The following is a 53,938-nucleotide window of genomic DNA, read 5'->3' on the forward strand; positions in this document are numbered from 1 at the left end:
TTATACCCTTGCTTTGAATCCTCAAACTAGTAAACTTCAAAATGATTAACATTAAATGAATATTTAAAATCATTGTACTTTAATTTTATAATAATAGACATTGTACTACAAAATGTAAAAGTAACATAACCAAACACCCAGTGATTTAATTCTAGTTGCTACTCCATTGGCAACAGAGGCTAATTAATTATAGCAAAGCAATCAAAGGGTTCTTCCTAGGGAAGACAGAGATTGAGGTGAAGAACACACATATTGTTTGGTCACTGCTGCTTCTATGCATCCTTAAAAGTGGAAACAAACTTGGTTTTTTACTGATGCTATCTCTACTTCACCTATTTTTAATTTTCTAATTTCTGAAGTAAAAAGGCTGAGGTTAGCAAGCTGAAGCATTACCTAAATTGTTTTAAAAAAATGTTTCAGAAACTGTGTGCTGCTTTCATATTTGGTTAACTTAATAACAGTTGACAAATCACAGTGAGTAAGCAGGTCAAGAATCTAAGAATACTGGTTGTTAATATTAAGCACATTCTTATTAAACAGCTTGCATACGTGTGCCAAGTATGGTGAGTTTTACAGTTCACTGGGTTGCATTGTATACCAGACATTTAAAAGAACATTGCAAAGAGATGGTCTGACTTACTGGAAGTTTCAAGCCAAGCCTCAAACCCCATATTTTGCCCTATTTTTAAATTTTTAATTAAGTTTTTATTATGAAGTGTTGAAACATTTTACATGACAATTCAGTTTCTAGGAGTCAATGACATAATTTTCAAGAGAGAAATTTTAAAAAAAAAGGAGAGAAAAAAGAAAAAGCAGTGTCCTGAATTAAAAGAGAATTAAAAGGTCTAACAAAAATATTGCGTGTACATTATTTTAATCCTGATTCCAAAAAAATGAATTATAAAAAGACATTTTTGAGACAATCGAGGATATTTGGTTATGGAACTGGTATTAGAAATAACAATAAAATGTTAGTTTTGTGAATATGGCTTTGTGGTATATAAGAAAATATTCATATTTCAGAGATGGATACTTGATATATGATAGGACAAAATTATATGATATTTAGAATTTGCTTTCAAGCATTTAAGTAAAGGAGGTTTTTCTTTCTCTGTGACATAGTAAATAGATTAGAAAGCATTAAAACACTTCTAAAGTTTCTTTACCCATTGTTAAATTCTTATGCATGTATGCCAGTATTGTTCAGTCAGCATTTATAGAATGCTGTCTATAAATGAATTGCCACACTAGATATAAAAAAGGTTAAAAATAAGTAAAAGATGTAACCAAATTCTCTCCCAAACCCACAATCTGACATGGAGGGGAAAGGCCCTAAGTGCCGTATGTGCCAGTGGTTATACTGTCCACCTTCTTCTCATTCTTCTTGTCCCCTCTACTGCTTCCTCCTTCCCTCTCTCTTTTTCTTCAGTACTGGGGATTGAACCCAGAGGTGCTCTATCACTGAGCTACATCCCCTATTTTTCTTTTTTCCTTGAGACAAGGTCATGCTAAGTGGCCCAAGCTGTGCCTCAAACTTTGTGATCCTCCTGCCTCAGTCTCCCGAGTCACTGGGGATTACAGGCCTGCAGCACCACACCTAGCTGTCCACTTTCATTTTTGCTGCCTCATTTTACTTTCAAACTAATTCTAGAAGGATTTCATTTATTCCCACTTTATAGAGGAGGAAGCCCAGAGATGTTAGCTGGTCCCAAATTACATAGTTTCTAAGTGACAAAGTAACCTGACTCCAAAGCCCAGGCTCCCTCTATATCATCATGTTTTATAAGTCACAGAAACATGAATTGAACACTGGAAAATTTCTCTTACTCAACATTCTCAGGAATGAGTCATGTTGGACAGATAAGTAAGTGAAAGGCCATCCTCTGGGAAACATTGTTCAAACCTTTCCAAAGTTAGATCAGACAAGACTCAGAAGACTTTGGGGAAAAATCTTTTCCTCCCTGTATTACTTTTCCCTCTTGGGCTTCTTAGATTTGAAGCCCAGCACACCTGGTCTCTAATTAGCATGTTCTTCTTGAAAGTTCCAGCACAAGAAGGCTAAAGATCCCTTTTATCTATCCTACTCTTCCAAAGCACAAATTAGATATAATGAAAATTCAGAAATCATTTTAGTACATATGAAAGGAGAACAAAACAGGAAACATTTACAGAAAATACAATCAGCATCAAAAAGTTAGGAGTTCAAAGCACAGTTTTCTGATACCACATTGGGCATCCATGCAATCCAGTATCTTAAAACAATGCCCCTTGATCCTAGATGGGGGTACAGCTTTGCAGAGTTGTTTTTCTCATTCTCTTTCTCTCTTTCTCTCTCTCTCTCTCTCTCTCTCTCTCTCTCTCTCTCTCTCTCTCTCTCTCTCCTCTCTCTCTCTCTCTCTCTCTCTTTTTTTTTTTTTTGGTTTGTTTGTTGTGGTACTGGGGGATTGGACTCAGGATCTTGTGCACAATGGGTAAGTGCTCTATCACTGGGTGACATCCCCAACCCTTTTTATTTTTAGATAGGTCTTACTAAATTGCCCTAGATTGTCCTCGAACTTTCAATCCTCCTGCCTCAGCCTCCTGAGTAGCTGGGAGCACAGACTTATAAGAAAATATGGGTAAGCATTAGCTGATCTTGGGAATGAATAGGACCGCTTAAAGCATCTTGACAAAAGAAGTTCTACTTATATTGGTGTTTCCTAACATGTGTGCCTTGGATACAGGTTTGAAGTGGCTCTGTAGTCAAAGATGTATGGAAATGCCACTTATTGATAATAGTGCTAAGAGGTGGCTTAGAGCACTAACACCCCTATTATCTCTATTAGCATCTCCAGATCACCACAAAATACACTTAAACAATGTACAAAATAATCAAATATCCCTGAACAATATAATCCTAGTGTTTTATAGCCCAAGCAGACTCTTGACAGACTCCTCTTCTTAGACATTCTGGAGCCACCACTGTTGCCCTCTGGAAAGTCAAACTGTCATTAGCAAAGAAAGGTTCTGAGAAATTCTGCAATAGAAAAAGAATAAAACTAATTTAGTTTGCATTTGACTATTGAACCTTTAATTCAACATGATGCCTATTAATATCCTGGAATTCATGGTGTGCTTCCTGCCAAATGCCACGTGATGTGGAAATTAATATTTGAACAGGAAAATGCTGTGTGAGAGGTACTTTGTAAAGGGCATACTAGAGGCTCAATTTGAGGTACTCTCTGATGTGATCTATTAACATCTTGTGCTGATGCTTTAATTTAGTATTCTTACAATAAACTTCTACCCACAAAAATAACAACTTCTACTTGCAGGCTGCCTTGGATTTAAATTCTCATATATCATCATTACAATGTACTCATATTGGGGAATAATATGAAAGGATTTATGTAGATTATTCACAGGGTTAAAAATGTATGTAGGCTTGTACTTTTGCTCTTCTCTTACCTATTACAATGTATCTTATGCAACTATAGATGCAAAAAATGTGTCAGGTACTTCTTGTTCTGATTTTTATGTCATACTTGCAAAAAGGAACTGAATTTAGATTATGTTTAAGGAATGGAGCTATACAGTTCAAAGAGAGGGGTTAGGCTCTTCCACAAAAACTCAAGATTGTTACTAGAATGAAGATACAAGTGTTTAAAACCTTAAGAATTATTTTTTCACTCTAAAAATATCCTTTATATTCAAAATAAAGGGAAAAGAAAGGTAAGGAAAAGGCAAAGGTAACACAACTATAGTGATAAGTATTCCTTGTTCCAATCATATTGGTTATTTGGACTTGCTACTTAAAATTAACATCAATTTGAATAACAAAATGTTAGGTTTATGAGCATTAAGATTCAACTTCAGGGCTGGGGATGCAACTCAGTAGAGTGCTTGCCTAACATGCATGAAGCTGTGGGTTGGATCTCTAGCACCACATAGACACAAAAGATCAACTTCATATATATTTCTATATTAAATGTATTTCTGTATGTGTAATAATGTCAATGCAAATAATACTTGTTTCCACAAATATATTGTATTAATAACTTCTAGGTCTTTTGTTGCTAGTTTGAGATAATCAGATTTTGAATTTTAATAAAATTCTACAAAATCCTGGAATGTTAATTTTATTTGATTTTCTTTTTTGCTAGATGGACACAATTCCTTTATTTCATTTATTTATCTTTATGTGGTGCTGAGGATGGATCCCAGTGACTCACACGTGGGAGGCAAGCACTCTACCACTGAGCCACAACCCCAGCCCCTATCATTTGACTCTTTAGTCTTAATTCATTTAAAAATAATGTTAATAACAGTGAGTATTTGAAATACAAATTAAATTGTATCTAATCTGATTATTGCTAGAAACTGAAAAACAACTCCTCCTGTATTTACCAGGTCACTTACAGTGATTAAGGTGTTGTGAATATATATATATATTTGAATATATATGTGTGTACATTCTGTGCAATTTGATTTTAATAGGAATGTGGCACTGACAAATACAAAGCTGGTTCTTTTGGGTCTGCCATGGCTATGCTACTAGACATATGAGGACTTAACACTCCTACCTCTTTTCTCTATAAAAATGAACATGAAACATTATTTAGACATTTTGCCATGATTCCTTTATCTTTCAATCAATACAAATAAAATCCGAACTCAATGTGAACGCAGGCACTCAAAACTCCATTTTAAGATGCTCACCCAGAAAAATCATAAATAATCTTACTCTGCTTTAGATTGGTATCAAAATAACAATACAAATTTTAAAGAAATCTTGCAGAGAATTTGTGGAATCTTCAGAAACATATGTTTGGATCTTGGGCTGAGACACACTGCCATGGATGACAGCCATTCATTTAACAATACTTATTGAGGCTACTATGTGCCTGGCACAGAAAATCCAACAATCAATAAACTGCTTGCCCTTATGAACAGACTTACTTACAGTCTAGTGGAGAAGGAAGACAATAGACAAGTAATTATATAATCTCAGATAATGATTAGTGGTGTAAAGAAAATCAGAGAGATAAAAGAATGGAGGGACTGGGGTTGTGGCTCAGTGGTAGGGCGCTCGCCTAGCATGTGCTTAATAAAATTGATTTTAAAAAGTGAAAACAGGGCTAGAATTGTAGATCAGTGGTAGAGCACTTGCCTAGCATGTGTGAGGCACAGGGTTCGATCCTCAGCACTACGTAAAAACAAATAAACAAAATAAAGGTGTTGTGTACAACTAAAAAATAAAATATTAATAAACAAGAATGGAGAAAAAGATGGAAGTGTTGTTTCAGAGAGACTGGTGAGGAAAACATCTCACTGGAGCTGAGATTGGCACAGACACCTTCATGAATTCTATCTGGAAAGAATTTTCTAGGCAGCAGAGAGCGTATGGAGCCTTGGAGATAGGAACACACTTGGGAGTGTTTGAAGACTAACAAGGAGGTCAATGTCTCAACCACATGAGCCAGGGAAACATCAGAGAAGTAGCCAGGGGCCAGGTCATACAGGATCCTACATGTTGTAGGTAGGGCTTTCTTGGCCCTTCGATAAGAAATTGGATAGCAAGAGGCATGCCTTAACAGACTGGAGGTGGAACTCCTAGCTCTGGAACTTAGCCTTTAAAAAAAAAATCTTAACTGATACATAAAAATTTTATCTGTTTAGAGAAGATCACATGATGTTTTGATACTTTGTATATATTATATAATATTCAAATCAGGATAAACATAATCTCTCCTAAAACATTAATCATTTCTTTATCTGCATTATCTATATTCACTCTATTGTGTAAAGGACTAAACTTAGAAGTACATGTTAATCAATCTTTCCTCTTCTTTGTTTACACTTATTTTTAATATTTTTTTTTTAGTTGTAGATGGACACAATACCTTCGTTTACTTATTTTTATGTAGTGCTGAGGATTGAACCCAGTGCCTCACACATGCTAGGCAAGTGCTCTACCACTGATCTACAATTCTAGCCCTGTTTTCACTTTTAAAAATCAATTTTATTAAGGAATAATTTAGATAAAACAAAATGCATCCATTTTAAGAGAACAATCTGCTGAGCTTTGGAAAATGTATAAATGTCTACCATACCACCATAATCAAGATAAGAAATATTTCCATCCTCCCCCAAAAGTTGCCTTGTTCTCTTTTGTAGTTAGCCCTTATCTTCCAATCCATACCAGAGCCAGGAACTCAATTGAGATTCTGGGACTCAGCATTATTTTTTATGTTGGAGACTGAACTCAGGGCCTTGCACTTGCTAAACATATGCTCTATCACTGAGCTAAACCTCCAGCCCCATGGGACTCATAATTTAAAAAAAATATTTTTAATTTATACATGGACACAATATCTTTGTTTATTCATTTTTATATGGTGCTGAGGATCAAACCTGAGGTGAGCCTTCTGCCACTGAGCCACAACCCCAGCCCAGGACTTTGTAAACCCAAGATCTGGGCTATTCAATATGGTAGCTGCTAGCCACCACCAGCTAAATTTAACTAAATAAAATTTAGCTGGTTAATAATCCTTAGTTGTACTCACCACATTTCAGGTAGCTAGAGGGTGCTATATTGGACAATTATAAGCATAAAACATTTCTATCACTATGGAGAGGTTTTTTGATTTTGTTTTCTGGTATTAGGGATTAAACTCAGAACCTCACACATGCTAGGCAAGCTCTATACTACTGAGCTACATCCCCAGGCTTTTCTTCACTTTTTTATCTTGAGATGGGGTCTAGCTGACCTAGCCTTCCCAGTTGCTGGGATTAAGGCGTGAGCCAACATATCTGGCTTGAAGATGGTTCTATTGGGAAGTTCTGACACTTTACTTGTGGAATTTGACCTTCATCTTACAGAGGTAAGCTAAGTAGGCTGAAAACTGAGTAAGTCATACAAATCACATTAACTAGGTTTATTACCTTTATCACTAAGTAATTAATAAAGTCCTGTGAGGGAAGAGTTTTGTTCATGCTTGGGCCAGGGTGCTAAGGGGAAAGGACCATCCACAGGGATGGCATGATAATAATAGCAATGATATTGTCCAGATGTTCACTACATAGAAATTTTTTCTCCACTACCAAGTTTAAAAAATCTGCTATTTTTATTAGGGGAAATAGTGATTTCCTTTAAAACTGATAAGGCATAATTTTATGTAAAATCAAACCTTAAAATCTTAAGCCTTACTAAATCTATAGTTTTTTTTTCATATTTTTATTGGTATAATTTCATTATACATAATACAGTTTTTTTAAAAGGGGAATTCTGAAGCAAATATGCTGAAAATTAAGATTTGTTAAATCCAATAGTGAATATATAGGTATTTTAATTTTTTTCTGTGTACTTTTCAATGTTTGAATTTTTACGAGAAAAAGGCCAGCTTTCATTTAAAATGTTGAAAAAAGGTATTTAACGACATCAAGATTGTTCATGATATGACTATACAATATAGGCTAAAGACAATATGCACAGAAGAATCAGTATGGCATAATTGTTAAGTCCACAGGCTCTGGAAACAGATTGTTTTGGTTTTAATCCTAATTATGTCATTTACTAGCAACAAGACACTTAACCTCTCTCAGTTTCTTCATCTGATCATATAGAATTGCCTCAGATTAAGTAAGTGCATGAAAAGAACCTGGTACACAGTAGATGATGAATAGGTGTTAACAGCTATTAAGACCTTCATACAATTTTGGTATTGCCCCCCCCCCCTTTGCAGACCAGTTCTAGGGGTTGAACCCAGAGGCACTTCACCATAAGCCACATTCCCAGCCCTTTTTACTTTTTGAGACAGGACCTCAATTAGTTGCTGAGGCTGGCCTCAAATTTGCAATCCTCCTACCTCACCCCTCCCATGACCCCCCTCCCAGTCTTTGGGATTATAGGTGTGGGCCACTGCACTGGACCAATTTTGGTTTCTTAAAAGAGCGAGGGCTGGGTAATACACACAGGTAGTAATATAAACCTAGTGGTACCCAGTGGTAGAGTGCCTGCCTTGTACCTGTGATGTACTGGGTTCAATCCTCAGCACCACATAAAAATAAATAAATAAAACAAAGGTATTGTGTCCATCTACAACTAAAAAAATTTTTTAAAAGAGCACATACTATATATGCATAGAAGAAAAGCTTGAATTATTTGAATGATTCATCAAAAATATTGGGCTGGGGATGTAGCTAAGTGGTAGTGTGCTTGCCTAGCATGCGCAAAGTCCTGAGTTTGATTCCCAGCACTCATCTCCCCTTCCCCCCAAAGTTAAATGATTACAAGTAATTTCAACCTCCTTTTTTAAAGAAACTTTTTCCTAAACATTCTGTATAAGCAAGTCCTTTTGTACTTAAAATGAGAGAAACACAGTAATGAGATCTTCCCCTACAAAGTGTGGGCAACCAAATAAGCACTGATTTTCAAAGTGTGATCCTTGGACCAGCTGCATCAGCATCAGAGAGCTTGCTGGAAAAGTAAATTCTCAGCATCTCCGTCTTGGGTGGGGTGGAAGTGGAACCCAGCAACCTGTGGTTTTATAAGCCTTCCATTTGATTCTGAAGCTTGTTAAAGTTTGGGAACTACTGTGTGAAGGTATAACCTGTAGCTTTGTTAGGCAAGGGCTCTATCGCTGAACTACACCCCTAAACTTCACCAGTATCTCAGGTAAGGAATTATTTTTTTGTTTATTTATGATATAAAAGTGCATAACAGTGTTAGAACTCCAAACTGTTGTCATGCTCTAAGGCTTTAGTAATTCAGTTCTTTGCACTGTGGGTGAGAAAAATGAAACTTTACTGCAGGTATAACTTAGCCACAGAAACAAAAACAAAAACCTTCCACGTACAAGGCACATCCAATTTTATAAGCATTCAATTAAAAATTAGCTCCAAGATAAACCTATGTCATTACAAGCAAACTAACTTCAGAATAAAAAACAAACAACTCTTCCAGCCTGAATTAATTATTTGCAAAAAACCTTTTATTGAAAAATGTCCCCTTCAAAGTTGTAATATCACCGATCTTATGTATTATAAGGGTACACTATGAAACAAACATTATTTTGCATGGGGCAGGGAAAATTGGCGAGAAAATAATTAGTACTTGAAGGATTTCTCTTTCAAACACAGAATTTATTTTGAAGAAAATTGTAAACAATTACTAGGGGCAAATCAGTACTAACACCTTTCAGTAACCTTATAGACTCTGGTGCAGAAGGCTTTAAGAAAAAAACGAAATTATATTTACAGTTAAAAGATCTTGTATGTGTATTTAAAACGCTACACACATCCAAAGTATTATTTTTACTATAAACTGTAAAGACGTACAGGATATGAGAAGCCAAATGGCGCCTAGGCGAATTCCACTGGAGAAAAGGAAAAAGGCAGAAAAGGGAGTTCAAGTGCTTCGGTGGCTTAGAACAGCTGTGGGAACAGAATAGAGAGGAGGGGCAGGAAAAAAAAGGAGGAGGGGGAAGAAAAAAAAAAAAGACCCTGAAAGGCACTCTGCAACTTAATCCACTATCCCCACCTCCACTCACACCCTTTATGATATCCAGACCGGACTAAACCATTTCATTCAACCTCCAGGCGCTCTATATCCCTGGGCATTTATTTACTGTATTTTTTTCACTGAAGGCCTTTCCATCCTCCTCCCCTTCTAGTAGTCCTGAACTTCACACCCCTCGTTTTAACACTCAATCCCTTAAACTCTGTTTTTACCAAGCTTCCCTGCATCCTCCCCTCTGCCCAAAGAGGAAGTGAGGCTGGACGCACCGCGGGGAACCCTAGGAAATGTGGTCTTTCTGACTTTCGCCTAGGCCAGTAGAGTAGGGAGGACCACAAAGGAGATCCAGTTAAAACTACAATTCCCGGCAGGCCAAGCGAGACACCATCTTCCTTTTTGCACCCCCTTCCTATTGCCTTCCTCTTCCTTCTCTCCGTGGGCTCTGAACCGCGTGGCATCACCGTATTTGTAGTTCCTTCTGAAAGAAAGATCCTTAACACTCGATGGCCAAGAGCGGCCGGAAGACTCTAATTCCCAGAGGGCAGAGCGGAAGCTGCGCCTGCGCACTCTCAATGAGGGCGTGTATGTCTGTCTGAGGCGGAGAGAGCGAGAGTGAGTGAGTGTTGAGTGCGGGGTGGGGTGGTGGCCGTTACGTTCGGGGCAACGGCTACGGCAGTGAGAAGTAAGAAGAGAAACAACGTCCGGCGCTTCCGCCTTCGCTTAGGAGGAGGAGGAGCTGGTAGGGAAAGGAAACTGATTCGCCCTGGGCCTGGACTAGATCGAGTCGGGCCGGTGGGGTCTAGGCTATGAGCATTTGAGGGTCGCTTGGGACGCGGAGCGAGACACGAGAGCCGAGAGCTATGTCTCAGCCGCCGCCGCCGCCTCCGCTGCCGCCGCCACCTCCTCCCCCTGAGGCTCCGCAGACTCCGTCGTCTTTGGCGGCGGCGGCGGCAGCTGCTCCGGGGGGGCTCTCGAAGCGAAGAGACCGGAGAATCCTTTCCGGGAGCTGCCCGGATCCGAAGTGCCAGGCGCGTCTGTTCTTCCCGGCCTCCGGTACTGTCAGCATCGAGTGTACCGAGTGCGGACAGCGGCACGAGCAGCAACAGCTGCTGGGGGTGGAGGAGGTGACCGATCCGGACGTAGTGCTGCACAACCTGCTGCGGAACGCTCTGCTCGGGGTGACGGGAGCACCCAAGAAGAACACGGAACTGGTAAAGGTGATGGGCCTTTCCAACTACCACTGTAAATTGTTGTCGCCCATATTAGCTCGCTATGGAATGGACAAACAGACAGGCCGGGCCAAGCTTCTCCGGGATATGAACCAGGGTGAACTGTTCGATTGCGCTTTACTGGGTGACCGCGCTTTCCTTATAGAACCAGAGCACGTTAACACGGTGGGCTACGGCAAGGACCGCTCGGGAAGCCTTCTATATTTGCATGACACTCTTGAGGATATCAAACGAGCCAATAAAAGTCAGGAATGCCTCATTCCAGTGCATGTGGACGGGGATGGACACTGCCTGGTGCATGCTGTGTCTCGAGCTCTAGTAGGCCGGGAGCTCTTCTGGCATGCCCTGAGAGAGAATCTAAAACAGCACTTTCAGCAACACCTGGCCCGATATCAAGCCCTGTTTCATGACTTTATCGATGCCGCTGAGTGGGAGGACATTATCAATGAGTGTGATCCTCTGTTTGTGCCACCTGAGGGTGTTCCCTTAGGTTTGAGGAACATCCACATATTTGGCCTTGCTAATGTGTTGCATCGTCCCATAATTCTGTTAGATTCCCTTAGTGGCATGAGAAGCTCTGGTGATTATTCAGCCACCTTTTTGCCTGGGCTCATACCTGCAGAGAAGTGCACTGGAAGAGATGGTCATTTGAACAAACCAATCTGTATTGCATGGAGTAGCTCTGGTAGAAACCATTATATTCCCTTGGTAGGCATAAAAGGGGCTGCTCTGCCCAAACTGCCTATGAATTTGCTTCCTAAAGCATGGGGTGTGCCTCAGGACCTTATTAAAAAGTACATCAAACTCGAGGAAGATGGTGGTTGTGTTATTGGAGGTGACAGAAGTTTGCAAGATAAATACTTACTTAGGCTTGTTGCTGCTATGGAAGAAGTCTTTATGGATAAACATGGTATCCATCCTAGTTTAGTTGCTGATGTCCATCAGTATTTCTATAGAAGGACAGGAGTGATAGGAGTTCAGCCTGAAGAGGTTACAGCAGCTGCTAAAAAGGCAGTAATGGATAATCGCCTTCACAAATGTTTGCTCTGTGGTGCCCTTTCTGAACTTCATGTTCCTCCAGAGTGGTTGGCTCCAGGAGGGAAACTGTATAACTTGGCAAAAAGTACTCATGGACAGCTGAGGCCTGACAAAAATTATAGCTTTCCCTTGAACAATTTGGTTTGCTCATATGATTCAGTGAAAGATGTTCTGGTACCAGACTATGGGTTGAGTAACCTAACGGCTTGTAATTGGTGCCATGGCACATCTGTGAGAAGAGTCAGAGGAGATGGATCTATTGTGTATTTGGATGGAGACAGAACTAATTCTAGGTCCACTGGTGGCAAATGTGGTTGTGGATTCAAACACTTTTGGGATGGTAAAGAGTACGACAATCTGCCAGAAGCTTTCCCTATCACTTTGGAATGGGGAGGAAGAGTGGTCAGAGAAACAGTGTACTGGTTCCAGTATGAAAGTGATCCATCTCTGAATAGTAATGTTTATGACGTTGCAATGAAACTTGTTACCAAGCATTTTCCAGGTGAATTTGGGAGTGAAATCCTCGTTCAGAAAGTTGTCCACACCATATTGCATCAGACTGCCAAAAAGAATCCTGATGATTATACTCCTGTAAATATAGATGGTGCTCATGCCCAAAGAGTCGGAGATGTGCAAGGACAAGAATCAGAATCTCAGCTTCCAACTAAAATTATTCTTACTGGACAGAAAACAAAAACTTTGCACAAGGAAGAATTAAATATGAGTAAAACTGAAAGAACTATTCAACAGAATATTACGGAACAGGCTTCTGCAATGCAGAAACGGAAAACAGAGAAGTTAAAACAAGAACAAAAGGGGCAGCCCAGAACTGTTTCTCCCAGTGCCATTCGTGATGGGCCATCCTCTGCACCTGCCACCCCTACCAAGGCTCCCTATTCACCTACAACTTCCAAGGAGAAGAAGATTCGAATAACAACTAACGACGGAAGACAGTCCATGGTTACACTTAAGTCTTCAACAACCTTTTATGAACTTCAGGAAAGTATAGCCAGAGAATTCAACATTCCTCCATATTTACAGTGTATTCGCTATGGCTTTCCTCCTAAAGAGTTAATGCCACCACAGGCAGGAATGGAAAAGGAGCCAGTTCCTTTACAGCACGGTGACAGAATCACAATAGAGATTCTAAAAAGCAAAGCAGAAGGTGGTCAGTCTGCTGCAGCACACTCTGCCCACACTGTGAAACAAGAAGAGATTGCTGTTACTGGTAAACTGTCATCTAAGGAACTTCAAGAGCAAGCTGACAAGGAGATGTACTCCTTATGTCTTTTAGCAACATTAATGGGTAAGATCAATTTAACTCAAATGGTATTTTTTAATTGTGAATGTAATGTTTCTTTGGAGAAAAAAAAATCTGTGGTTACTGTAAATATTTGATTATCAATTTTCAGAGAAAATTGTTTAGTGATTTTGATCGTAGATGTTTAACATGATTATTGAGTGACTATAAGGAAAATAACTACAAAGTGAAAGTAATTCCTCAACTGTCACCAGATTATTTAAATATATCTTGTTTTTACAGTAGCTTTTCTTTTTAAAAAATGGATTTTTAATGTATCTATTTAAAGCCTTTTCATTTTTTTCCTCTAAGCTCTCTTTGGATTTTCCATCTTGTTCATTTTTCATTTATTTTTAAATTTCATTTTCCTGCCTGTCATGTGACTAGGACTTCCTGCTTGATGAATTGCAGTTTCTGGTGTTTATTCTTGCTGCACTCCTTTCTAAGAGTCTCTCTCCTCTGTTTCCTGTTCTCTTTCCTAATTCACTACAGTTTTCTTATGTGTTCATTTGATATGTGTTTAGGTAATTTTAGTGCTGAGTGAATCTTTACTGTCTATTATAATGAACTATTATAGCTCATGAGAAACATAAGAAATAGATAGATGTTAATGGGGCTAAGAAGTATTTCTTTTTAAAAATGCAACATATTTAAAAATGCAACATAAAGGAAAATATCATCCAAATATGTAATTTAAAGCTTTAGATGATTTGGGATACTGTTCAGTGGTGCACCTTTCACATTATCTGTATTTGCTTAGTCTTTATTTTTAAGTCACTGTTAATATGCTTTACTGAGTCTTTTAAAGTATGAAGTAAAATCTAAATATTTTAGATGTTAGAACAGTCTTATTTTTGCTAAAATTAGAGCTTTCAACTAGAAGGGGGATCTGGGTTTTGATTGTGTTTTTTAAGAGTGCTAAATAGCAGTGAATTGGCCTTGACCTGCTAAAATGAAGATTATTTTTTCCTGGATTATTAAATTGGGGACTCATTAGTTAGTGGGAGATCTACAAACTCTGCACAAATTTATAACTTGATATTGTTGATTTTAGTTTGGTAGACATAGTAATTGAATTGGAGTATATATAAGGACTTGTCCTAAGCTATTTACATATTTCTGTCTCTTTTAAGAATTTTTAGTTTCTTAGAAGCTGCATGGGAATAGAGGAAAGATGATGTGATCTTTGGAGACAGACCTAGAATTTGAATGTTGGCTCCACTACTTATTAACTTAGTGATTTCAGGCAAACTACTTAATTCCTCAGTACTTAAGTTGCCTCTTTATACAAAATACCCTTTGAAGTTTGTATGTAAGGGCAATAGTGAAATATTCCTAGAACTCTATAAAATTTTAAATAACATCCATTAAAAAATGGATAAAACTACATACATGCAGAAGGCATTTTAAAAGACTGGCATTCTCCCTAGTCAAAAACAGGGAAGAGATGGTCTTCCTCAATACAAGATGAATTCCTGAGAATGTGGCTCATATCTTATCTAACCTTGTATATTCAGTTCCTACTATATTGCCCAGCAGTTTTGATTGAATTCAATAGGTGACATTAACTCATCTAAAGAAAGGCTGTATCTGCAGAAATGGAATGGATGGTCAGCACTGAACATTGAAAAAGAGTCTGAAAAGCAGAATTTGGCAATGTTTATACACTGCTGTACAAAGGAAAAAGATACATCATCTGGGGTTCATGATAATTCTGGTAACTAGCAAGGTAATCTTTGCTGAAGGACAGGAATATTATATCAGTCCTGCCATGGCCTCTGAGAGAACTCAATCTCTTTGCCTGATTCCATATTCATGAAGGATTTATTTTTATTCACTTAGTTTCCTGATAATAAATTGTGATGTACAGGTGAGAGTGCAGATAAAGATTGTCTTTAGAAGGCTATGTTCTCCATTGTGGATTAATAAATTGGCATGGGTGGGATTATGATCATTAGTCTTCAATACTGGAGCAGCAGGATAATATATTTCTTTTTTTGTTTGTTTTTAATATTTATTTTTTTAGGTGTAGATGGACACAACACAATACCTTTATTTTTATGTGGTGCTGAGCATCGAACCTGGGGGTCCCGCTCGTGCTAGGCAAGCGCTCTACCGCTGAGCCACAATCCCAGCCCCAGGATAATATATTTCACAATGAAAATTACAAAAATGTAATTCTGCTTTTAGTTACCTTTTTTTTTTTCTTTTAGTTGTAGATGGGCCTTTATTTTATTTATTTATATATGGAGCTGAAGATCTAATCCAGTGCCTCACACATGCTAGGCAAATGCTCCATCACTGAGCCACAACCCCAACTCCTATTTACCTTTTTTGAATTTGGTGTGAGCTTCCTGGACCTGAAAATCTGAGAACAAGACCATGAACTGATATGAGTTTACCAAGATAATGTCTTTCTGTTCTGATCCCTTCCCTCTTCACCTGTAGTATTTTAAGTTGCTGTCCACAAATCCACAGTTTCTTTATATCTTCTACTTCCATTGTCAACACAAAATAATTTGAATGTAAACATGTTTTAATTTTATAGCAGTAGCACTTGAGAGATTTTCTGCTTTAAAGTACTAAGACAGTGCCTCTCCCTCTCTCAATATTATTTTTATCCCTTGAATTTTCTTATAACTATGAATTATATAGAAATATTATTTTAAATATATATATATATTTTTATTTATATGTGGTGCTAGGGATTGAACCCAGTGCCTCACACATGCTAGCACTCACCCCAGCACTCCTAGAAGATATTCTTAATAAAAAGATATGTTTATAAAAATGTCAATTTGGGGATAATTATATACACACAACTGTATAGAAAGAGTACAGGGGAACTTTTGGTGTTTTCGAAAATTTAGAAAAGATTAGAAAATTGCAAATTTTGAAATGTAGAAATTACTTTGTGAATTAATAAATGTGAAATAAGCTGCCTCTGTGTTAATGTAGAAAATAGTTTATCAAGCTTTATACTGTTCAAATTGTGGGCTCCCTGTCATTTAGGGTTAAGATTTAAATAAATAGTCCCCTCTAAGATTTTTTTGTTTTATTGTGGTACTAGAGATTGAACTCAGGATCCAGGTGTGCTGTGCCACCAAGCTACACCCCAGTCCCTTTTTTTTTTTTTTTGGCCAGGGTCTCACTAAGCTGCCCAGGCTGGCCTTGAACTTTCTGTCCTTCCTGCCTCAGCCCCCCAGGTCACTGGGATTACAGGCATTTTGCCACCACCCCTGACTCCTTAGGGTTTGAGAGAGACCTTTGCTGATCATTCAAAGTAGGTTACCTCTTTTCTATACCGTTTTCATTTCCCTTATAGCACCTACCACAAGTTTTAATGATCTTATTTGTTGGTTTAATTATTTATTTGCTTCGCTCACAAGATCCTAAAGTCCACAAAATATCATAAAGTCTTTTATTCACTAATGAATATTATTACCTAGGACAAGACCTAGGACTAAAGTAGGTACCAAGTAAATGCTTGCTGAATGGATGAATGTACATTGTTTCAGCAAAATAGATGTATGCTATGAGCTCAAGACCATACTGGAGGTACAATTATGAATGAGACACAGGCCTTACCCTCTATAAACTTACCTGCAGTATCTCCACTGATGGAGTTCCTATACTTTTATAGTTTTCATCAACACATTGCCAGCCTTCTTTTCTACAGACATAAAAATTATAAAACCACAATATATGACGTACATAGTATTTTAGAAAACCTCATTGTCATATGTATATATAGAAATTATATGTCTTCATTAAATAGGCTGACTGTGTAATAGCCAGGAACATATTTATTCCTTCTTTTGCTTTTAAATAGAATGTTCATTGAATAGAATTTGTCTGTTATGTATGTCAACAAAACAATGAGTAAGTGCATCGGTCTTTTACTCTATATAAACCATTCATGGAATTAGTCGTTTTGAATTACATGGTGGTATAAAATAAAATAAACTGATTCTACCTATAATATATCACATGTTTTAATCTGTTTTTTTTTTAGACTACTGAACTTAATTTTTTATAGACCATCATCTTCAAATAGTACTTGCATGATCCCAATTCTAGCTTTGCAAAATATGTTACTAAAATTTCTTGGTTTAGATCAGTTTGTGTGTGTGTGTGTGTGTGTGTGTGTGTGTGTTCATGGTAAATATGATGGTTGGTACATGATGCACCAAAAATATGAGGCTAGTTTCTTTTTTCTTAGTATTATATTTCATTGTTTCTAGTTTTGTTTTGTTTTCCCAAGAGGTAAAGACAGGTTTGAGGTGAAAAACAGAATATGTCATTTGGAGTTATTTAAATGGAATTAGTTTACTAATAATTTTGATATTGGTTCAATCCCCAGTATCAAAAATAAAAAATACACGATATTTTGTAATTTTATTATTTTGTAATACTTTTTTTCCTTTTTTTTTTGGTAGCACTGAGGACCAAATCCAGGGCCTTGTGCATGCTTACAAGCAAATGCTTCACCACTAACTGTAACCCAAGCCCCATAACACCTCTTGATGTCTATAAGTGCCTTGAGATTTTCCAGAATCACATTTGAGATTCAGATGTTTAATTTTTTATGACCTTGAACGTGAATATTATTATTGCATTTTTATGTTTTATTTTCAAATGTGTGAAGGACAGTTTTAAATCTAGGTAGTATTTGTGCATATTATTCTTTATATGCCATCTGATAGCCTTTCTATTTTCTTCGTAAAATTGAATAAAACTAATACATATAGGTGTATCTTAAGATAAATAATGCACATTATAAATGGAGATTTTATATAATCATGCTTTGAAGATTTAAGTATTTATTCCTTTCTGTGCTCAACTATCTCTTTGTTCCTTCATGCTTTTCAACTACAAGATAATAGTTTTAAAATTTCAATGGGGGGAGGGTAAAATATGGTAGTTCTTAACATTTCTTAACATTTTCACTTCCCAGAGAAAATCATTATTAATGTGTTGGAATGTATCCTTTCAGACTGTGTGTGTGTACACATCTATACACAATTGTGCATGTATGTGTGTTAGAAATATATCCTTTAATACTGATTCTAATCCTAAAAGCTGTATGACTGGTTACTCTTAAGGTAATAAGTATGAGATGAGAAAATGGTATGCTTTTCTTAGAAAGTTTTAACTATTGGTAGAGTAAATAAATTTTTAAATGGGAGGATCTATAGGAAGAGGGGAGAGGTGGCAACAATTTTTTTTAGCAAATTAATACCTTTAGGATTCTCTCTAGTAGAAACAGTCCTGTAAATTTAGAACTACTTATTCAAATTATTTTAAAAAAATGGAATTATTTATTTCAAATGTGTTGTTTATTTTATGATGGTAGATACTTGATTTTAGAGTTTTAAGTATTTCTTTTGGAGCTTTATATTTCATACAAACATTAGATTTTGAAATTTACTACCTTACTTCATAAATTGCAAAGTAGAAACCTCAAATTGCCTTTTTATTTATTTAATATACTTTTATTTTTAATTGGCACATAGTAATTGTGCATATTTATGATGCTCAAGGTGACATTTCAATACATGTATACTATGTATAACGATCAAATCACAATTATTGGCCTATCACCTAGGTCATGTTTTATTTTATGTGTTGGGAATCCTCTCTACTAGCTCTTTTGGATTGAACAATTAATTGTTGTCAACCATAGCTATCCACTGTGCTGTACAAAGTTAGAATTTATTTCTCCTATTCAACTTCCCTCTCTACCCATTAACCCTCCCTTTTCCATTCCTTCCTTCCCCATAATCTTCCCCCAAATTGCCTTTAAATATTTAAAATTTGAAAATTGTATGATGACCTTTTAAACTCACTTTTAACCCCATTTGGTTATTAGAAAAAGTTAGAAAACATATTTTGAATTTTTTTAAACAATTTTTTTAAAAAAAATATTTCTTATCAAATGGGAAAAAATTGGATAAATGAAAGGAAAAAACATCTTAATACCATTACCATATTTAACCACTATTTAGGTAGAACTCAAAGATGTAGAAGGAAAGACTGGTGGGAGACAAGGTGTGAACAGAAATCATTTATGGTGGTATGGTGGTGGTATAGACTTTTTCTATATTTATTTATATATGTATTTTATATATATATATATATATATATATATATATATATATATATATATAGACAGTGGAATGCATTACAATTCTTATTACACATATAGAGCACAATTTTTCATATCTCTGGTTATATACAAAGTATATTCACACCAACTTGTGTCTTCATACGTGTACTTTGGATAATAATGATCATCACGTTCCACCACCGTTTCTAACCCCATGCCCCCTCTCTTCCCTTCCTACCCATCTGCACTATCTAGAGTTCGACTATTCCTCCTATGCTCCCTTTTCCTATCCCACTATGAATCAGCCTCCTTTTTCTATATTTATATACACATAGAATACATTGGAAAGAAGAATTTTACTGTTGTTCTTTGAAGAAACAGTTAAATTATAAAGTAAAACTAATTGAAGACTATAGTAGAAAAATACGCATTAACATATTTGATAGAGATGTTACCATACCATTCCTATTCTGTAAGAGTTGCTTTCTAGTGAAATGATAGAAAAAATCATTGTCACTTTGTTTCTGCTATTATTTTGGTTTATTAGATTCTTGAAAACAGATGGTACTTAATTGTTTTGTAGTATACTTTAAAAAACAGTTATCAGTATGCTGCTTCAGTTAAGTTTTTTCTGGATTGCTTTCAGGCATTGTTTAAAATAAAAAAATTCATTTGTAATATTCTTTCTATACATTCATTCAACCATTACTAAGAATGCTATTGTTTGTTTAGCACTGTGTCAAGTCTTGGGAATGGAAAATCTGATAGGCCACTGACCTTGCCCTGAATCTGAAAATCTTTTTAGTTTAGAAAGAGAAAGAGGAAAAGTAAACTAAATTAGCCTGCAGTATGATAGGGTCTAAGGTATTGATGTACATGTGAACCTCAAAGAAGGAGACCTATGTAACTATCTCTCAGAAAAACCTAGAGGGAATGACACCTAAATTGAGTTTTAAAGAATGTGTAACAATTATTGGCCTTTAGGGAATTAGAGCCATGTGGTTTTGTTGCTTTATAAAAATCAAGACTAGGTATGATGTGAAGTGGAACAGCAGGTAAGGGTCAACTCTTCCACAGTGCTTTTTATGCCATGAGAAAGGAACCTGAACTTTACCATGTGGGTTTGGGAAACCAGTAAAGGTTTAACTCTGAAGGCTGTTTGGTAGATGGATTTGGGGAGCATAAGACTGAAGGGAAAATCACATATGAGGTAGTGGCAGTAATCTAAGTAGAAAACAAGGCCTGATCAGAACAGTAGTAGTAGAAGGGATGAAGAGAAGTGTGAGATTCTGGTGGACTTGCGCTAAGTATCTGATCTTTGATCCCTTTTTTGGTTTCTTTTTTTTTTAATATTTATTTTTTTTAGTTGTAGTTGGATACAATACATTTATTTATTTATTTATATGTGGTGCTGAGGACTAAACCCAGGGCCTTGTAGTGCTAGGCGAGTACTCTACCACTGAGCCACAACTGCAGCCCCCTTTTGTCATTTCTATTACCAGTAAACATGACTTCATTGAAGGTATTTGTATACCAAAGGAAATAATTCACCTATTTTTTTTTAACAAGTTGTTGATGTCATAGATTTCTATAAGACCATCCATGTGCTGCCAAATTTGACCTCTAGTGGAGGTATTTGTATAACCAAAGGAAGTGATTGACTTTTTTTTTTTCCATCTTGAACCAGTTGTTGATACCATAATTTCTATTAAAAAAAGACTGGACGTGCTGTCAAATTTAACAATATTTGGTCGCTAGTGGAGGTTTAGTATCAATGAAAAAGGCATAAGCTTTGGGAATGATAAACAATTCAAATCCTAACTCTGCCACTTACTAGCTGTGTTTTCTTGGGAGAGCTTTTAAAGTAATCTGAATTTGTTTCCATGTCAGTAAAGTACAGCTTAGTTGTGATGAGTAAATGAAGCTATATAAAAAGTGTCTTTTCAGAGACAGGTAGAGAATAGAAGCTTAGGAGGATAAGAAGGGACTTATCCTCCCATAAATTTGAAGGTGGTAAAAATTGGTTCTTAGCAAAGGGAAGGTAAAAGCAAAAAACTTACCCTAATAATTAAAATTAAGCTATGCATACAGTATAAATAAATATACACATTATATCCATGGCATTCGAAGTAAAGTGGGTAAAGTAGTAAAAATGATATTTTTCTTGTTAGTATACAGTGGTCAGTTCTGAATGGGTTATCATTTTGGTATCTGTTCAGTTTCTTACCAAAAAAAATAAGCACAACCATTTTTTAAAATGTTTTCCTAATAAATGATATACTAAAATATTTTAGAGAATACTGAGTATCTTGATAATAACATTAACAATAATTAAATGAATGGTTATTGCCACAAAAATAATGTATCCAAATGAAATTTAATGATAAGTTCAGCAATCAGAGTTTTTATGAATAGTTATTAATATTTCTGTATATAGGCAGGAAACATCTGTGTCTTACCCTTAAATATGACTCTTCTAGTAATAGTACTGCATCATTAGTATTAAATAAAGTGTGTATGTGTAATTAAATGTTTTAGTTAACTGAAATTTTAAAAAATTTTAAGTGCCGAGACTTTCTAAATATGTGTATATTATGCTGAGGATAACTTTAGCCAATTACCATACAAATTCATATTCCTGTTTATGAATGTGGGAAGAGATTAGAACTCAAGAGAGATTATAAGTATATAGTGATTAATTAGGATTATTCTCATCTAAAGCTTAAGTCAAATCTTGTAGCAAAGATAATTTAACAGTTTATTTCTTAAAATTAACTAAAAATTTTCTGATAATAAAAGTGCTTACATGTACATTAACAGGTTAGAAAATCATGAAAGTATAAAGAAGCAAATAAAGACAACCATATTCCACAAATGAAGTTAACTTTAATGCCCTTTTCATTCTTTGACTCTTCCAAGGTGATTATCATACTCAACTTTTTTTGGTGGCCAGGGATTGAATTCAGAGCCTTGTGCATGCTAAGCCTGTGCTCTATGTTCTACCACTGAGGTACATCCCCAGCTAGTCATTCTCAACTTTTTGTTTGAAACTTATTATTAAAATAGATAATATCAAAGGATGCTTTTGGAAAAAAATATTTTTGTGAAATAATAGTTGGTTTGTGGATATTTTATGGCCTTTTAAAGATTATTCTGAATGTCTTCAACAAATAATTTTTCTCTTAAATTTTTATTTTTACAGTCAACTTTAGAACAACAGAATACAATGTTAATTATTTGTGTGCAGTCTGTTTTTCTCCCTAGCCCCTTCTTTTTATATTTACTTTTTTTAACATAAATATAAAATATTCAATTTTATATTTTATTTTAAAAAATAGATATCTTTTTATAACCTTTTCTGTTCTAGTCCAGAATTTGAAAACTAGTTTCCGTTAAGCTGGATTGACTTTTCAGATACATTTGTTTAGTATGCAAAGTCAACTCATGCAGTTTTAAAGACATTTTAAAATTAGCTCCTACATATTAAAAATTTGGATTTCCTGGATGTGATGATGCAGTTCTGTACTCCCAGATACTTGGGAGGCTGAGGCAGAAGAATTGCAAATTTGAGGTCAGGCTGGACAATTTATGAAGTTCCTGTCTCAAAATGAAAAAAGGGCTAGGGATGTCATTCAGTGATGAAGTGCTTGCCTAACATGCGTGGGTACAGGATTCAATCACCAGTTCTACAGGAGTAAAATTTTTTGGATTTCTGGCCTCTATTGAAAAGCTCCATGGTATTGAAACAGTGGGTCTGTACTCTTCTATGATAGTACTTGGCAGTGGCTGCCACCTTTAAATGGTTCATTCATTTTCTAGGGTGTCACTATATCATTTCTCTATGTGCACCTGGATGCTTCACTCAGGAGTTCTGTCTTGAAATTTCTGTTCTAGTGTGATCTGCATTAAAGCAACCCTGGGTGGACAACAACCTCTTTTTTGTTGTTGTTGTTGTTTAAACTGTTATCTGTTTTTGTCTTACAGGTGAAGATGTATGGTCTTATGCAAAGGGACTTCCTCACATGTTTCAGCAGGGTGGCGTATTCTACAATATTATGAAGAAAACCATGGGTATAGTTAATTCCTCATTTTATACTTAAATAATATTTCCACTTGAGCTTTTATTAGATTAAGAAAGTTCAAATAGTATTCTATCGAAAATATTTCTAGCCAGGCATAGTGACACCTGCCTGTGGTCCGAGGTGCTTATTAGTAGGCTGAGGTAGGAGGATCACTTGAACTTAGAAGTTTGAGGCCAGTCTGGGCAACATAGGGACACCCTGTTTAAAAAGGAAAAAGTGTGTGTGTGTGTGTGTGTGTGTGTATGTGTGTGTGTGTGTGTTTCCAAAATTAAATTTTAAGTATATACAGTTCTTTAGCAGTCTGCCTAGTTAAATTGGATAACTTTCCTGGCATAGTTAGCTGGTTTTCTGTTCTGTTACAAAATTACGAAAAATTCCTATCACTACCTTGCTTCCATTTTCTAATTTAAATTATATATATGATTCTTAACAACTAAAAGACAAGTTGTGAAATTAGAATCATATTTTGTTTTAATGCTGGTGACTATCCCAGATCCAGATAATGTAGTATCTTTGTTGTTTTTGTGTTTTAGCCATAATTATATTTCATTGCTTTCTAGGTTTTAGGAAATAGCCCATTTTACATTTAACTTCTTTGACATTGTGTGTTTATTATTTATAAAGATATATGTATTCTTATGTATCTGTCAAACTGTGCCTTCAGAGTTTTAAAGTCTGAAGAAAGAAGTTGCCAGGGCATGTTTTTCAACCTCACACATTTTTTTTAAAGATTGGACTTGAATGCTTTTGTCCCTGGATTTATCATTGGCTTATCTCACTATTTCACCTACCGGTCTGGCCTTGTTAGATAGGAAGGGTAAAATCTGTTTTATTTTCAATTCTTCCTGTACACATTTTTTTCTTTCTTTCTTTGAAAAAAATCCCTCCAAGTTGGCTGTTATAGAAATGTGCAAACATACAAGTAGAAAAAAAATCAGTGAAATCCTATTTATGCACCGTTTACCCCATTCTTAACTGTTTTTAAGTAAATCTTAGACATACTTAAGTATGTATCTCTAAAGATAAATGCTTTTTTTCTTCTAAAAAATAATCATAATACTATTGTCACATCTAAAATATAAACAACCATATATTTTATTTATTCATTATTATTTTTTTTAATGTGGTGCTGGGGTTTATACTTGTGGCCTTGTACATGCTAGGCAGGAGCTCTACTACTGAGCTACAACTCCAGCCATCTTAACAATAATTTTTTAGTATCATCAAATAGTCATTTATTGTTTAAATTTCATTGATATTTGATTTTTTTATTGTCTCAAAAAATGGTGTGTTTTTTTGTTCATTTGAATCAAAAACCAAAGAATGCCTTTCTTTCTTTCTTTATTTTTTTAAAGATATTATAATTGAGACATATAGAGTAAAATTCATCTTAGGTTGAATACCACTTATCTGAAATTATTTGGCCCAGAAGTATTTTAGATTTGGGATTTTTAAAAAAAATTTTTGGAATATTTGCACATTTATAGTGAGATATCTTGGGTGTGGGACCCAAGTCTAAATACAAAGTTCACTTGTGTTTCATATATACCTATACACATAGCCTGAAGGAAATTTTGTGAAATATCTTAAATAATTTTGTGCAGGAGACAGGATTTCACAATGTGGAATTTTCCATTGGTGGCATTGTGTTGGGGTTCAAAAAAGTTTTGGATCTTGGAACATTCTGGATTTTGGATTATTGGATTTGGGTTGCTTAGTCTGTACATGAATTTTGAGAAACATGTATGGTCATGTGACCACCACATTCAAGATACAGAATACTTCCATTACTCCAAAAAGTTGTCTTCTGCTCCGTTTAGTCAGCTCTCCTCCCTTATCTTCATTCCCTGGCAACTACTGATTTGTTTTTTGAGTCTGTGTTTGTTTTTTTCACATTACCATATAAGTGGAATCACTTAGTGTAACCTTTTTGTGTTTGGCTTCCTTAATTTAGCACAAGAATTGACAAACCATGGCCAGAGAGCCATATCAGGTCTGCTGCCCACTGTGTATAGTGTTGTTGGAATACAGCCATAATCATGTTTACATGTTGTCTGTAGTTGCAATTTGCACTATAGTGACAGTTGAATAGTTGGGTTTTTTTTAAATATTTTTTTTAGTTGTAGATGGACACAGTACCTTTCTTTTATTTATTTATCTTTGTATGTGATGCTGAGGATTGGACCTAGGGCAAGCACTCTATCACTGAGCTACAACCCCAGCCCAAAGTTGAATAGTTGTGACAGAGACATTATAATCCACAAAACCTAAAATATTTATCATGTTACCCTTAATAAAAATTTTTGCCTATGTCTGTTTTGTTTTTTAGTTATAAAGGAAAGAGGTTTATTTTGGCTCATGGTTCTGGCCTAAGGTTGAGGATCCGTATATCTGTGGTCTAAAGTCTGATTATGGTCTTCTTGCTGGCAAAGTCCTGAGACCATGTAAGCCATCACATGGCAATGAGACGATGAGGCATGAGACAATGAGCATGTGTGTGCCCTATTTCTCTTTTAACATCCATTTGAGATTTATCTGTCTTTTAAAATTTTTTAATACAATTATTTTGTTTATTTATTTTTATGTGGTGCTGAGGATCGAATCCAGGGCCTCGCATGTGCTAGGCAAGCGCACTACCACTGAGCTACAACCCCAGCCCCCCCCCCCCAAATATTTTTTTTAACATTTATTTTTTTAGTTGTTGTTGGATACAATATTTTTAATTAATTAATTTATTTGTATGTGGTGCTGAGGATCGAATCCAGGGCCTTGCCCGTGTTAGGTGAGCACTCTACCGCTGAGCCAAAACCCCAGCCCCTGATTCAAATATCTTTTAGATAGTAAACATAAAATATTTATCTTAAAAATAAAATCAAATTGATTTTTTTACTTTGTTGCAAAGTATGAGTCAGGCTTCATTTTTTTATGTATGAATGTTCAGTTGTTCCAGCACCATTTGTTGAAAAGGCTATATTTTATCCACTGAGTTACTTTGGCATCTTTGTCAGAAATAACAGTTGACCCTGAATTATGCACTTAAAAAGCATGAATTAATATCATATGCAAAATATACCCACAATAATTTAGTTCTAAAAAATTGACCACATATGTGTGGGTCTAGTTCTAGAATCTTTTTTCTATTTTGTTGATTTATGTCTTTCCTTTCATCAATGCCATATTCTAATTATTGTATCCTTATAATAATTCTTTAAATCAGTCACTGTGAATTAGTCTTTTTCAAAATAGTTTTGGATTTTGTGGGTCCTTTGTTTATCTGTATAAGTTGTAGAATAAGCTTGTCAATTTCTACAAAAAAGTCTGCTGAGATTTTTATTGTGATTACTTTGATTATGTAGATCAAATCAGGGATACTTGATACCTTGACAACATTGAGACTTCCAGTTCGTGAAATTGTTATGTTTCTCTGCTTAAGTCTTAATTTCATCAAAATTTTGTAATTTTTTAGCATAAAGATCTCAAGTACTTTGTTAGATTTATACCTAAATATTGATGGTTTTTTAGATGCTGTCATAAAAGATGCTTTTTTAAAAAAATCAATTTTTTCTGGTGTTCATTGCTAGTTCATGGAAATAAAATTGTTTTTATTTCTTGACCTGTACCTTCACATTAGTTCTTGTAGTTTTTTATTTTAGCAAATTCTTTGGAATTGTCTATAGGTCATCATGTCTTTTGCAAATAAAAGACGGTTTTATTTCTCCTTTTCAATCTGTATGCCTTTTATTTTTCTTGCCTTATTGAAATGACCAGGACTTTCAGTTCAGTATGGAATAGGTGTGATGAAAGCAGACTTGTTGCCTTGTTTCTTTTTTTTTTTTTTTTTTTCTTAATATTTATTTTTTAGTTCTCGGCGGACACAACATCTTTGTTGGTATGTGGTGCTGAGAATCGAACCCGGGCCGCACGCATTCGAGGCGAGCGCGCTGCCGCTTGAGCCACATCCCCAGCCTGTTGCCTTGTTTCTTATCCTGAAAGGAACCATTCAGCCTGTGGATTTTTAAGAGATACCCTTTGTAAGATGGAATACATTGCCTTCTTTTCCCAAGTTTGTCAACAATAAATGTTGAGTTTAGTTAGATGTTCTTTTTCCACATCTATTGAGATGATCATATAGTTTTTCTCTTTCAGTGTCTTGAGAGGGCAAATTAGTTGTTGTTGGATACCTTTGAATGTTTAACAAACTTTGCATGCTAATTTGCTAATACTTCATTGAGTATTTTTATGATTATGTTTATGAGGGATAATAGTGTATAGTTTTCTTGTAATAACTTTAACCAGGGTACTACTGACTTCTTAAAGTAGTTTTGGAAAGCATTCCTTCCTCTTGTTTTCTACTAGATTTTGTAGTGCCTTTGATATTACTTCTTTTTTTAATGGTTTAATAGAATTCATCAGTTACATTAACTTTGGAGCTTTCTTTATTGGCAATTTTTTAAAAAATATTTTTTTTTTAGTTGTATATGGACACAATATCTTTATTTTATTTATTTATTTTTATGTGGTACTGAGGATCAAATCCAGTGCCCCTCATATGTGAGGCAAGTGCTCTACCACTGAGCCGCAACCCCAGCCCCTATTGGGCAGTTTTAAGGATGAATTTAATCTCTTTAACAGACTACTCTTCAAGTTATCTCTTCTTGGGTAAGCTTTGTTAGTTTTGCTTCTTAAGAAATGGATATGTTTTGTATAAGTTATCAAATATATTGGCATAAAGTTGCTTATACTACCTGTTGTCCCTTCAATGTCTGTGGGGTCTGTAGCTTTTTCATGTCTCATGTGGCAATTTATGCGTCTTTTTTTTTTTTAACTTGGCTTAATGTTTTACCAATTCTATTGATCTTTTCAAAGAATTGACTTTTGTATTCATAGGGTTTTTTTCTGATTTCAGTTTCATTGATTTCTGTTTTTGTTTTTATTTTTTCTTCCCTGTTTTTCCCCATTCAGGTTCTTTAAATAGAAGTTTAGGTTATTGATTGTAAATTTTATTTTCTAGTATAAGCATCACTTTTTTTTGCATTCTTTTTTACCCTTTTATCTTTCACATGATTCTGCTGAAATTTGTTGATACCAATTAGTGGTTTTCTACAAGTTAGTTTTTAATTAGAATTGTTTATAGGAAGCTTATGCAACTGAAAATAGTTTTCCTCAGTTTTTTGTATGTGGGAGGGGGTTGGAGCTGGGTAACTATTTTGGTTGTTTTCTAAATAGTTTTATATATTTAGTTTGAAATTAGCTTTAAAATGTTAGCTGTGATGTTGAGATCATCCACTAGGGTAAGAATAACTTTTTCAACAAATGATGCCAAGACAGCTAGACATCTATGTGCAAAAGAATGAAGTTTTACCTCTACCTTACACCATATACAAAATTAACTCAAAAAATGGATCAAAGACCTAAGTGTGAGAGCTATAACTAGAAAACTCTTCGAAGAAAACATAGGTGTAAAATTTCTTTACCTCCCAGATTAGGCAAAACTTTCTTAGATATGACGACACTGAAAGTATAAGTGACAAAAGCAAAAAGTAGATAGCTAAAAAGCAAATTTGTATTTGCAGAGGATATCATCAAGGAAACATAAAGACAATCCAGAGAATGGAAGAAAAATTTTCCAAACCATGTATCTGATAATGGACTTGTGTCTAGAATATAAAGAACTCTATAGCTCAGCAAAAAAAGACATAACCATATTATTCAGGACCTAAAAAAATGAACAAAGGATGTAAATAGACATCTCTCCAAAGAAAATATGTAAACGGCTAACAGCACACGAAAAGGCATTAATTTATCAGGAAAACAAAACCCAAAACCACTAGCATGACTGTAATAAAAAAAGTCATATAATGAGAACCACTGACAAGGATGCAGAGAAAATGAAATCTTCATACACTCCTGGTAGGGTTGTAAGATGGCACAGCCACTTGGGAAAACAGTATAACAGTTCCTTAAGATTCAACAGAGTTTCTATATGACAAAGCAATTACGTTCTTCAGTGTTTATCCACAAGAAATGAAAGCATATGTCCACGTAAAACCCGGTAGCATTATTCATAATATCCCAAAGTGAAAACAAAGCAAATGTCTGTGAGTTTTGATGACAAAACATGGTGTATGCTTACAACAGAATATTATCTATCAATAAAAAGGAATGAAGTGGGGGCTGGAGTTGTGGCTCAGTGGTAGAGTGCTCACCTAGTACATTCAAGGTCCTGGGTTTGATCCTCAGCACCAAAAAAACATATAAATAAAATAAAGGTATTGTGTCCAACCACAACTAAAAAAAAGAAAAAAGGAGTGAAGTATTGGTACGTATTATATAGTTTGTGAAGACATTATGCTATATGAATGAAGCCAGTCACAAAAGACCATAAAATGAAATGTACAGAATTGAAACTATTACCTGTACATTGTTATTGAAATTTCACTGCACTCAGTAGCAGAGCACTAAGAATAGGCATACTTAGAAGGACTATAAACCAGTGTTCACTTAGGGCTGAGGGTGATGAAGAGGTGAGAGGAAATCAAGAGTCACTGCTAAGGCTTCTTTTTGGGGTGATGAAGTTCTAAAAATGTAGTGATGGTCATACAACTCAATATACTAAAAACCATTTAGTTTTAAACTTACAATGGGTGAATTTTAGATGAATTTACCTTAGTAGAGTTGTTGATTTTAAAAAAGTTTGTGTATACTGTTAACCTTATTAAGAGTTAATTTAGAACTCTGGAGTCAGAATATCTGAATCCAAATTCTGTCACCTTCTTTGTGATTTTTCAATCTCAGTTTCTTTATTTGTAAAGGGGATATGATAATAATGTCAGAGTTGTAAGGATCAAGTGAGATCATATTTATAAAGTGGTTAACAAAGGGCCTAGTACCTAGTAAACACTAAGGAAATGTTTGCTGTTATGATTATGATTAATCCAGTTGTTATTACAGAATTAAACTGTGTGTGTGTGTGTGTGTGTGTGTGTGTGTGTGTGTGTGTAGCGTTGGGAATTAAACCCAGGGCCTCATACATGCTAAGCATATGGTTTAACACGGAACTACATCCCCAGCCCATAAAGTTCCTCTTGACTGTAACAGAGTCATCTTGACTGTAACAGAGTCATTTTTTGTTCATTTGTTTTGTTTTTTGAGACAGTCTTCATATGTTGCCCAGGCTGGTATTAAATTTGTGAGCTCAAGTGATCTTCCCTCCTCAGTCTCGTGAGTATTTGGGACTGCAGGCCATTGCCACTATGCCTGGCTAACATAGACATTTGAAATGGATCATCATCATAAAATTATTTTATCTCCCAAAATACTTTCTCCTAGTATTAGTGGTAAAATTTTCTCTTTTTCAAATGATAGATTCAGGTGGGAAATTTATTATTATCTTTTGGTCAAAGAATCAAAGCAGGGCTGGGGATATAGCTCAATTGGTAGAGTGCTTGCCTTGCATATATGAGGCCCTGGTTTCCACCCCCAGCACCACACACACACACACACACACACACACACACACACACACACAAAAGAAAGCATATCAAGCCTTCCTCACCCCCAAGTGTACCATACCTCTGTCCTCCAAAATAGGCAAAGAACATATCTCTCTTCATTCAAATCCACCCATCAATTATATTGATGAATGGTATGATACCATAACTCTTTCAAGGGTAAGCATCATGGCAGCAGCCTGGAAACTATTATAAAACCTTTTTTGATGTAATAGAAGAATTAAATGTTTTGACTCCCTGACTTACATAAGGCACTGTAGGTATGTGCTTTCTATACTTTCTTATTTAATCCTCAAATAATTAGGAGAGAGGAGATGGAATACCCATCATTGAACTTAACTGGTTGTATTCTAATAATCTATTTATATTGTCTGTCTTCAAAGAATTACAGTATTTTATTTGTAAATCCTTACAGTCTGGTTTAGTTCCTGGAACATAGTGAGGCTCAATAGGTATTATCCATTGAAGTGGATGTTAAAAAGCTTCCCGGAATTACAAAGGTCTCTTTGCCACCTTGTGTCTGGATCCATAGTTTAATAGATATTTGGGGTAGGGCATCGGAACATAGTAAACTGAATCCAGAATGTGCCCAGAAAAGTACTATTTGGAACACATCTTTGACTATTATTATTTCTACTTTTTTTTTTTTTTGCATTCTGGGATGAAACCCACAGTCCCACCATCCTAGGAATGTACTCTGCCACTGAGCTACACTGCCCATGATTTTAATTTTTGCACGTTGTTTGTTTTTAGTTGTTTCTGTTGAAAGTGTGTCAAGAGAACATTCTACTTGGATTTTTATTACTATTTTGCCTACCATTGAAATAAATGTTTATTTGAAATTATAATTTGAAATGTGAGTAATTAAAATATTTTTATTATTTTTTTACATTGTATTTTCCTTATAAGCTTAGCTGTTTGATTCAAGCCTTTTCCCTAACTTTGTTTTTTTTTTTTTTTTTTTTTAATATTTATTATTTTTTAGTTCTCGGCGGACACAACATCTTTGTTGGTATGTGGTGCTGAGGATCGAACCCGGGCCGCACGCATGCCAGGCGAGCGCGCTACCGCTTGAGCCACATCCCCAGCCCTAACTTTGTTAATAAAATAATGATTTTTTTTTTAAACATCCCTTGGGAGAACTACTTTAAGATCTCTGGTAAGGGCTGGGGTTGTGACTCAGTAGTAGAGCACTTGCCTCACAAATGTGAGGCACTGGGTTCAATCCTCAGCACCACATAAAAATAAATAAACAAAATAAAGATATTGTGTCACTGTATAATTAAAAAATATTTTTAAAAAAGATCTATGGTGATATACTTTTTTGTAATAGAATAAATTATTTTCTAATACATCTTGTTTTGAAACTATTACCTGTACATTGTTATTGAAATTTCACTACTTTAACCATAATTGTCTTAATGCTTTTGCTAATAATTTTAATATGTTAAATATCTTTTCCCCTTCTTTAGGTATGGCTGATGGCAAGCATTGTACTTTTCCACATCTACCTGGCAAAACTTTTGTCTATAATGCTTCTGAAGATAGACTGGAGTTGTGTGTGGATGCTGCAGGACATTTCCCCATCGGTCCTGATGTTGAAGATTTAGTTAAAGAGGCTGTAAGTCAGGTTCGAGCAGAGGCAACTACAAGAAGTAGAGAATCAAGTCCCTCACATGGGCTTTTAAAACTAGGTAGTGGTGGAGTAGTGAAAAAGAAATCTGAGCAACTTCATAATGTAACTGCCTTTCAGGGAAAGGGGCATTCACTAGGAACTGCATCCACTAATCCACATCTTGACCCAAGAGCTAGGGAAACTTCAGTTGTAAGAAAGCATAATATAGGGACAGACTTTAGTAATAGTTCCACTAAAACAGAGCCTCCTGTGTTCACAGCTGCTCCTAGTAACAGTGAGCTTATTCGAATAGCTCCAGGAGTAGTAACAATGAGAGACAGCAGGCAGCTTGATCCTGATTTGGTTGAGGCCCAGCGAAAAAAATTGCAGGAAATGGTTTCTTCTATTCAGGCTTCAATGGACAAACACTTGCGGGATCAAAGTACAGAGCAGTCACCATCTGATCTTCCTCAAAGAAAAGTAGAAGTTGTGAGTTCTGCAAGGTCTGGGAGTCTTCAAACTAGCTTGCCTGAATCTTTTTCTTTAACTGGTGGCACTGAAAATTTGAATACAGAAACAACTGATAGCTGTGTGGCAGATGCACTGGGAGCAGCATTTGTCACAAGGTCAAAAGCACAAAAGGGAAGTTCCGTGGAGGAGCCTGAAGAGATGGATAGTCAAGATGCTGAGATGACTAACACAACTGAGCCAATGGATCACTCTTGATTTAATTAGAGGCTAATAAAGGCAGAATGTTTATTGTGAATATGTAATATTTGTTGGCTGGGCCACATAACTTGATTAGTCATTAAAAATCTTGTACGTATATAATTCAAAGATTATATCTTGTTATTCAGTGCATGATAGCAAATGTGTGATTGGCAATAGCTTTTAATATACTGCTGCCCAGGCTGGCTCTGAATTCCTGTAAACTAGTTATTAGATCTGCTGAGTTTCTTCCGTACATGTGGTTCATTGGAAGTTTTTTGTAATTTTAATTCCATGAAAGTCTTAATGTTTCAAACATGAAAATCTCTTGCTAAATATGTTTGATTTCTAAAAAGACCAAAACTGAGGAGGAAATCAGATTTTGCCAATGTTGATGCCATCAAGAGAAGCATCCTACTAATATAGTAAAGTGTCAAAAGATTTGTGTAAATTTGAAGGTTATCTGAACTAAATTGTATCTTAAAATTCATAAAATGATTTATTAGACAGTGGTATTCTGACATTTTCATGAACGTCAACACATTCATAGAGATAACTATTCTTAGAAAAATATCTTGAGAATGGAGTGTAACACAACATTTTGCTGATTTGAACAAAGTTGGAGGAAAATATCTGTCATAGAATGATAAAGTCAATGTGATTCATTTAGTTGCTGTCTGAGCCAGCACAGCCAACTGTGTGCTCTGTTGATAATATGTTACCATTATTTTTTGAATCCTGGCTGGTCAAATGTCACCTAATTTTTTTTTTTAACTCTTGCAGAAAAGTTGATTGCAAATTGTGTTAGAAAATTTAAAAATAATGGTAGCAGTAGTTAATTTCTAATTTTCAGAGTATGTCAGACTCACAGAGAATTTATAAATAAGAATTTATCTTTATGAATGAGTTACATTGTTCTACAATTTTGATCAATGGTATGTAAGCCTGTATATACTAAGTATCCCCTTTGAACCAAAAATGTTTCCTTTTTTTTTTCTTAGAGTCCATAAGATTTTCTTTATTTGTTGGCTTCAGTTTGGTTTGGATGCAAATTTTACCTCAACATACCCTGATGATCAACTGAGCATTTGCTTAAATAGTGTGTTCATTAAATCTTTAGTGCCAGTTTCCTAAAGAAGCAGCTTTCATGCTTATTCCTTAAAACAAAGAGTGTTATCCTGAGATTGGTATTGCACTATATTATCCTGTTCTGCAAATCTGTATTCTGAAATGTACATTTCAATTCATATTCCTCTGTTCACTGAAATTAAGTTGAATTTGAATGGATGAAAGACAAAATGTATGTTAATACAATCTCTTAGAGCATTCAAAGCCTGGCTGTCTCTGTTTGAACATGTAACAGATGCAGAACTATTTGTAATTCTAAGAAAATGTACATCAGAAAGTATATTATCAGGTGTATAAAATTTTCAGTCTGCTGATTCATAAGGGATATAGACAGTACATTCTTGTTTTTCCAGATAAGAGAGGTTTTAGTCTTCTTTCTATGAAAGTATCTCTAACTGAATCCACATATTAAAGTTACTATCCATTTCGAATTAGGAAAGAAAGGAGAGTCTAGACATGTAAATTTACAAGTGTATCTGAGCAAGATATATATATTTGGGTTAGTTTTTAATCACAATATCACTGTTTTTCTTTGTAATATTTTATCTCCATTCTTTCATTTCTAAATTTACTTTCTCTATACATCAAAATAGCAGGAAAATTTAGAACTTTTGTATACTAGTTCTTCATAAAGTAAGAGAGCCACAAAATAATATTTAACACAGCATAGCCAGATTTTGTATTAACTAAAAATTACAAATGTCAAATCACTAACCACTATAATTATATTTGGCTTTTCAGCCATTGAAACATACATTCCCCCCCCCCTTTTTTTTTCTTTTGGATTTAAGTATAGGAAAACTGAGCAAAAAATGTGCTGCTTCCAAGTAAATTATATAATCACCTTTCCATAACAAATATTTTCTTCATTGGTGGCTTGGTATATTTAATTAATAACTGCCAAATAGAATCTCAAAGCATTAAAGTAAAAATATCAAACAATTTTATCTCCTATTATATATTTAGTGTAAAATAACACCATGTGAACATTAGAAGATGTACTTAATCTCTGACAATATTCTAATTTTCTCTAGCAACAGCAATGCTTTTAGGAAGCTAGTTAGGTATGATTAGTAGCAATTTTGGTTCTCCCTTGATAAGGAATAAAAGGCTTGGTTCTGAGAACTGATCAGAGTTCTTGAAATTACTTTAAATCAGCTGAATATTTGAGCAGGGTTAATGAATGGTTTTTAATAAGTGGACCAAGTATCGTCCTCACAATTTCGAGAACAGGGTTTAAGTTTTTAAATCACTCTTAAATTTGCTCATATGACTGAAGAGTGATAACTTTTTTTTTTTTCTTTCTTTCTTTTGTGGTGCTGGGGATTGAACCCAGGCCTTGGGTATGCAAGACAAGCATTCTACCAGCTGAGCCATATCCCCAGCCCATGATTACATTTCAGTACTACCAGTTGTGATATTGCTGAATCTTTTGAGTCCAAGCTAGGGATTTCAAATAAACTAAAATATTTTTTAGTTCTAGATGTCACATTATAATCAATTCAGTCCAATAATTTAGTTATATTTGCAATGTTTCAATGAACATTGAAATAATATTGGAATTTTTTTTCTTCAGTAATCCATTGTATAGTTAATCATACCAAGTTTGAGGTGATAAACCAAAGTCCAGGTAGGGATGAAGGTGATCTAAGTTTAGAATATTGGTAATGAGAAAATGATTAAAATTCAAGAAACAAGACACTGCCAAATATGAGATAGAATGTAATTACCTCCAAGGAACTAAAGAACAAACATGGCCCATTCTCTACCCAGGGTTTTTTAAAAAAAATTTTTTTTTTGGTAGTACTGGGGATTGGACCAGGGCCTTTCCCATGCTAAGCAAGTGCTCTGTCACTGAGCTACATCCCCAGCTACTCCCCTCCTTCTTTTTGTTTGTTTTGTCTTTTTTTGAGACAGACTTTTGCTAAGTTGCCCAGGCTGATTTTGAACTTGGAATCAACCTGCCTCAGCCTTCCAGGTAGCTGGGAATACATGCATGTACCACCGTATTCGGCTGTTGCAGGTATTTTTATATTTTATTTTTTTCTATAGTGAAGATTGAAACCAGAGCCTCACATATGCTAGGTAAGCATTTTACCACTAAGCTACACCCAATCCCTGTTTCAGGTATTTTATTAGAAAATTTTAGGATAGATGTCAGAGAAATTTAGCAAATGCTATTGACTGAAATTTGCTTTATATTTTCCCATGAGTTTTAGTTTGATTTTTACAATCAAGCCTACTTCTTGCAATTAAGATCTCAATCTGAAAATGCAGCTGTTTCAGCCACAGGTTCTAATTTGCCTTTATTTAAGTATCAAATTCATTGGAGAGAGCAGTGTCTTTTGCATATGGCCTCTTACCTCAGGGAAGATGACTTGCTAGCAACTCACATACTACTACTAATAGATTTTTGAGAATTACACTGATTATCACATGTTAGCTACTAGATGCAAAATTTATAACAGTATCGTTTTATGTAGTTACCTACTAATACTCCTAGTGAACATATCTCTAAATATTTAGACCTCGCTAATAACTACCCTTTAGGTATAAACCTGTAACTTGTATCATCAATTCTCTTTCACTGGTCAATGTAGAAATAATATCATAAAAGTTTATTTCAGATTATTAATACAGTTTTGTTCTCATTTTTGAACAGTAATTTTAATTAGCCTGTACTTAAAATATTGCAGGGCAGATTTTGAGAGTTTCATGGTTCTCAAAGCAAGATTTCCATCTTAAGATTTTCATAAAAGAAAAAAGCCTTTGCAAACTGCTTTAAATTCCACTCAATATGAATTTAAAATGACCTTTTATAATAGTAGTAGATACTAAGTAAGTTGGGTACACATGTTCTATTTTTTAAGGTTATCATAATTTAACAAAATTGCACAACCTTGAGACTATTCACAATAATTTTTCAAACCAGAATTACTCATGAAAACATACCATAGTAAAATATATATTGAAGGATTAACAGGGAAGAATCATCACCAGTGTTAATTGCAAGTTCTACCATTCTTGATAATTCTTTGGGATGCTAAGTGTTTCCGTTCAATTTAATTAATGATACTTAAATCGTGGGAATTTTAACATTTGTTCCAAAAAAGCAGAAATTGTTTTAAAAAATTGTGAATTATTGAAGAAAATGCCATTGTATATCTGACATTTAAATTTTTTAATTATGAAGTCTACATGCTTTTGTAGTATAATATTAATCCAATGATTATTATCTTGTAAAAGAAAAGGAAAACTAGTAAAGAAAAAAGTTATAGTTGATATTACCTGCTTGTGAGTATCAATTACTTAGTATTTTAAATTTTAAAGTATTGCATACTTTTTTTTGGATTGCAGAAATCCCTTCCTGAGCCTTTATGCCTGTGGTAGAGCAATAAAAGACTGAAAAGGCTATCAGTATTTTCAGGTTCATTTTACTTTAAAGAATTAGTGTTAAGAACTGGAGAGTCTTTCTTTTTAAAGGGAAATGCTATTTAGAATATTTATAAATAAGCAGTACTCATGGAAATATTTAGGAAAAAAATAGCAAGTGCTTTAACTGCTCAGTAAAATAGTCTAGATGTTATGTTATGCTTAAGGCACTAGCTGTTACCTATTACTTTCTGATTTTGTGATTGCTGTATACATTACATTTGAGTAATGAATATTTGGTAATAGTGTATTATAACAGTATATAGTGTTCTACAGCACACCTCATTGTACAGAATTTGAAGTTTTCTTTTATATCAATAATAAAACTATAAGTTAATACATACTGATTTTCCCCTAACTTCTCCACATTAGCATTTTAAAGTAATATTTTATTCCTACATTACCCGGAATTACACCTTAAAATTATAATGCATGAGCAAATAGTTGAGTTTTACAAAGAAATTCTTAAGTGTATTAAGGTTTTTTAAAAATTTCTTCAAGTGAGTTATTATAATACCCCAATGCAGATTTCAAAGCTAAATGAAATAGACCCAATTAGAAAAGAGTAGGCAGAACTTTTTTAGACAATGGAGTCATGTAATGCTTACTGAATACTTAAAAGATATGTTCTCATAAAGAAAACTTGGTTGTGTGTGTGTGTGTGTGTGTGTGTGTGTGTGTGTGTGTGTGTGTGTTTTAAAAGGTACTGGTTATTGTTAATGAGGAAATGTTGGGAAATACAGAAAATAGTACTAAACTACATTTGTATAGTTCAGCAATCAACACATTTACTTTTTAGTATATATGTTTAATATTTATTAGAGTAGACATTTAACTCAGAATATAGCCTCAGATGCCAGATTTCCCAGGTCCAAATCTTTGCACACCATCTACTGTGTGACCTCTCTGCTTCAGTTTCCTCTGTCAGAGAAGGATAATGACATCTACTCCTAGGGTTCTTATGAGGATTAAATACGTTAACACACATCTGATGATTAAAACAGTGCCTGACACGTAGTAAACACATATTTGCTGTTATTGTCATATGTTAAAGTAATGTGGTGGAGTTCAGTTTACATTCAAGTGGGATAAATCCTCACATGTAGGGCTCATGTTATATAGTTCTGTTACATCTAAAATTTGTTTAATTTGTGGTATATCACTAATGGACTAAAAACTGGATATTTGTATGTTTTGCTATTTATATGAGAGCTTTTTGACCATGTGCAAAACTGAGAATCTGGAGAAGTGACAATCTGTGCTCTGTGACTTGAGTCAAGCTGTGGAGTTTTCAATGCCTCCATTTCTGCTGTAACCTTTGGTTGCACAATTGTTACCAGTGTGTTCTGCTGACAATGTCATCATGGTCTCTCTTGTTGAGGGTCATGCTGATGGAACAGGTAACGTGGGTGTGAACCCCAAGTAAACTAATCATAATAACCTTTGCTTTATGCTGTGGCTACATTTGTCCCAGTCTTGGACTTGAGGTCTTCTGCATGCATACCACTGGTGACTGAACATCAAGGTAGAGCTCTCAAAAACTCTTCAATGAATAAAAGATGAACATCCTACTATGACAGTTCATTATGAACTTTATTTTTATTGAATGGCTCTTTTAGACCCCAGTAACTGCAATTCTGACTGAATAATTGTTTCAAATAATTAAAAATGTCTATAGAAAATTTGAAGTCTTTAATTGGTTTTTTGAAACCATATATGGTACACTCAGGTGAAAAACTTGCAGACTCTTCAAATTTGCCTCTCACTGGAATTAAACCTGTTCTTGGTCTACTTGTCATGCCACATAATTCACAAATGAAAACATAAATTATGTGAGAATCTGGGGGCATTATTCTTGTTTGTTGGTTCTATATGTAGAAAGAAATTATGTATGGTATAATGAGTCATTTTTATATTTGATTTATGAAATCAGCATATTATGTAGTTATACTTGGATCATACATTCATTCAAAACAAGTACTGATCAAAACCCAAGCTTTTCTAGGAACTGGGGAAACGGTTCTGAATGAGACAAATTTCATGCTCTAAGAGCATATATCCCAATGATGGAGTCAAACAAAAACCACACTCATAGTAGCTTCTAGTGACCCTTTTACCTACATCCAGGCAATAGGCTAATATTTTAACATACAATAATTCCTAAAATGATCCTTTGTGGCTGGTTACTATCACTCCATCTTTCAGGGAAAAAGCTGATAAAGGTCCTGTTGTTAGTAGATAAAAGCTGGTTTTTAAATCCAGATGTTTATGTCTCCACAGTCTCTGCTCTTAACCTCAATGCATATTTCATAATTTAGCAAAGAAGTAAAATGTGGTGCTCATGTCTTCATAAAATCTGTTGTTAAATATAGCTTGTTTTGAGGTACACCAACCTGGTTTGAACTCATTTCGATGTATAGTATCTGACTGTAATTTCATTCCCTAACAATTCCCTCTTTGAACCCTAACCTCCCTGCCAAATTCCTTCCTTGAGTTTATTTTCCTGCCTACAAATTTGGAGGAGATTTCAGAAAAGGATTAAGAATTTCTAAGTTGACCAATCTGGATAAATTTGAGAATCAGTGGATAGATAAAAAGCCCAATTGCCTCACTACAAGGATGAAGAATAATTATTTACTAAGTATATCTGTTGCTTTGGTAGGAGGATTCCCCAAAGGCGATATTTCTTAATGTATAATTTATGGACCATGTGCATCTCTCTCAGAAAATTGTGAAATCTTTGCTAAGCCTCAGGAATAATAAGGTGGTGAGAAGGACACTTCCTGCCACCATTATACAACTATTAAGTGCATAGAGAAGGGGAATAATGGGTGGTATGGGATTACTTTGTGGGAGAAACTAACCTGACTTGCTCATCATTAAGGAATGTTTTCTGAGAGAGAATCCGTTAGCTGATACTTAAACAATAGGACACTTAAAAATCAAATTGGCATCTGGTGCTGTGGCACATGCCTGTAATTCTATGGCTCAGGAGATTGAGGCAGGAGGATCACAAGTTCAAAGTCATTTGCTAAGTCACTTAGCAAAGCTCTAAGTAACTTAGCGAGACCCTGCCTCAAAAAAAGAAAATCAAGTTGGTAAAATTCATCATCTCCAGAAAGATTTTACTTATAAGGCCAGTTCATCAAGCAAAATTAAATGGGATGATTATGTTTGCCACAGTGTAGACCCCAATTCTACCCCAAAACTATTAGTGGTGGCCTAGTTGAATGAAGAATGAGAATTTGAGAAAACTTGAAAATAGGGCTGCTAGGAAAAGAGAAAAATTGGTTGTAAGAATCTGCATAAGGAGCCCGGATCGGCTGAACTGGGGGGGATGCGGCAACTGCTGGGCCCGGGCTAGGATCACTAGGCAATGCTGAGCTGATGTGGATCTGGGGCGAACAGTCTGGGCCTCTCAGAACACACACTGAGCCCGGATCGGCTGAATTCAAACTCCCGTTCGCCTTCTTCCCGCAGACAAACAGCTGTGACTCAGCATTAATCCATCCGGCTGAAACAACTGGTCAGCCCTTCTCATCCTATGGAGGTAAATGCCTACCGAGCCTTCATAAGTAGTGGCCACAGGTTTGAAACGGGGCTTGGGAGAGACAGTAAGGACCCACCCGTTGCATTGGTCGCCCGGCAAAGGGAAACGAACTGTCGCCATTTGCAAGAGACACCACTATGGCAGAGAACTGACGTCATCAGACTGCGGCGGAGGAGATAACTTCATTGAAACCTGCGGCTACAGGTGTGTAATCCCCTAGCCTTCCCTCTCCACACATCGGGGAAACCTTAAGGGCCCCTCCCAGCTCTCCCGTAAGGGCCCCTCCCAGCTCTCCCGTGAGTGCGTCAGCCAGCCCGAGGGAATCAGAGGTGGCGCCGGACCAGCGACGCGGAACTACCGCTCCCACCAGGGCTGACTGCTGAGGTCTCTTGCACCAGCTACTGGGGGAGTGGCTACCGGTGGGCAAGTAAAATTCGCTGAGGATTCTCAGCCTCAAGCTATACAAACTTAGGGTCTGAGGGAATGGCAAACAGGGAGAGTGTGCCCAGTCGTTCATGAAAACAGGGCTCCCGGGAACAGCAGACCTGGCGTGTAGCCAGTATTGTGGTGAGTGGCACCCGTGAGAGGGGCCTGGCTAGAGGAAAAGTGGGAAGTGACTAGACACAAGAGGAGGCCCTAGGCACTCAGGATTGGAGACTCACCCAGTCTGGGAGGAGCTGCTGCACAGTGATTGGTTCCCGCGTATTGACAGGAGAAACTTGGCCTGGTGAGCACATTGCCACCTACTGGAAGAGAAGTTAATCAAACTCTAAGACTGCATTTATTAGTTTTTTTTTCTTTTTTTCTTTTCTCTTTTTTTTTGATTTGGGTTTTTCTTTCATTTTCATTTTTCTTTCTTGTTGTTTTTTTAACTTTTTTTTACAATTTTTTAAAAATTTTTTTCTTCTAACTTTAATTTTAATTTTTTTTTTATTATTATTTTTATTTATTTTTTATTTTTTTATTTCCTATTTTTTTTCTTCTTTTGTCTTTTCATTTCTCTTATCCCCCCTTCCTTGAATTCTACCTGCTTTCTCTCATTCTCTTTAGTGACTTCTTCCCTTCCCTTCTAATACCTTTCCTCCCAAGCATCAAATAAATTTATAGGAGTAAACAGTAACTCAGCAGTCAAACACAACAAGAAGTAACATGAGCAGCTTCAAAAAGCAAGGAAGAAAAGGAGTACAAACAATGCAGGACAGACTAAATATTCAGGAGGACCTAGAGTCATCAGAAAAATGGTCATATAAAGAACTCAAGGAACACCTTAGACAGATGGAATGGAACCTTAAAGAGGATAAAAGACAGCAAATTCAAGCAGCGAAAGAACACATTGAGAATGAATTACATAAACAGCTAAAAGAAGAAGTTAAGCATCTTTATCAGGAGATAGAGATTATAAAAAAAATCAAACAATAATTCTAGAAATGAAGGAAACGATAAACCAAATTAAAAACTCAATAATTGAGAGTATCACTAACAGAGTGGAGCAAGTAGAAGCCAGAACGTCAGATAATGAAGACAAAATATACCATCTTGAAAAGAGTCTAGCCAACTCAGAAAGGCTGGTAAAAAATCACGAGAAAAACATCCAAGAGTTATGGGATAACATAAAAAAACAAACTTACGAGTCATCGGGATAGAGGAAGGTACAGAGATTCAAACCAAGGGAATGAGTAACCTGCTGAATGAAATAATTACAGAAAACTTTCCAGAAATAAAAAAGGAAACAGATATACAAATTGAAGATGCATACAGGACACCGAGCACACAAAATCACAGTAGACCAATGCCAAGACACATTGTTATGAAGATATCCAATATACAGAACAAAGAGAAAATATTAAAAGCTACAAGAGAAAGGAGACAGATTACATTCAGGGGTAAACCAATAAGGTTAACAACGGATTTTTCATCACAGACACTGAAAGCAAGAAGGTCATGGAACAATGTATTTCAAACACTGAAAGACAATGGATGCCAACCAAGAATTCTGTATCCAGCAAAATTAAGCTTCAGGTATGACAACGAAATAAAAATCTTTCATGATAAACAAAAGCTAAAAGAATTTGTAGCCAGAAAACCAGCATTGCAAAGGTCTTGAGCAAAACTCTACACGAGGAAGAAATGAAAAACAATAACCAAAACCATCAGCGGGAAGTGCCTCGGTAAAGACAGAGGATGTGGGGAAAGCTAATCATGGAGAAAGAAACTAAATTAGGAAAAAAAAAGACATAAATAATCAAACATGGCAGGAAGTACAAACCATATATCAATAGTAACTCTAAACATTAATGGCTTAAACTCTCCAATAAAGCGACATAGGCTGGTAACATGGATTAAAAAAACAAATCCAACAATAGGCTGCCTCCAGGAGACACATCTGATTGGAAAAGACATACACAGGCTCAAGGTAAAAGGTTGGGAAAGAATATACCACGCACACGGTCCTCGTAAGCAAGCAGGGGTGGCCATTCTCATATCGAATAAAATCGACTTCAAGACTAAGTTAATCAAAAGGGATAAGGAAGGACATTATTACTGTTAAAAGGAACCATTCACCAACAAGACGTAACAATTATCAATATTTATGCACCAAATAATGGCACTGTGACGTTCATAAAACAAACTCTCCTCAAGTTCAAGAGTCAAATAGACCACAACACAATAATCATGGGTGACTTCAACACACCTCTCTCACCATTGGACAGATCCTCCAAACATAAGTTGAATAAAGAAACTATTGACCTCAATATCACAATCAATAACCTAGACTTAACTGTCATATATAGAATATATCAACCATCATCAAGTGGATATAATTTTTTTCTCAGCAGCACATGGATCCTTCTCAAAAATAGACCATATATTATGCCATAGGGCAACCCTCAGTAAATATAAAGGGGTAGAGATAATACCATGCACTTTATCAGATCATAATGGAATGAAACAGGAAATCAATGATAAAAGAAGGAAGGAAAAATCCTACATCACATGGACAATGAACAATATGTTACTGAATGATCAATGGGTTACAGAAGACATAAAGGAGGAAATAAAAAAATTCTTAGAGATAAATGAAAATACAGACACAACATATCAGAATCTATGGGACACAATGAAAGCAGTTTTAAGAGGGAAATTCATCGCCTGGAGGTCATTCCTCAAAAAAAGGAAAAATCAAAAAATAAATGAGCTCACACTTCATCTCAAAGCCCTAGAAAAGGAAGAGCAAAACAACAGCAAATGTAGCAGAAGGCAAGAATTAATTAAAATCAGAGCAGAAATCAATGAAATTGAAACAAAAGAAACTATTGAAAAAATTAACAAAACAAAAAGTTGGTTCTTTGAAAAAATAAATAAGATCGACAGACCCCTAGCCATACTAACGAAGAGAAGAAGAGAGAGAACTCAAATTACTAACATACGGGATGAAAAAGGCAATATTACAACAGACGCTTCAGAAATACAGAAGACAATTAGAAATTATTTTGAAAACCTATATTCCAATAAAATAGAAGATAGTGAAGACATCGATAAATTCCTTAAGTCATATGATTTGCCCAGACTGATTCAGGAGGATACTCACAACTTAAACAGACCAATATCAATAGATGAAATAGAAGAAGCAATCAAAAGACTTCCAACCAAGAAAAGCCCAGGACCGGATGGGTATACAGCGGAGTTTTACAAAACCTTTCAAGTTATTTCAGGAAATAGAAAAAGAGGGAGCTCTGCCAAATTCATTCTATGAGGCCAACATCACCCTGATTCCGAAACCAGACAAAGACACCTCAAAGAAAGAAAACTACAGACCAATATCTCTAATGAACCTAGATGCAAAAATTCTCAATAAAATTCTGGCGAATCGAATACAAAGGCACATCAAAAAAATTGTGCACCATGATCAAGTAGGATTCATCCCTGGGATGCAAGGATGGTTCAATATACGGAAATCAATAAATGTTATTCACCACATCAATAGACTTAAAGATAAGAACCATATGATCATCTCGATAGATGCAGAAAAAGCATTTGACAAAGTACAGCATCCCTTTATGTTCAAAACATTAGAAAAACTAGGGATAACAGGAACTTACCTCGACATTGTAAAAGCTATCTATGCTAAGCCTCAGGCTAGCATCATTCTGAATGGACAAAAGTTAAAGGCATTCCCTCTAAAATCCGGAACAAGACAGGGATGCCCTCTATCACCACTTCTATTCAATATAGTTCTCGAAACACTGGCCAGAGCAATTAGACAGATGAAAGAAATTAAAGGCATAAAAATTGGAAAAGAAGAACTTAAATTATCACTATTTGCAGATGACATGATTCTATACCTAGAAGACCCAAAAGGGTCTACAATGAAACTACTAGAACTAATAAATGAATTCAGCAAAGTGGCAGGATATAAAATCAACACGCATAAATCAAAGGCATTTCTGTATATCAGCGACAAAACTTCTGAAACGGAAATGAGGAAAAATACTCCATTCACAATATCCTCAAAAAAAATAAAATACTTGGGAATCAACCTAACAAAAGAGGTGAAACATTTATACAATGAAAACTACAGAACCCTAAAGAGAGAAGTAGAAGAAGATCTTAGAAGATGGAAAAATATACCCTGTTCATGGATAGGCAGAAGTAACATTATCAAAATGGCGATATTACCAAAAGTTCTCTATAGGTTTAATGCAATGCCAATCAAAATCCCAATGGCATTTCTTGTAGAAATAGATAAAGCAATCATGAAATTCATATGGAAAAATAAAAGACCCAGAATAGGAAAAGCAATTCTAAGCAGGAAGTGTGAATCAGGCGGTATAGCGATACCAGATTTCAAACTATATTACAGAGCAATAGTGACAAAAACAGCATGGTACTGGTACCAAAACAGGCGGGTGGACCAATGGTACAGAATAGAGGACACAGAGACTAATCCACAAAGTTACAACTATCTTATATTTGATAAAGGGGCTAAAAGCATGCAATGGAGGAAGGATAGCATCTTCAACAAATGGTGTTGGGAAAACTGGAAATCCATATGCAACAAAATGAAACTGAATCCCCTCCTCTCGCCATGCACAAAAGTCAACTCAAAGTGGATCAAGGAGCTAGATATCAAATCAGAGACTCTGCGTCTGATAGAAGAAAAAGTTGGCTCCGATCTACATATTGTGGGGTCGGGTTCCATATTCCTTAATAGGACACCCATAGCGCAAGAGTTAATAACAAGAATCAACAAATGGGACTTAATTAAACTTAAAAGTTTTTTCTCAGAAAGAGAAACAATAAGAGAGGTAAACAGGGAGCCTACATCCTGGGAACAAATTTTTACTCCTCACACTTCAGATAGAGCCCTAATATCCAAAGTATACAAAGAACTCAAAAAATTAGACAATAAGATAACAAATAACCCAATCAACAAATGGGCCAAGGACCTGAACAGACACTTCTCAGAGGAGGATATACAATCAATCAACAAGTACATGAAAAAATGCTCACCATCTCTAGCAGTCAGAGAAATGCAAATCAAAACCACCCTAATATACCATCTCACTCCAGTAAGAATGGCAGCCACTATGAAGTCAAACAACAAGTGCTGGCGAGGATGTGGAGAAAAGGGTACACTTGTACATTGCTGGTGGGACTGCAAATTGGTGCGGCCAACTTGGAAAGCAGTATGGAGATTCCTGGGAAAGCTGGGAATAGAACCACCATTCGACCCAGCTATTGCCCTTCTCGGACTATTCCCTGAAGACCTTAAAAGAGCATGCTACAGGGATACTGCCACATCGATGTTCATAGCAGCACAATTCACAATAGCTAGACTGTGGAACCAACCCAGGTGCCCTTCAATAGATGAATGGATAAAAAAAATGTGGCATCTATACACAATGGAGTACTATGCAGCAATAAAAATTGACAAAATCATAGAATTTGCAGGGAAATGGATGGCACTAGAGCAGATTATGCTTAGTGAAGCTAGCCAATCCCTAAAAAACAAATACCAAATGTCTTCTTTGATATAATGAGAGCAACTATGAACAGAGCAGAGAAGAAGAGTAGGAAGAAAAGATTAACATTAAACAGAGACATGAGATGGGAGGGAAAGGGAGAGAAAAGGGAAATTGCATGGAAATGAAGGGAGACCCTCATTGCTATACAAAATTACATATAAGAGGTTGTGAGGGGAATGGGAAAATAAACAAGGAGAGAAATGAATTACAGTAGATGGGGTAGAGAGAGAAGATGGGAGGGGAGGGGAGGGGGGATAGTAGGGGATAGGAAAGGTAGCAGAATACAACATTTACTAATAGGGCATTATGTAAAATTGTGGATGTGTAACCGACGTGATTCTGCAATCTGCATTTGGGGTAAAATTGGGGGTTCATAACCCACTTCAATCTAATGTATGAAATATGATATGTCAAGAGCTTTGTAATGTTGTGAACAACCAATAAAAAAAAGAAAAAAAAAGAATCTGCATAGTGTGTGAAAACTTCAGAAACGATGAAGTAATAGGTAAATTAGATGCATAAATGCATAACAAAAACGTAAGCAAAAAAGTAATGCAAGAATCCAATTTGGAAACTAATTAAAAGAAACTAAATGGATAGAAAAGAGATCAGTAGGTTGGAGGGAGGGAATGGTGAGGGGAAGTACTGGGGATTGAATTGGAGTTGGTTGAGTTCATAACTTTGTGACAACGTCAGGGGGGTATCCTGGTGTTGCATACAACAAAAGAAAAAAAAGAATCAAATTTGGGGTGAAAGCCCTCAGTTTTGATTTCTTTCAACATTATCAGGATTATAGAAAGCCTCATTTCATTTCTCTAGATGTTTATGGCCCTTTACCAGTATCTGTCACCTTCTCTTTTCCTTTAAGCAGTTGTACTGCCAGAGTGGCTGGTAACCAAATGTCTATCTTAAGTTATACTTAATGATATTCCTTTTCAATTTAAGATTATCATTATGTAATCTTTCTTATGGAAAGTGATTTGACTCTTTCTTTAGTAAATATTACAATGTTATTAATTTATTATTGGTTCAGCAAAGTCATTTAAAAAATTAGATCAATATCTGAAAAATAAGTAATCCATAAAAACTTCTCATTGAAATAGACCCTGACTTTTTCCCTTATTAAGTTGTTCTCAAAGTAATATACACACATGGTTAAAACAATAGAAAGCCACCCAGCATCCCCGCCTCAATTGTTAAATCAGCCATTTCTCTTTGGTGAGAAAAATAAGGTGTTTATAGATCTAATCTCCTGGTTTATCAATATTAAATAGTATTTTATTTCCTCCTCATGGAAGATGAGGTCTTTGCCCTATTTAGGTTATCTTTATAACTTTAAATAATATACTTAATTCTATTTATTGAGCCATCAACTTTAGATACTATCTCTTGTCTCTCCAGCATATAAAATGAGGAAATTAGCAAGTCTACTCTCAAATATACCATCCCATTGTACTTCCTAAATTTTATCAACTTTATTACTTACAACTTTTACATTGTCAAAGTTTATGGTATTCAGAAGGTGTTTTTGAAACCATAATTGCTTTTTTAAAAAGACTTCTGTAGTTTGATTAACTTAATAGCCAATTAGGGTTAAATCAAATGTTGTAAGAGCTTTTTTCCTGGTATGTCAGCTAGAAGTTGGAGCTTTCCCAGGGAAGATACTTTAATTTAATTAAAATATTAATTAAAGAGATACTTGCTTTTTGCCTGGGAATAACTAGCATCAGCAGTTACTCCAAAAGAAGAATGTAGAAATCTATTATGAAGGAGACTAATTAACCCAGTGGTCACATGAACACATCAGTTATCATGTTTTATGTCCCACTATTATCTCTTGCTATATCTTCACTTCCTAATTTGGAGTCTTAAGATCCCACTGTGAAATTCAGTTCCCATTTTTGCTGCAATCTTATATATATGTATAGTTTCCAAGGCATGGTTATTGCCATCAATATGATTGTTTGTGTGTGTGTGCATGCACATGCTGGAAATTGAACCCAGGGCCTCTTGCATGCTAAGTGCATACTGTACCAATGAGCTATGCCCTAATCCCAGGGATCAGTATGTTTTATACACCAGTATGTTCTTGTCTCCTGTATTCCAGATGTACATTAGTAACTGAGGTCCAAAGATATTCTTCTTGCTACTCTTCTCCTTAGCTGATTTGGGTTTGTTCTCTTTTATGTTTTATCATATTAACATGAATTTGGTTTGGAGAAGACATAATAAATGTATATTCCATTGACCATTTTGAACCAAAAATCAAGGTCATATGTTTGTAGTGAAATATCAAGGATAATTTTCAAAATATTGTTTGTTTTGGTCTCCTTTAGATGACTCCAGGATTTGGCAAACAATTTACATTTTGACTTCAAAGGAAGGATGTTATTGTTTTGCCAAAGAAGCAATGCTAAAAATATAAGTTAAAAACTACTCTTTGTTTTTCATTGATTCTTTTAATGTGTAAAAACAAAAGACAAAAAGACATTCAAGTAATTTGACTACAGAGTTATCATTTAAAATGTTTGTGAGGTTACTCTCTGGAGAGAGTCTTCCTTGGGCTTCTCATACATCTACACAAGTCTTGCTGGGTGTATCAAGTTTGCAAAATCTTGGCTCCTCTTTTACCCAGGGTATTTCTAAGAGTTGTTCTGCAGCTAGTAACCTTGAGAGATGTGGTAGCATCTCACCCCCAAACAAACAAACAGGTTTGCTTAGTGCTTACTATTAAATGGTGGATTTCCCAAACTCAAGTTATTTCTCAACTGCAGCACAAATCCACTATGTGCATAACATTCATCTGGGTCCATCACATTGCCCCCTGGGACCTGAAGGCAAGAGAACTGACACATATATGCTGATGCTCATAGTTTTGCTGTGCTGTAAATAATAACAACCCTTTGTCTCTTACCTAAGAAAATCTGGTGCCTTTTGCTTGGCATCCAAGAACCAATAACAGACTAATTTAGCTTGTAAGTAGTGTGTAATGAAATCCTCAATGTTTTAGAACCTCTATCACTCTCCTTACTAGATTCAAATTTCCATTAACTTAATTTTTGGCTTTCACAAGTTTCTGGATTCCGGAGCTCAGCTTTGATTGGATAAAATATATGTCTTGTGGGGCTGGGGTTGTGGCTAAATGGTAGAGTACTTGCCTAGTTCGAGGCCCTGGGTTTGATCCTCAGCACCACATAAAAATAAATAAAAGGTATTGTGTCCATCTACAACTAAAAATATTTTTTAAAAGCTGTGTGTCTTGGGCTGGGATGTAGCTCAGTTGGGAGTGCTTGCCTAATTATGAAAGGACCTGTGTCTAATACTCAGTAACACAGAGGATGGGAAGAGAGAATCTTTTATGGTTGAGAGTAACTGTCAGCACCTTCTCATAGATGTAGTTATATTGGATATGGAGCTTCAGAGGCATGAAAGCATCTATACCTATTGTTGACTCCTTTCTAAAACTTTGTTAATGGCTAATTTTTGTGTTATTTGGTAAAAGGATAAAGTCTTTGAAAATGAAAATCTGAACAGTCTGATTTTTAGCTTTAGAATCTAATCTTTTTCTTTCCTTTTTTAAAAAAATAATCTACTCTTAAGAGCTATAATACTGGATTAGAACACTAAAAAGCTAGAGATAGGAATTTGTTGTTTCTCTGTTGATTTACAGATTAATATCACAGTAAACAAATTAATGTAAAGTTGGTCCATTTGTACATATCCATATATATTACTGAAATAGGCAGGTAAAAGTATAATATAAAATTCACTTGCAGAACATAGTCCCCTGGTGCTATAAATAATAATTGGAAATTCTTATACCTAGGGGAGAAAAATGTTTATTAGTATTAATCTTTTTCAATTACTTCAATTTAACTAACAGTTACTGAGCACCTATTCATTCTATATAATGGGACTACAGAGATAAATAAGAAATGATAGTCCAGTAGATGTGAGAGAGATACATACATACATATCTAAATGTGATGAGTATCAGCAGAAATATATCCCAGGGACAGAAGTATAAGAAAATGATTAACTGTTTAGGTAGAGGATGATAGGTGGTTTTTTAGAGAGGGTAACATGTGAACTTTGATGGGTGAATAGAAGTCTCACAGGCAAAGAACATAATTGACAAAGGATAATTATGTGCAAACATACACAGAGGCATGAAAAGCAAGACATGTACAGATAATTCAAGAATATTGTCTGAATTGCTCTAAGTTCCCAGGTTTCCTGAATTTTAATCAAGTGTTTATTCTGTTGCATTATATAGTTATAAACTCTCAAATAAATATTTAAAGTTACTTCACCTTTTAACCTTTCTGCTTGTTCTTAAAAGCAGTCCCAAGTGTAACACTTTCATCTATTACTAGATTGCTTTTTGCTTCTAAATTGTTCCCTTTTACAACTTTTATAGGTAGAACTAGTTAAAAGAACATTAACTTATGAAATAGTAGCAAGATCAGATTTGAACCTAGATCTCTAAACTGAGAGACAGAATCAACATTTGAGGAGCAGGCTTTGCAAAGGAGTTTGAGGGTTAGAAATCATGGAAATCAAGGAATACAAGATTCAAATAAAAGGATGAAATTAAGTCAAATGCTATAGAAAGTTCAGGTAAAATGAGGACTAATTGCTTTCTATAAGTATCCATTTGATTTCACAGGGTTTTCATGGAGTGGTGGTAAAGGTTGGACTGAAGGGATGGGGATGTGGCTCAAGCGGTAGCATGCTCACCTGGCATGTGTGCAGCCTGGGTTTGATCCTCAGCACCACATACAAACAAAGATATTGTGTCCGCCGAAAACTAAAAAATAAATATTAAAAAAAAATCTCTCTCTCCCTTTTAAAAAAAAAGGTTGGACTGAAGATTGGTTGGCTAGTGGAGTCAAGATATTCTTTGAAGATGTTTGACTGAAAGGGAAAAAGGGAAGGTAGCAGACAGAGTTATGGGAGAAATGAATGGATGGATGAGATCACTTAGAGAAATTATGTCATCACTATTGGAGACCATATACTCTCTTTATAATGGTATTTTCTATTCCTTAGATATAAGGACTTTACTAATATGAAATTCCAAGATAACTTACAATTTAAAAAAAATTGCTTTACTGCTTACTGTGGTTTGGATATAGTTGAGTGTGTCCCCAAGAGTTCATGTGTTTGGTCCTCGGTGTTATGGTGGGAGATGGCAGACCTTGGCAGATCTTAGTAGGGGGTTTTTAGGTCATTGGGAGCATGCCCTTGGAAGAGCCTGTGGGACTCCAGCCTCTTTGACTTTCTGATTTTGAGATATAATCTTTTCCCACACATGTTCTTGCCATTTTGATGCCCTCTACACTTTGGCCCATGCTAGCGGTGGTTCTGGACTTTGACTTGAACTGTGAGCTTAATAAATCTCAGGTATTTCATTATAGTAACAAAAAATGGACAAATACACTGCTCTACCCATAATATACAGAAGAAATTTATAATAAAACCTGTCTCTCATAGGCTGGTATCATGGATTAAAAAGACAAATCCAACAATATGCTGCCTCCAGGAGACACATCTGATTGGAAAAGACATACACAGGCTGAAGGTGAAAGGATGGGAAAAAATATACCACGCACACAGTTCTCGTAAGCAAGCAGGAGTGGCCATCCTCATATCGAATAAAATCGACTTCAAGACTAAGTTAATCAAAAGGGATAAAGAAGGTCATTATATACTGTTAAAAGGATCCATTCACCAACAAGAAATAACAATTATCAATATTTATGCACCAAACAATGGTGCTGCGACATTCATAAAACAAACTCTCCTCAAGTTCAAGAATCAAATAGACCACAACACAATAATTATGGGTGACTTCAACACTCCTCTTTCACCGTTGGACAGATCCTCCAAACAAAAATTGAATAAAGAAACTATAGAACTCAATATCACAATCAACAACCTAGACTTAACTGACATATATAGAATATATCAACCATCATCAAATGGATATACCTTTTTCTCAGCAGCACATGGATCCTTCTCAAAAATAGACCATATTTAATGCCATAGGGCAACCCTCAGTAAATATAAAGGGGTGGAGATAATACCATGCATTTTATCTGATCATAATGGAATGAAACTGGAAATCAATGATAAAAGAAGGAAGGAAAAATCCTACATCACATGGAAAATGAACATTATGTTACTGAATGATCAATGGGTTACAGAAGACATAAAGGAGGAAATTAAAAAATTCTTAAAGATAAATGAAAATACAGACACAACATATCGGAATCTATGGGACACAATGAAAGCAGTTTTAAGAGGAAAATTCATCGCCTGGTGGTCATCCCTCAAAAAAAGAAAAAACCAACAAATAAATGAGCTCACACTTCATCTCAAAGCCCTAGAAAAGGAAGAGCAAAACAACAGCAAATGTAGCAGAAGACTAGAAATAATTAAAATTAGAGCGGAAATCAATGAAATTGAAACAAAAGAAACTATTGAAAAAATTAACAAAACTAAAAGTTGGTTCTTCGAAAAATTAAATAAGATCGACAGACCTTTAGCCATGCTAACGAAGAGAAGAAGAGAGAGAACTCAAATTACTAACATACGGGATGAAAAAGGCAATATTACAACAGATCCTACAGAAATACAGAAGACAATTAGAAATTATTTTGAAAACCTATATTCCAATAAAATAGAAGATAGTGAAGACATCGATAAATT

General features: G+C 35.4%; 1 protein-coding gene across 1 annotated transcript; it reads left to right on the forward strand.

Annotated features, from left to right (window-relative positions):
• Nucleotides 1-10,088: 10,088 nt before the first annotated feature.
• VCPIP1 (valosin containing protein interacting protein 1) lies at nucleotides 10,089-37,503 on the forward strand. Its single transcript, XM_081265691.1, has 3 exons — nucleotides 10,089-13,069; nucleotides 23,157-23,243; nucleotides 32,238-37,503. Exons 1-3 carry the CDS (start codon nucleotides 10,357-10,359, stop codon nucleotides 33,104-33,106), a joined length of 3,669 nt encoding a protein of 1,222 aa, XP_081121817.1. The 5' UTR covers nucleotides 10,089-10,356; the 3' UTR covers nucleotides 33,107-37,503.
• The last annotated feature ends 16,435 nt before the right edge of the window (nucleotides 37,504-53,938 follow it).

This window comes from Spermophilus citellus (genome assembly GCF_964194105.1).
Source record: "Spermophilus citellus genome assembly, chromosome: 14".
Taxonomy (NCBI): domain Eukaryota; kingdom Metazoa; phylum Chordata; class Mammalia; order Rodentia; family Sciuridae; genus Spermophilus; species Spermophilus citellus.

Bases quoted from the DNA above. Each gene is read 5' to 3' on its own strand.
- VCPIP1 (XM_081265691.1), top strand. From the start codon at position 10,357: ATGTCTCAGCCGCCGCCGCCGCCTCCGCTGCCGCCGCCACCTCCTCCC. The intron at 13,070-23,156 runs GTAAGATCAATT...TTTGTCTTACAG, and splicing joins TCTTTTAGCAACATTAATGG to GTGAAGATGTATGGTCTTAT. The intron at 23,244-32,237 runs GTATAGTTAATT...CCCCTTCTTTAG, and splicing joins TATTATGAAGAAAACCATGG to GTATGGCTGATGGCAAGCAT.